Source organism: Dermacentor albipictus, chromosome 6 (genome assembly GCF_038994185.2).
Source record: "Dermacentor albipictus isolate Rhodes 1998 colony chromosome 6, USDA_Dalb.pri_finalv2, whole genome shotgun sequence".
Classification (NCBI taxonomy): domain Eukaryota; kingdom Metazoa; phylum Arthropoda; class Arachnida; order Ixodida; family Ixodidae; genus Dermacentor; species Dermacentor albipictus.
This window is the reverse complement of record NC_091826.1, coordinates 105,973,993-106,046,081: the sequence shown is the minus strand read 5'-3', so window position 1 is coordinate 106,046,081 and position 72,089 is coordinate 105,973,993. Positions and strand designations below refer to the sequence as shown.

Genomic DNA, 72,089 nt, shown 5'->3' with positions numbered 1-72,089 from the left:
TATTTAAGCACCTTAAGAGCACTGCTAGCATCCTACCACAAAACACGAAATTGGGTAAGTTGTGGCATAAAAAAACTTGCAGTTCCACTCATAATGCAAAACAATGATGGACTAGCCAGTGAAATATGTGCAATAAGGTTCCTTCATGCAGTGTTTGTTGGAGTGAACACTTGCCAATGCAAGTGAGTAATCTCCTTTAGAGAAGTAAAATAAGTAAGAGTCATATTTGTTTGTGGAAGTTATGCTTCCCAGTGATGAAGTGGAAAGACTCGACTTTTCTTCCTCCTCTTTCATATCTGGACTTAGCCAATGGTCTCTATCAAAACAACTCTTTAGCTTCTTACTGCTGAATTCGTTTTTGTTTTCTCAGATCTATAATTGGCCTACCCATTGCTAGGTCTCAGTGTACTTGAGGAAAACAAGATGCCAACTGCCCCGTCCAGTATACATGAGAAGCCAGGCAATAGAAGATTAATGAAGCAGATGCACCAAGTCATTGTCATTACTTGTAAGAAGAGAATGTAGCATATGGCTGCCTTCACAAGTAGAGGTGATCTGTTGGAACCTGAAGGCCTGGACGTCAGCTCTATATACAGTTGCAGACATTGAGCAGGCAGTAGCCAATCATGGCACCTGTTGACTAGATCGAACTCTTCAGGATCAGTATTCACCATGGCTGTAGCTTCAGCAGAGTGGCTGAATGTAGAAATATAGACTGCCAACCTTTTGGTCGTAAGTTTTAATCTTCAAGGTACAATGAGAATTTTCTTTATTTGTATATTCTAGCAAGAAATTTGGGAATTCTAGTGACAACACCAGTAGACATAAGAACCAGGGGAATGAGCCCATAGCAGCTGTTGCTGTAATAAAAAGGACTGGCACAAGCACAAGAATTGAGACAGGCACACTACATGCCTTTGTTCTGCTATCGAATGCGGTGGAAAAGAGTTGTACGCATCTAATGCAAGACAGTGCCGCCCAGCAAGAAAGGAGACTGTTAGCGGCAGGCTATCCCAAGACTTTGATCACTGCAGTGGCTGAATCTGTGTACAAGCGTTTGAAAAAGAAAAACAGGGAGGATCGCGAAGTGCGAGACAAAATAATAAAGAACTTGGTGGTCATGCCGTATGTACATGGCAATTGTCATAGACTGAAAAAGGTTGCGGCAAGAAACGACGTCAGTTTTGTTTGTTCTGCGCCTTGTAGGCTTGCACAACTTTGCAGTAGGGTCTCGCAGCACAGTTCGCGAAAGAGTACGTGCAATACCAAGCATGTTGTGAAGCACCGCACGTGCGACACATGTTTAGTGTACAGTATCCCTTTGACATGTGGTAGAGATTATATAGGACAAACCGGTCGCTTTGTCAATGATCGCATGCGTGAGCATGCAAATCTAATACCCACAGGCACAGGAGGTAATCTTCCGCTGCATTGTAAGGAGTGCGGTTGTGATCCTATCTTCAATGACGTTTCAATCTTGGCTAAGGCTAAGACTCAGCAGGAAAGAGAACTGATTGAAGCCTATCGCATCTATAACCTTGGCCCCGAAAAGTACTACTTGCATCCTTTGTCCCATCTAACATTAGTCAAGCTGTCCAAAAATAAAAAAAAGGCTGTGCAAGGTACAATTATAAAACATGGTGTTCAGTCGCCAGAGGTGTAACTATCTGACACCATAGGTCGCGAGATTGTACCTTGCAGCATGTTTTGTAAACATTTTTTTTTTCATTGAACAACTTGTCTAACGTTAGTTGGGACACCCTTTAGACTAATATGTCAGGAATGCTATTTAACAGTCAGGAAATAAATAAACAACTGTACTTTTGTAGCAACTTCTATCAGACTAATAAATGCATCGGATATTTAAGACATTTACATATAATAATCTGCATTGAAAATTGCCACAATTGCCTCAGACAAAATTTGCTCGAACGAAAGTTTCTAAATCACACGCTAGGAGGTCAATGTGTATGTTGAGCTATCTAACATATATTTATCTGGAGGGCCTTAATATTTAAACTTGGCTTTAATATCAGAATAAATGCATTTCTTGCAAACTTTGGAGGCATTTTTCTAAAAAGACATGTATTTATTAATAATTTCAAATTATTTTTTGCAGACACTACAGTAACAGGCAAAAAGGGAGAAAAATTATGGTAGCTGAAAAAAAAACAGTTTAAGCAAAGAAGTTCTAAAAATGCAACTTTTATTGCTTTTTTACTTAGGCAAATAAACACAGAAAATTCTCAAATGCATTAAATTATGACGTCATATGAAACAAGAGTGCAAACAAAATGATCTGAAAAAAAATTATTGCACCTAGTTTGAAACCTGAGTAAAAAAAAATGTACCTCCAACCAAATTTTCCTACTTTGCAGAAATTTCAAACAGCGCTCACGTGGAAAAAAAAATTGACCAAAATATTTTGGTAAAATCATATTCACACAATAGCCATCTAGCCCAATTTTTTTCAAGAAAATCAATAATGATCACTTTTGGGTCTGGCACGTTTCGCGGAAATCACCCCAATATTCAAAAAAAAAATTAAAAAGAAAGAGAACGCAGTTTTTTAGTGTCGCGCGTGCGTTACCTGGCTGTTCCCTAAGTTAAAGTTGAAGACGTAATGTGCTCACCTAAATATGTTTTCACGCCACAAAGATAAGAACATTTATATATACGTACCTCCAGGATCGACGACTTCAAGCGCTGCCTTGATTTCTTCCCACAAGGAAGTCCCACAAAAGCGGGCGCTTTGCCACTTCCTCTAGCAGCAACTCGTTGAAAGACGCACGCGACATTGTTGAACAGAGGCGTTGAGACGAAGATCTGAAGCAGACGACTCTCTGTGACAGACGACTCGCTGGCATATCGCTGGTGCGCAAATTGTTCACGTGATGCGGTACAAAAGCCGTAGTAGTTTCGCACGTGATGTGTGCAAAAGTATATGCAGAATTGAACCTTGGACATTCCATTCTTGCTCTTAATTCTTGCATATTTTTTTGTATTTACAACGCTTCTCAATTATGCCACTGTCTTTAGGTTCTTGCTTTTTTTGTGTAATGCGCAACTGAGCCCTAGCTATTACAGTATTGTTGCCATGGCGACCAACGACACTACGTGCACTTTCAGCTTCGAGAGTTTGTTTGGGGGCTGGTTAAAAAGAAAACAAACAAAAACACCAACACGAACTGTACGGGAGGGGCGGAAGGAGGGATAAGCCACGACGTTCCCACGCAGCAGAAAACGTAACCCTGCAAAGGTTAAAGAACTGGAAAGCTAGGTAAAGCGCTGCGCCATTTTCAAGGTTGAACGGTGCGACTCTCACTAATTTAAGTGACGTGGAACGCAAAGCCCGAAGGGAGACGCGCGCAAAGGGCGGCACACAGACTGGAGGTCAAACAGCGAAGTGGGAAAATAAAGACGTCAAAATGTTCTCTGCTTTCTTTTCTTTATTTCCTTTTCTTCTGAAATAAACATATACGGGATGATACTGTTGTCGGCAATGACTCAATTGGTTTATAATACGTACAGAGCAAATATAGCCTTATTGCCTTAATTGTGTTCAATTCTTGCCTTACGCTATCCCTAAATGAAACACAACAATTAATATATGTAGCAGCACTACGAATAAAAGTCCCTATCGAAGAGTACTCATTGTAACAATATCTGCAACAACCTACTCGGATGCTAATTTAATTAACAAGCGGGCAGACAAAAGACCCTTCGCTCGACTCGCAGCTCTGCTTGGAGGGAAATACGGAAAAAAAAGCTTTAATGGAAACTGCAGATGTGCGCGCTGTTGTCATGTGTGTATACAGGGTTTCAGCAAACACTTTCAAAATTTTTTTTAAAGATTGTGTGTGGCAGGTAGCACAATTCTAGTCCATGAGCTAGTCTACTCGAAGAGGCAGACATTACTTGCAAAAAAAATTGAAATGCATGTATTGAACTAATTAACAAAAATTAATTACAATAAGTTTTAACGAATATGAGATCGCACATATGGAAATTTACTCATTTTAGAGGGTGAGACTGCAAGGCACACACACACACACATATATATATATATAATATGTGTGTGTGTGCGTGCGTGTATATATATATATATATATATATATATACACACACATGTGTGTGTGTGTGACAGCATTTACGAGATATACGCCGTTAAACTTGCTGTACAAATGCACTGTCGTACCGTTTACTATATTAACAGCGTAGTTTTATGCATTTGTCTGCAAAGTTCGAGAATTACTACCTCGAGGTCGAAACTGGTGTCATCCTGATAATTTGTTCCCAGTGGATCCGCGTTGCGAACTCCCCGGCTAGAATTTGTAAACTGCAATATGTACCATAATTAAATTAGTTAAAATATAGTTAGCTAACTTTCGTTAATTAGTCCATTATGCGTTTCATTTCTTTTGTGCAAGGGATGTGCGTCCGCCTCCTTCAAGTAGACCAGCACAGTTTTTCATGTTAGCAAACTTTCTCTGCTTCCCTAATTGTCCCACCTCGCCCGTTGACCTTTAGCCTTCGGCGCCCTTTCTGTACGTCGCATCCCCGCACCCGCGTCCTTCACTCCCGTCGCATCCTTCCAACCCCCCCTCCGGAACCGACAGTGCGTCGGTGCATCGCACTTCTCAACCTTCTAGTTGTTGCAGTTGCACAGCGTTCTTATTTTCCTAGCACTCTTGCTGTCTCTTTGCCTTAAATTTTTTTCTTCCCTGCGGAAGCTTTTTCTCGCTTCCCCTTTCCCTGCAGAGAATTCTCTGCTTTCAAACAAGAACTCTCTCTCTCTCTCTCTTTGTATACATAGCAACATCGGCTATGCTCCCGCAAGGACTGCAGAAAATATGGTCAACCTTTCCTTTTCCCCTAGAACCACATCTCTCTCTCTCTCTCTCTCTCTCTCCGCACCTATATTTTGCCACCCGCAACACACACTTTAGTTGAAAAGCAACGCTGTCATCTGCTTCTCTCTTCGTGAGCTTGCCCATTGATTCCGATCGAGATGGCAGCCAACGCTATGGCTTTTATAGCACTTCTTCTACAGGAAGAGCGCGTATTGCTTGAGAGGAAAAAATTTCTACTGATGACGCTTTCGGCAAGGAGTACGAACAGGCAGGCCGACGTTGATGTGTTCAACGACGTAGACATGTCCCTGCATCGACCTAGCTCGCATCTCTTCCATTTCCTCCTACTGGAAATGATACTCCTTGAAAAAAAGATCTTGTTGCGACATGCCACGTCAAGACGCTGGTGGACACGGCCAATATGGGTGAACCGAAGGCAGGAGTCCGAGTTTCACACAGTGGTAAGTTGCTAGCGCTCTCTCAGTTTGCCAGTGTCTCAGTATGATGTCGCGATACTTTGGTTCGCTGCGTTGAAATAGCCAAAGGTCAATATTCATGTATACATACATCGTCTTGTCTTGTTTGTTTCATTCAGATGCCCTTGCTGATTTCCGGCGACCCCGAATATTTTAGGAAGTACTACAGGATGACACCAGAAAAATTCGAAGAACTGCACGCTCTTTTGGAAGAATCCCTCACTAGGCTACACTTCATTCGAGAGCCAATTCCATCGCGGGCCAGACTCGCCATCACTATCAGGTATTTATGTGAACGAATATGAAATCCCGGCCGCAGCGGCCGCATTTCGATGCCGCGAAATTCTCAAATACCCGTTTACCGTGCATTGGAAACCAAAGTGGGCAAAACTAAGCCGGACTACGACAGGCCTTATAATCACTTAGTGGTTTTGGCAGGTAAAACCCCCGGAATGCAATTTTATGCGAGTGGATCTTATATTTGTTTTCATTCATCATTTCTTAAATATAGGCATCTTAATTATGGCGCTACCATGTTAACTTACAGAATTCGTAGCTGCACTTGCCGTTGCGCCACAGTTGCTCCTTCTATAGGCACTAATTCGATCTGCAGAGTATATTATTGTCTCTAACTTGCAAATCATTGCTGCATTGGCTGTGACCTATTTTATGTAGAGGTCTTCCTGTGACTTCCTTCATATGATGTCGCAATTACTTTGGTTCGCTGCGTTGAAACAGCCAAAGGTCAATATAACAAATTATCGGATATAACGAATTGAACCTTTTTCGTCGCCACTGGCATGCATACAACTATAACAAATCTTGTATATTAAGAACGTGTTTTTGTGTCAGGTGCGACTTCGTCATGTCGAGATTCACCTGTACCAGTACAGCATGCACTCTTTCACAACTCACTGTGTCGTTATATTGCAGTAAATAATACGAAAATTTCTTTTTAGGTATTTGGCCTCGGGGATGTTTATGCAGGATATTGCCTTGGAGTTCCGGGTGGGCATTTCCACCGTGTCCTCCATTGTGCACGCCACGTGCAGGCTCTTGTGGAGTATACCCTGCAACCTGTATGCCTCAAGGTATGTATATTGCGCATGCAGTGGCCGTACATGTTTAGGCATAAAAGGTGCATATATAGATTAAACATGCGGCTCAGTCAGTATTTGCAACATTAATTTGAGGTTAAACTGAGTAGCCTCCTGTATTGCTAATTGACAGCTCTGCATAATGTGAGCCAGAGAAACAGCTTTCAAGTCAGCACATTTTTTCGATGATTGTCAAGTCTTCCTTTTGCTGTAAATGAAGGCCCGGTACATCTAAACCTCAAGAAAAAAATTCTTAAGCCTCACAGAGCCCGCCTTAACTTGCTAGTCATTTTCGGCTTCGTTTCTGCTGTGTTGTGACGTATAACGGGGAAGCGCGGTCACCTAAATGGCACTGCGACGTTTGGGCACTCGCACCGGCTACTCGGTTGTCCGCTATGTTGCTACGCTGGACTGTCAAACTGTCGTAGTGTCCCTTTCCCACGTGACCACGCACTTTGTCAGGCCATCGCAACAATCACGGGGAAACTAAATGTAAAGTGGTTATAGAAAAGGAATTAGTAGAACCCCGTTGATACATTTTTCAAAGGACCCCGTGAAAATGTAACAGTGAGGAACGTCCCAAATCGCCACATCCACAAGAAACAGCTCAGCGCTTATGTACGTTTAAACATGTACTATGTTCTGCGACTCTTGCTCCACCGCACAAGACGCCTGTATTGCAGCGAAGCTGACTTTAGGGCACCAGCAACAATAATCGCACCGTGATTGGGAATGACGATCGCGAACTCTCGGGATTTCGTGCCTCCGAATTTGCCTCTGCACCGCTTTATTTGCGTTACCTCCGCGTTTATATGCTGCATAAAACGCGACGTAAATGCCGGGAAAATACAACAGCGAGTAACGTACGTATACCAATGCGTTTCCAAGGGCACTTCATTGTGACTGTTATTTCTCTACTAACTTCATTCGGAACGCTTAATGGAATTGTCCTAGTTCACCTAGCTGTCCTGTGTGCGCAATGTGCCCTCAGGAAAGCCCAATGCGCTCAGCAACCTCGCTGCTGACTCCAGCAATTATAAGGCCAGCAACTAACATATGCCGCACAGTAAACGACATTATCTATCCCAATATATAATGAACGATCTATTCTACATGTTCGTCGATCGTATGCATGTCCATATATTTCAGCTTTTTAATAAGGAAAGTGCGTTTTATGTTCTATCGGAGACACAATTGCCCAGGCGACGCGCGTGACCGTCGGCCGAATTGCATCGCTGCATGTCTGCCGGGATCATGCAGTCGCGCTATGGTCTGCCCTAGAGGTCGCCGGACAGCGTGGGGCACTAATGGGCCACGTATGCGCTTTCCTACGATTTCGAGCGCAGACGGTGGCGCGGCTGATCCCGGCAGACAGTGCAGCGATGCAATTCGGCCGACGGTCGCGCGCGTCGCCTGGGCAATTGTGTCCCCGATAGAACACTCGATCGGTGGGGTTTTAATACCTTACCCATATGCCTTGTGTTGTCATGTACTGCTTTTTACAATTGTTCCGACTTTCCTCAGGTACCAACAACTGAAACTTGGAGAAGCACTGCTGCAGGCTTCAGTGAAAGGTGCAACTTCCCCAATTGCGTCGGCGCAGTTGACGGCAAACACGTGCAAATACAGGCCCCACCACACTCGGGCAGCCTGTATTACAACTACAAGGTATGCTATTGTCATTATTAGCTGTATAATTATGATCATTATATATGCATGCTATTATTATAATGGATATATGGTATATCTGCATGATGTGCGCTCATGATGCCGACCTGTATAGCGACACTATGCCCAGTACAATGTATTCTTTATCCTTTGTCTTTCTACTACAATGACTGACATATGTGATTGTTAATTAATTACTGACGCTGTCATTCTAGTTTTATTTTGCTTGAGTAATGTTCACTGTCTATACAGTTTATTTAATAACAACCTCTGGGCACATATAGCAAACTCATCAAATAATGCGAATAAATAAATAGCTTACAGTCTATGTACAATGAGGTGTTTACATTGTGGCGCATTATCTTTACAGGGCACTTATTCTATAGTGCTGATGGCCGTGGCTGACAGCAACTTGAAGTTTGTTGCTGTCGATGTCGGTGCATATGGCAGGCAGAGTGATGGAGGCACACTGAGTGCGTCAAGATTTGGAAAGTGCCTTGAAAATGGCACCCTTGGCCTCCCTCCCCTACAGGCTTTGCCCAACACAAGTACATTAGCTCCTCATGTTTTTGTGGGAGACGAGGCCTTCCAACTACGGCAAGACTTCTTGCGGCCTTATTCGGGGAGGCATCAGACTGAGGAGAAAAGGATATTTAACTACCGGCTCAGCAGGGCAAGGTAAATGTTCTAGGCAGTAGCTTTACACTGTAGTGAGATAGTTATAATGCAAGCTAACATGTTGTTTTTTCCATTTCAGGAGGTGTGTCGAGAACACGTTTGGCATCATGGTGTCAAGATTTAGGGTATTTCGTCGTCCGATCAACCTATTACCTGAAAACGTCGACTACGTGGTGATGGCCTGCTGTGTCCTCCATAATTTTCTGCGAGAGGATCCAGTTTACCAATCCCGCAGCCACGAGGACGAGGCAACCAGTGGCCAGCAGCATACAAGTGGTGGTCAAGCGATGTTTCCCTTGCAGCCACCTGTAGGCCACAACTACAGCAGGTCTGCAGCTAGCGTAAGGGACATGTTCTGTGAATATTTTATGAGCCCACAGGGTGCTATCCCGTGGCAGCGAGCATATGCTGGGCTACGACCATGAACGCCTTTCTGCTAGAGAACAAGACAATCATAAGGTGCACTAACAACTTAAAATTTGTGGAATATGCCGAGTAAATGCTGGCTGACAAGCAATAAACCGAACATACACAAAAAGAAGCAATAACTTGTGTACAGGAAACGCATCCATCTCTAATGGAGGCCATGCTGACACAAGGTTCTCCGGGCATTTTTAGGTCTACAGCTTTCATAATTCCTGTAAGCACCTAGCTTCTTCCTCTACAATACAACCTTAGAAGTCTCCACATCTGAGCGCGCATGGTAGAGGAAGGAGCTAGCATTCTGTGTACATCTGGTGATCAGCTGCCTAGAGAAATTGTGGAAGCTGTAGATCTAAAAATGCTGTGAGAATCTTGTGTCAACATGGCCTCTGTTAGAGATGGATGCGTTTCCTGTCGGGAAACACACATTAGTTTTTGCTTTTTTGTGTGTGTTCTGTTTATTGCTCATCACTCAGTATTTACTCAGCTTGTTCATTAAATTTTTGGTTGTTTGATCATCTCGGTTTTCTTGTTCATCTTATGTGTTGTCTGGTGCCATTTGCAGCCACGCTATTCTTGATTAATTTAGGCCACAAGTCACTGTGATTGCACTTATGATGGTTATGTGTCATCACCATCATCATCACCTTATTTTATGTCCGCTGCAGGATGAGGCCTCTCCCTGCGATCCCATCCATCCATTTACCCCTTTCCTGTGCCAACTGACTCAAATTAGCGCCCGCAAGTTTCCCAATTTCATTGCCCCACCTAGTCTTCTGCCATCCTCTAGTGTGCCTCCCATTCTGTAACCCTAATGGTCCACCGGTTAATTATCTAGCCTCCGTATTACATGACCTGCCCAGCACCATTTTTTTTCTTTTAATGTCAATTAGAATATCGGCTACACTCGTTTGCTCTCTGATACAAACCACTCTGTTTCTGTCTCTTAACGTTATGCCTAGCATTCTTTGTTCCATCACTCTTTGCACGGTCCTTAACTCATTCTCAAGCATCTTTATCAGTCTCCAAGTTTCTGCCCCATATGTCAGCACCGGTAGAATGCATTGATTGTACACCTTGCTTTTGAATGATAGTGGAAAGCTTCCAGTCAGGATCTGACAATGTCTGCCATATGCACTCCAACCCATTTTTATTCTTTTGCAAATGTCCGTCTCATGAAGAGGGCCCCCTGCGAGTAATTGACCAAGATAAACGTACTCCTTCACAGAGTGTAGAGGCTGAGTGGCGATCCTGAACTCTTGTTCCTTTGCCCAGCTATTGATAATTATCTGTCTTCTGTATATTAATCTCCAGCCCCACTCTTAAACTCTCTCTGTTAACATCCTGAATCATTTGTTGAAACTCGTCCGCAGTGTTGCTGAACAGAACAGTGTCACGTGCAAACAGAAGGTTGCCGAGATATTTGCCGTCGATACTTACTCCTAAGCCTTCCCAGTTTAATAGTTTGAATACTACTTCCAAGCACATAGTGAATAGCAATGGAGAGATTGTGTCTCCTCGTCTGACCCCTTTCTTTATAGGTATGTTCCTACTTTTCTTGTGTAGAATTAAGGTAGCTGTGGAATCTCTGTAGATATTTTCCAAGGTATGTGTGTAAGCGGCCTGTACTCCTTGATTATGTAATGTCTCTATGACTGCTGGCATTTTAGCTTAATCAAATGCCTTTTTGTCATCTATGAAAGCCATATAGAGAGACTGATTGTGCTTTGCGGTTTTCTCGATTACCTCATTAATGACATGGATGCGATCCATTGTAGAGTATCCCTTCCTGAAGCCAGTTTGTTCCCTTGGTTGACTAAAGTCCAGTGTTGCCCTTATTCTATTGGAGGTTATTTTGGTAAATATTTTACGTAATACTGGGAGTAAGCTAATGGGCCTATAGTTTTTCAATTCTTTAACGTCTCCTTTTTTGCGGATTAGTATAATGTTTGTGTTCTTCCAGTTTTCTGGGACCCTTGCAGCCGACAGACACTTGGCATAAAGAGCCGCCAGCATTATGTCTCCTCCATCAATGATTAAACCGACTGTTATTCCATCTTCTCCTGCCGCTCTTCCCCGTTTCATCTCTTGCAAGGCCCTTCTGACCTCATCTTTAGTTATAGGAGGAGTTTCTGTGTTCTGTTCATTACTGTTTCTAATGGAGGTATGTACAGGTCAGTATGGATTTCTTCCGCTGCATTTACTGTACCTTCAATATTGCTGATGATATTACCCTGCTTATCTTTCAGTGCATACATCTTGGTTTGTCCTATGCCAAGTTTCCTTCTCACCAATTTAAGGCTGGGTCCATCTTTTAAGGCTTCCTCAGTCTTTCTCATGTTATAATTTCGAATACCCCTTATTTTCTCCTTGTTGATCAGCTTTGATAGTTCCACAAATTCTATCTTACCTCTTGAGTTGGACACTTTCATTCTTTGTTGTTTCTTTATTAGGCCCTTCGTTACTTGGAAGAGCTTGCCTATTGGTTGCCGTGCATTGCCTCCCATTTTAGTTGCTGCCTCTGAAGCCAGCCTAGTTCAGTTTAAATAATTACCCCTATGTCATCTTCATCTCTGTTCTAGACTGCATAATTGTTTGCAAGTGCCAGCCTGAATTTGTCTGATTGTACCCTTACTGGATCTTGGTTAACCTGTTTCTTCTTGACCAATTTTACTCTTTTTCTCTTCAAATTGAGGTGTTTCCTAGCCCTCGCTAACCTATGATCACTGCACCTTTACCCTACCTAACAATTCTACATCCAGCATTGCGGTGGGATCTACAGAAAGTGTGAAATTAACTTGATTTTCTTATTTCACCATTACGGATTTTCCAGGTCCACTTTCTTTTGCTACACTTCCTGAAAAAGGTGTTCATTATTCTCAACTTATCCCTTTCTGCAAATCATACCAGCATATCTACTCTAGCATTGTGTACCTTGTAAAATATTTATTTTGGCAATGTTGCAAGTGCATATAGCGCATAGTAGCAGGGTGCGCTAACTTCTAACTAATTCAAAGGTTTATTGTGAAATTTCAGTGATTTATAAAGGTTACCTTAAAGTAGTGCAGCAAGAAAGCCTGATAGAATACCAGTGCTTGATGAAACCAAACAATCAAAAACAGGAGAGAGAGGAAATACAAATAACTATACAAGCCCAGGGTAAAAGAAGAAACATTGTGATCACCCACTGTACATGCAATTACGTTCCAACAAACTTGTTTTTTTTTCCAATGGCATGGAACTGGAAGAGTGTGTTTGCATAAGCAAGCTGTCACTCTGTGTATTGGAAAAAGAACCGTGTCTTTTGAAAGGTGCTGGCATCCATGATTGGCAAATGGAATGGTCGTTTTTTTCCTCTTCACTTGGATTTTTCGTCTGCATTTTCTTTCTGCAATGTTTTTATTTATGTTTGGTTGCATCAAGCAGCAATCTTCATCAGGCCTGCTTGATACATTTCTTTTTCTGTTAAACTGTATAAATTGCCTCATTTTCACAATAAGCCTTAGTTGCGAGGTCTGGTGTAATACTGCGGATAGTGCTTCATGCTATGTGCCCTTGCAACCTTCATGTGTGTGTGTGCGTGCACGCATAGATTTGGACGTGAAATCGGGGCCTTGTGCGGGGCCATTGTTCTTCTGTGCAGCCTGAAGAATTCATTAACTATACAGCACAACACAAACACAAAGAACAGAGTGAACACAGAGCTCTTGCTTCATGTCCGTTGGCTGTCTGTTGTGCTGTAATTAATAATGAACACACCAACTTGTCTAGTTTTCAGTTATGTCTGGCCACTTGTGTCCTGGAATATCTGCATGGCTATGTACCCTGTAACCTGCAATTTAATTTCTTGGCCACGTGCTTGCAAGTCGTGTGTCAGTCTCCCGATTTCCCTGACAATCTGGCGTGATGCACAGGCCCTGACAGCTTTTGGTGAATCCATGCAGGCGTGCAGGATGTTGTAGTCTGCAAATTTGCACTGCAAGTGCTGCTTTGCATTCAGTTCAGTTTCTCTGGCTGTAGGACGTCCTAGAATGGTTCCCACTTGTATGGTATTTAATTTTATGTAGTGTCATGCTACTGTTACATTGTTATTGCCACATCAGTCTACTACACGTGCCTGATGTCTGTTTGTGTCTTCATGAATGGCAACCTCGTCCGAGTGCTTGCCAGTTGAATATAGTCTCCTAGCTGGCCTAATTGTCTGCCCCCATATTGCACGGTACGGGCCTGTTGTGTTTCGAGTTCGGGTGCTTTTGAGCCTGTGTTTCTGAAGGGAGGAGTAGTCTTTGCAGCTCATATGCTGGCATAGTATCTCGCAACCAGGTTCCGCTCTCTTGAAGCAAAGAATTTTTGCCGCAGGCTGTACCTCTACTCTGTCTAGGTGCTTGTAATTTGTTTGCACTTTCTCATAGAGGTCTCCAACCTTGGTAAAGTTGAAAAGACCAGTCAGTACCCGTATGCCTGTGTTTGACGAGTTGTGTTTTTTGTGCGCTGCTTGTAATTCATACCACAACACCTTGGACACAAGTACAGCAACTGCGCTTTTTTATAGTATCCGCTCATCCACCCCCCATGATGTTGAGAGAGAGAGAGAGGGCTCTTTATTAGAAGAACAGAGAATTTTGCCGGCGCGTATATAACCGCTGGCATGCTATTCTGTATGGGCGTCTTGCGCTGGAGTTTGAGGTATAGTAGCGGCGCCTGGTGGCGGCGCGGGAAACGACATCTGGGTCGTACCAGCTTGGGTCGTATTGAGCCCTGGCTGTGGTGAAGCACGTTTCTAGGCCGAGTTTTGCGTCGATTCGCACTTTTTTCTGCCCTGTTGCGAGTGCGAAAAGGCTCGTCACTTCTCGCAGACCATGCCGACCACGCTGCGAGCTCGCCATAGCCTATAGTTTACCGAAAACGGGCTCTCTGTGTGCCGTGGGACGTAATGCTGGGAGCAGACGGAATCGGTGACGCCGATCCGGAGAGACTTAGCCCAGCCTCGAGAAGGCGTCACCGTCATTACTTCTGCGTCGTGGGCTGCCATGAACAAGAAGGCCTGAATACCAACATCAGATTCTACCGTTTTCCTTCAAGGCCTCACGAAGTGGTGCGTCGGGTGCGCTGCATAGCTGCAGTTCGCCGAGCTGAGTAAGCGAAACTTCGCGCCATCGCCTGTCTTGAAGCTTGCTTGATTATCTGCGTTCTAAATTTCGGTCTTTTGCACCTACAGTCCCGACAGCACACCGACATAGCAGCAGGTATGGCTGGTAATTCACGATTCGAGACCCGGCCACAGCGACAATTAACAATTCGACCGATGCGAAGTGGTTAAGTGACCGTTTGTGTAAATGACCACAAATGGCCGGGCTGATTCGGTGACAATTCACTGCCCCACTACGAGCAGCACAGGTTAGAGTTAAATGTGCTCATACTTGACCTCATCAAGTCAGCATGTTGAGGCAGCGCAGCAAGGTAGTATTGATTACAGCAGATTAAGCGAGCAGCGCACGAGCTCGCGCTGCAGCGCGATTCGCACGTACGTGCGAGCTCATATGCATTGCATCAGTTATTAGCAGTTACTAAAAGGGACAGATGGCCGCTACGACAACGCAGGCATAACTACTTGTTTAGCGGCATGCAGTCAACAAAGATTGCAGGAGGCCCGCCGTTTCGCGGCATGTCGAAAGACCGCTGCCTTCGCGGCGCGTACGATCGTGTGCTCGAGCAGTTCCGTACACATGATGTCTGCTTATCGCTGCTAAGGATTCATTTATATCAAGCATTTCCTCGCGTTTGTGCGTCTGAATCTAGCAGCGTGCAAACCTAACCTGAAGTTCCACTTCGTACGCGACTCGCTTCACTTGCGATTGACAGCGCGCTAAATGTTCGCCGCTTAATTCTTGAACGGCATACAGGTATTCCGCACTGCATAATTTCTTGCCCTTACGCAGCGTGCCACCCCTGAAAAAATCTTCGGCACCGGATATTCACTGCAGGCCGTGATACAACACAACCGAAAGTGGCGGGTCCATATTGTAAACGTGCTTTCCGAAGCAGACGACCGAGCTTGGTACGACCCATTTTAGGACAGAGGGCGCTTTTTAGCACCTTTTTCGCAGCGCCCCCTGGGCAATGCAAGAGCCCCATAGGGATGGGGAATGGGATTAAAAGATTCCAGAAGAGAGTAGGAGAAAAAAAAGGATAAAAATAAATATGAAATGTCCGAGTGGACCTGATACTAATTTTTACACGTGACATGGCGGGTTAATTTAGGCTTTTGTATAGGAAGGATGCAATTTTTAAAGTTTTCCTATTTGACCAATTTCTGTCAGGTATTTGAACAATAAATCCAAAACCCGTCGCTGTTTTGAAGGGCCGAGCATTGGACCTAAGATGCTCGGTAATGTTAACGGTTCGTGGCGAATCATGTCCATTTGGTGCTCAAAAAATTGTCTCTCGTCGCGGTACGCGGGGCATTCTAGTAATATGTGCTCAATTGTCTCTAAGTTGCGACAGTTATCACAGTATGGGTTAGTGGTAAGTCCTATGTGGTACAGATAATTGTTCGTATATGCCACGTTCAGTCGAAGACGATGGTACAATGTCTCTAAGTGTCGAGGAAGCGGTCGTGGAATTTTCGGTCTCATTTCTGGGTCAATGTAACGTAGGAAGTTATCTTGGTGAAGCGGCAGATTCAAGATGCGGTTTTTTTCTTGATAGGCATATTTTTTTGCCATGGTTGAAGCGTCGGCTTTTGTAAAATATGTTCTTCTGAACTTGCGGTATTGGAGTCCATTTCTGGCAGCTTCGTCCGCTCTTTCATTTCCCGAAATGCCGGCATGGCCAGGTATCCACTGGAACTTTATGCAATGCCCAGCAATCTTAGCCCTGTGGTGAAGATAAGCAATGTCAAATGCTGCTGGTTGATTATTGCAACGCTTGTGCCTGTTCCACATACTTTGTAGGGCTGCTTTTGAGTCTGTGAAAATCACCCATGTCTTTGGCGGCTGCTGTCGAAGTACATACACAAGGGCCTCCTTAATGCCATATAGCTCCGCTGAGGTAGATGATGTCGCTCGCTCAAGACGAAACGAGAATCGTTGTCCTGTAGAGGGAATAAAAAGTCCACATGATGAACGATGTGGAGTTGTAGAGCCATCTGTGCAAATGTGCGTTGCGGCTGCGTATTCTTTGTGCATATATTCTAAAGCTATCTGATAAGTCACTGCTTGAGGCATTTTCTTTTTCGCACTGATTCCAGGTATGTATGGCACGATTTCCAGTGGGGACAGTGTCCATGGTGAAATGTTTCGCGGCATAATTTGCGACGCCTGAGCAGGAATCGAAATAGATATGCTTCCGACGGCCTGCCCAAAGCTAGATGTAGCACGGGTTCTGGAAATATCCTTTAAAAAGTGAGTCTTCGTATGAATGACGTGGCGGAGGTGTATCCGAAGTGTCTCCTGCGAACATAGCACTTCCAGAGGCAGGCATCCAGCTTCTGCTACAGTCCCTGAGCGGGACGACCCCTTCGGAAGGCCAAGACATACGCGAACGCAGTTGTTTCGTGCTGCCTCGAGTTTTCTCTTGCTTGTGGGAGATATTTTGTGCAGGATCGGGAGGTAATATCGGAGTGTTCCATCGACGTAGGCCTTATGGAGGAGCACCATTGATCGACAGGTGCTTCCCCACTGTGATCCGGCTAGAAATCGGAATACGTGCGACGCCGAGGAAATCTTCTCACTCAGTTTTTTCACTTGGGGCGACCATGTGAGGTTCCTGTCGATCGTCACTCCAAGAAACCTTTGCGTCTTGACGTATGGAAGGGCGCGACCACCCAACACTAGTGGGTATTTTTCCATACACCTCCGCGTGAAAGCCATGGCAACGCTTTTGTCGGGGGACAATTTCAGACCCCTTGGATTTAGGTAGGCCGATATATTTGCTAGCGCTCTCTGGAGGCGTTGTTGGGTGGTACTGCGGGAACGCGCCGCACTCCAATTGCAGATGTCGTCCGCATACAGTGTGATTTTGACGCCAGGGGGCAGGTTTCTTTTCAGATGGATGAGGACTAAATTAAATAATACCGGGCTTAACACAGCTCCTTGTGGCACTCCCTTCTCGACGGCATAAAGCGCCGTGGGGCCATCCGGGGTACACATGAAAAGTTGGCGTCCTTGAAGATAGTCTGCAATCCATGCGTAGAGCCGTCCTCCAAGACCAAGGGTTTCCAAAGCGTCAAGTATTGCTGTATGATAGACCGAATCATATGCTGCCTTAATGTCTAAAAATAATGCAGTAGGTATGTTGCCAGAGACCAATTCCTCTTCAATTGATGAGACCAAGGCAATGACATTATCAATTGCGGATCTATTTTGCCGGAAGCCATTCATTTCCTCCGGGTAAACTTTTGCAGTTTCCAGGAACCAATTTAGTCGTTTGTAGATCATTTTTTCGAATAGCTTCCCTACGCAGCTAAGCAGAGATATGGGTCTGAAGGAGGCGTAATTTGTTGGCTGCTTCGATGGTTTCAATATAGGAATGACTTTCGCAAGCTTCCATTCCGTAGGAACCTCCCCAGTTATCCATGAGGCGTTGTAGTACTCCAGAAGGCGTAGGCGAGATGTGTGACATAGATTTGCGAGTGCTTCATAACTCACGCCGTCATGGCCAGGTGATGATCGCTTGTTTACGTCGATGTTGAGATTATTCTTTTCACCATGTGTATTGTGTCCAGGCATGGCATAATCGTTTCACCCACATGCTGGCTCTGCCGTCTTGATCTTACACTAGCCGACGATTTGGAGATGCTTACTTGCGGGTATATTTGTCCAGCTATCTGAAGCAGAACATGCAATATGGGGTAGTTCTTGGTTCTAGTCTTATATCAGATGTCGATGCAGGCCGACTTGTCAAAAAGTGAGAGGCCAGGCTGGCTAAGAAAGTCTGCAATGTTGTCAAGAGCTTCTTGCATCGTCCTTGATTTCTGTACAAGATAGCTTTCCCATAGACTGTAGTACACCATAGGCTGTAGTATTTCTTGTAGTGCGCTTGTATTGTTGGTGTGGATGGGCCAAATGTACCTCCAACTCTCACCTGTTATTTTCTGTCTTTCAATATGTTACTGTTTAACTTAGGTGCTCTACAAGAAACTTTCTTTGCTCATCATTCATCTTATTAGAGTAGCATGAGGTACTGCTGTTAAAAGCCTCTTCACTCTCTTTATTCTTTCATAAGCGGTATTACACAATGCCCTGCAATAAAATTTATGCTGCTTATTGCCCACTCATATCTGCCAGAAGGCACAACTCATGAAAAAAGGTTTTCTTTGTGCTGTATGTGCATGTCTTGACATCTATGCATCTGTAGAACCAGCTTCCTGACAGAGTACTTACTATGCCTGATCAAGCTTATTTGTGCAGCGCTGTTGAATAAATATTGATGTAATGAATGTTTACATGTTCGAAGTGTGGGGAAAGGTGCTATGCTTTCAAGTAGTGTTAGTATTAATTGGTTGCATTAATTTTGCATAAGCATGCTCCCTTTATGCAGTAGCTTCTGGAAGTTTAAGGGTTTAGTAAATGAAGATTAACTAAACGTAAGTGCAAGAGCTTTTTTACCTGTGACTCTCATCCAAAAGTAACTGCCACAGCTGGCAATTCAACCCCTCATCTTGTGTTGGTAGCAGAATGCCTAATCACAGTGGCAGGTGAATAAATTGAAGAACGACTTCAATGTCGTGAGATTTTTTTTTGCCTGTATGTCGGTAAAAAGTGCTGCAATAAATGTGTCATTGCAAAAAAGCTTTTTGTGACTCTTTATTGAATAAACTGCATATTCTAGTGTAAAGTTAAAAGGTAGAAAGTTCTCTTAATATACCAGGCTGATATGCTCTTGTAAGTAGCATGGTACTGCATTACTTATAAAGGTGACAGAGGATATCGTTGTACAAGTCATGATCACAAACTTATTAGAAACTGCATTAGGAACATGTGTGGCACGGATGTTTCTGCACACCTTATTAGGTGTGGACGTGCAGGAACGTTTATACTTGAAAGATTCAAAGATTTCCAGGAAGGGACGCAACTGGCTGACTTCGCTGCACAGTTTTGATTTACTTTTCTTTAACGTGTCGTCTTCTAGCATTTCGTTGCTTTTCGCATTGCTGCACGAGTTTTAAATGACGGTGCAGGAGGGTGCGTTGTCACTGCCACTATAGCAAGCCAAGGGTTAACTACAGTTCCAAGCAAATGACAATACAGGTGCAGTAAGGACACAAAGTGTTCATTGGTTTCTGTGCAGCAAAAGAAAAATCTCGAGAGACGAGATGCAACTCGGCGTGCATGAAATATGCGAGAACAAACTGACGAAGCTGTTTATTCAAGCCACGGAGTTAATGCTATTGTAGAAAATTCATTACGATAGCCTGCACGTTTGCCATGTCAAATTTAATAACTAAGTGAGGTAAGATAATTTTTCAAGATGCATCGGGAAATTCACGATTAAGAACCGACAAGAAAATGCAACTGAACGGTACAACTTCGGGTACTTTGCTGTGTCTCGTCATTTGCCCTTGCCGAGGTTGAAATAATTCAAGCTGTTCCGTAAGCGCGATTTTTGCATGCTACTCAACAAAACATTGTAGCGACCTCGTCGTCTGCTGGGGATCGAACACCTCCTAGCACTGACAACTCGCAAAGGCGTCTACTATACGTTACAGAAAATGCACTTCATTTTCTGTGCAGAGTGTCAACAAACGCATAGAAATCAGAGAATGCAATCTGCGGTACAAGTTTTTTATTCTCCCTTCGCGTACGTACCGAATTCGACGATCCACGTCTCCGCGCATTGCACTTGCCGATCGAGACGCCATTTTCCAAAACAAACCAGCGAAATAGCTCCTTTGGCAGCTCTCCGCGCAATTTCGACGGAAAATCGCAGTGATCAGCCTGTTTCACATGATGCGATTTTCATCGTACCGGAAGTGCGATTTCCGTCGTTTGCGATGAAAATCGCAGTCGCAGTGCCGACCCCCCGATTTTCGGCTGCGACCAACCGGTTGGTCGCACATGCCTGTTTCACATGCTGCGACTGGAACGACGAAAATCGGTGCTGTCGCACGCGTCGCAGAGCGATTTTTAGAGGGCCCATTTCACATGATTGCGATTTTAACAATGCTACAGTGTACTATAGATAGGGGCAGTGTGTTCAGACGGCGCAGCGCGCCACGCACCGCTTTGAAGCCGGGAGCGTAGACAGGTCCCGGATGTATGCGGCGGCGCTGCAGTCGCACGGGCTGTACGGACGCGTTCTCCGTGTGTTGCGTTCTGTGGTGTTGCGGCCAGTTGCAGCGTGCTTGCCATATATGTGCTTGCTCTGAAGGGCTCTGAAGGAATTTCTCGAGTTTCTGTCTCGTTGGGAGTCACATGCAAAAGGATTGCCATTTGTTGGGCGTGTTGGTAGACTGACTTGGAAAGCATACTTAGCGCCAGCGAACAAGGACAGAAGGGAGACGACACCACAATGCGCTAACTTTAACTTGATTGTCAGGAAACACCCGCCTATTTAAGTGTGCATGGGTTAAATAGGTGGGCGTTTCCTGAAAATCAAGTTGTTGAAGTTAGCGCATTCTGGTGTCGTCTCCCTTCTGTCCCTGTTCGCTGGCGTTAAATATGCTTTCTATTGCAAAAGGACTTTGCGGCTTGAGCCAGTCGACGGCAGATGGGCTCCGTGCGACATTGTGCAGCACTTTGGCTCTGTTAGAATACTTGGAAGGATAAGGTTTTAAATACCTATTGACATCTAGACTAAGCCAATAAAAGTTGGAGAACTTCTTGTGAGGGGGGAGTAGTCGTGCGGATCCAACGATCACCCAACGCCGCCTCAATTTTTAATTGTTGTGAACTGCCTTTTTATATCTTGGCGAAGGCAATGCAAACAGGGAACACAGAGGTCAGCAAAGATTTGGTATCGCTACTTCACTCACTTGATAATTCTGACAAGGAAGGGGACGTTGCGCCACAATTGTTGCGTTCGTTGAAGCTGGAAATCTTACGCTGGTAGAGCAAAGGCTAAACAATACTCCGGCAGAGCACCGGGCTTATGTGGAGGAAAGGATCGAGCGGTGACCGCCTCATCATAGAGAAAGAAACTCTATGGCCTCATCCGTTATATATGGCAAGGTATGCCGCGAAGAAATTTTTTGCTCGCAAGAAATGTGAGGACTGCCGCTCTCTACTTTTGCAGAACTCTAGTGTCAGTAGCAGTCTCAAAATTCACGAAATTTGTGACAGGGGAGGATTGCTGTATCCGTCCAAGTTGCTTTTCGAAGCACTAAAGAAACTTGAGGGAATATATTCACAACCTTCTTCCGCAAAGAGGAGCTTTGCAGCGACAACATAGTTGATGTCATGATTCTAGTGAAAGCTTTAAATTTGGCTATGCCATATATGCTACAAATTACATGCCGATGATTTCACATCAGCAGTTGTGCGTTTTTATGTCCTAACAAGGCTGCACTTTTACGTAAAAAGTGTTAATCAGTGAAGAGAAGCATGACGAAAAAAGGAATTGCACTTTAAAGTTAGCGATACTGTTCTTAGCAGGCTGGTGCAACATATGTATGCTGACCCTTCTTTGTCTTTTTCATCTGAATGCACAACTTTTTCTGGTGCATTCAAAAAGCTAATTTTGTTAATATAATTAAAAATGAATGGAGTAATTTATTTGCGCACATTAATTCCGCTGTAGGTCTCCATTGTTTGGGTAGGAATGTACTTGCACTGTTTTTCTGTGTTTTGGCATACTGTGTGTAGTTTTGCAGAGATGCCTTTTACTTAGCGCCTTTCCTACCTGTTTTATTCCTTCCAAAGAAATGTAGGATGTCGGTGTGTCTCATACTCGCACATGAGCCTGACGTTCAGGAATACTTCATGATGCAAATAAAAAAAATCACGAATAAACTTATGTAGTTGCAGGGGGCTCGCGAAACAGAACGAGGGATAAATGTTTATCGCGAAAGAAGGTAAATGCCAAGCAGGGAAGCTCTTTGGCTTTGGGCCATGTACGTACATGTTGTTTTGCCTTCTCTTCTACAACAGCGGCTGAGGAACTAAGCGCTTGACGTTGGGTCGCGGATGCCGCGGCCGCTTTTTTATGAATGCGAACCGCAAAAGAAAATCTGTGCACCTAGAATCCGAGCTGGTTTAAATCAATTCGATGTCCTTTACTATGGCGTTATTTGCAGCCGACTTTTCTGTTCGAATAATTTCTGGTTACGTGGCAACGTGGCTCAAAACAAATTTAACGGCTTTACGCCATTACTTCTGTGTCTGCAAAACCTTTGCTGTCAGGTTAATAAATGCGTCTAATGGGCGTTGAGATGCGCTAGGAGTGCACATACCATTCATCTCTTATATGTAGCGAGTTTCGGGGATGCATCCTAACATCCGCCGAGCATTTGCACGTGTATTTGATTGCAACAGAAAACGATTATCAAAATATCAGCGTGCAGCGCTGGCACTGCGCCGTACGTTCCGTACAGGATGGATGGATGGATGGATGGATGTTATGAGCGTCCCCTTTGGAACGGGGCGGTGGGTTGCGCCACCAAGCTCTTGCTACTATGCTGCCTAATATTCTACCTAGGTTAACCAATGGAAAAGGAAAAGAAAAAAAAACACTATGAACTACCACGTCCAAATTTGCTGATCCCCTATTGCGAACTGTGTTTTTGTACGTCTCCGTCTTTTGTCGTTTCCCTACTTTTCTTCCACCAATCCTCCAATCGCCTCTTACTAATGTCTATTGCGGACCTGTTTGCTTTACCACTGCTCCCGCTGAACCCAAGGGCTTCAAGGAGGCCAGTGGTGCCTAAATCGACCGCTGGGTAGACGTCTTCACATTCTAATAAAATATGCTCCGTCGTTTCCCTAGCTTTACCGCAGCAAGCACATGCTTCTTCTTCCTTCTTATATCTCGCTTTATGCGTGCGTGTTCTAAGGCATCCCGATCTCGCTTCGAAAAGTAATGAGCTTCCCTTTGCGTTATCATAAATGGTTTCTTTCCTAATTTCGTTTTTTGCCCTTAAGTAGTTACTCATGGCAGGTTTCTTTTCCATTGCCGCCACCCATGAGAATAATTCAGCCTCTCTGACTTTCCGCTTGACCTTCTTTGTTGCTGTGTTGCCCACCCCACAGGCCGCATACTTGCTGGTAAGCTTCCTAGTTCTTTTCCTCCACTGTGAATCAATGTTTTGCCTGTACAGATACCTGAACACTCTCCCAGCCCATTTACTTTCCTCCATATTCCTCAGCCGTTCTTCATACTCAATTTTACTGCGAGCTTCCCTCACTTCAAAACTAGTCCAGCCCATATCCCCTTGCACAGCTTCATTTGTAGTCTTCCCGTAAGCGCCCAATGCGAGGCGACCCACTGACCTTTGGTTCCCGTCGAGTCCTGATTGTACCCCTGATTTAAAGCAAACAACCGCATTTGCAAAAGTAAGTCCTGGAACCATTACCCCTTTCCACACACCTCGGAGGACCTCGTACCTATTGTATCCCCATAGCGCTCTGTGCTTCATTATGGCTGCATTTCTCTTCCCCTTGACTGTTATGGTTTTTTCCTGTGTTTCCATATATCCCTTGCCTTCGTTTATCCATATACCAAGGTATTTAACGTTACCCGAGGTATTTCTTGGCCCTGTATATCCACTGTCTGTTCACTCTTTTCATTGAATACCATTACACCTGATTTTCTAACACTAAATTTCAAACCTAAATTGTTGCCTTTTTGTCCACAGATATTAGCCAGACGTTGCAAATCACTTTGCTTGTTAGCGAGCAATACAATGTCGTCCGCATAAAATAAACCTGGGAGTTGCTGCTCTATTACTGTACCTGCCTGTTTGTATGAGAGATTAAACCCGATATTACTTCCTTCTAGCGCCCTCTTTATCCTCACCATGTACATCATAAACAGCAGCGGGGATAAAGGGCACCCCTGCCTCAGTCCCTTGTTGATTTGAACTTTCTCCGCGCTTCTCACCCCTTCCCATTCAACGCAAACGGTATTTTCTAGGTAAATCTCTCTCAAAAGCTGTAGAAAATTGTTACCTAAGCCTTCCCCTTCCAGAATATCCCACAAAATGTTGCGGTCTACGTTGTCGTATGCTCCTGTAATGTCCAAAAAGGCCACATACAACGGTCTGCTTTCTGCTTTTGATATTTCGATATACTGAGTAAGAACAAACAAGTTATCATCCAAACGCCTACCTATTCTAAAGCCATTCTGAAGCTCTCCCAAAATGTCATTATTCTCTGCCCATGCTTGAAGCTTTAATTTGATAGCCTGCATTGCTAGCCTGTATATTACCGATGTAATGGTCAACGGTCTATACGAGTGAATACAGCCCATGTTCATACAGCGCCATCTCGTGCTATCTACATGAAGCGCCTCAGCGGCGAGCGCTTCCTGAACACACTGCCCCTATTCTAGTACCACGGCCGCTCAATGGAACGCACTTGGTGCGGCCCGTCGCGTCGGCCGAGAGAGGCGTGACGCGCCTAGTTCCCATCGGCACCGCCGCAGCGCCACTGCTCCGGGACAGTTGCGGGTGGAGAGCCGTGCTCTTCGCCCGCCGCGGCGCGCGGTCAGCGCTTGATTTGTTCCGATAAAGAGCTGTGTAGCGGTGTTTCACAACATATGAATGGCAATGTCAACAGGCGACTTGCTACTGATAGCAGTACGTCAGCACCACTGCAGCTGTCAGCGACAGTTGGTGTCGGAAGTCCCCTATGTTAGGTGCGATTCTTCGAGCGTTCGACACACACGAAGCCGGTTATCCGCTACATGAACTTGTTGCATATAATTAGTTGGTTAGCATAAAAAATGCTCGTTTTAAGAAGTCCGAACTCTGATCAGTCTGGTCCACAATTAGAGCCGATGATTAACGCTGTTTTACATTTCTGGACATGCAGAAATGTACTGCATTATAGTTCAGCCGGTTCGCCGGTATATGCGGGAAATATTTTGCAAATGGGCACTACTAGCCTATATCAATGGTCGGAAAGAAAACAATAAAGCCAGAAGTCAGTAGGTGTTTTTCTTTTCATTTCAAAGTTCGTGCACATAATCTGAAAGCGTTACAAGCGCAGAACTTTCCTCGAGAGAGGTTTATGTGTAAGCAAAATTTTTTCCACTCTCGAATTCAGGCTGCTAGCCCAGTTCGTCAACAGTGGTCTTATGAGCTTGCTCAAAAATACTCTGCAGAGGTCCTCAGCTTGGTTGCGATCCTCTTTTTCACAAGTCAGCGCCGGACATTGTCTGAAATGAGGAAGTAGTGCTGACATCAACGTGTTGCATAGCCTGCTGGTTCGTCTCATGTCTGAGCACTTCATGACCTTGGTGACGAAGGTGCATACAAGCGTACACAGGCCAACTGGGTACCTTAGCCATCCATCATCAACGTTGCGGATCAATCTATAAATTGCTGCAGCTGGCCTCGCTGCTTGAAAAAGGAGTTTGCAGGAATTACAAGCCACCTGAAGACGAGCATAACAATTTAGCTTGAAAAACGGTACGTAAAGAACATATCTATTATATTCGTAATGAAATCAACCAGATATATTTCAACACACACACACAAATATATATATATATATATAACTTGTGTGTGTCTGTGAATTAGTTGCTTAAAGAAAGGACAAACGAATGCACGCCTAATCCAATTTTTTTACCTTGTAAAACAACTGTACCTTTTCCTCACATATGAACGTGCAACGTAGCCGGCCAGGTATGCAATTGGTGCTAAATCTATGTCAGCTAGTAGCTCACTCCACATAGTGATGAATTAGAGCTCACTCGAGAACTCACGGGCTGCAAATGAGATGGCAGCTGGCAAGACTAGTTTCACCATCCTGAATGGGAAGTTTAACGGCTGTTTTCGCCAAACATGGCAAAACCATGTTCTTCTACCATGCTGCCCGCCGTTGAGGATCGCACGGAAATTCATGATATCGGATCTTTCCTTGCGTTGGTGCTGCACAGCGGCACACAGCAGTTGTGCGGCATGGCACTGTCTCTGCTAACGTCTGTTCACACCATACACGATCACACACGTGCGCAGATCCAGTTGGGCAGTCGTATATCATAAAGAAAAAACCGCTGCGACGTGTGAGACCCACTGGCTCTGCGGCGCTCTTCCGCCTGCAATGCGTCCCGGAGCAGTGGCGCCCCGACGGCGGAAACTGTAAACTCTCGCATCACGCCCTCGCCCAGTAAAACCGGCGCGACGCGACGGGCCGCACCAAGTGCGTTTCCATTGAGCGGCCGTGCTAGTACACTGTAACCACGACCTACTGGAACTCCAGACCTGCACAGATATCCGGCTTCTATGGGAGCAGCTTGCGCCCACTTTCGTTCGACCGACGGCCGTAGATGGCGCTTTTATAACCTCTTCGTCTGCTACGAGGTGGGCTGTTGTGCGACGTTGTAAGTAGTACGGCAGCTGTTGTGTTGCGACGAACTGCTTCTCTAGTTGACGATTTTTGCTAACACAGTGACAGAGATGTCACAAGGCTTTGATCGGTCACTTGGCTCCAAAAGTTGACTCACCGAACCTAAAAAATGTCGGAGCATGTAGTCCGCTGCTCTCTAAAATAGCGTTAAATAGCCGCTCCCACTGCGTTTTTAAAGGAGATTATTATAAATCGCATTGTGTATAGAGTTCGCAACGTACCCAACTGTTTCATTGTACACGTTGTAAAATTCGCGTCTGCGCTCTTTAGAAACTTGAAGCCACCGTAATGTTCGACGACAGAACGATTACCACTCATTTTAACTCTTAAAAGTTGTCCGTGAATGCGTCACGAGTTCAAAAACTGAATTACGCATACAGCTTCACTGCGTACGTATCTTCAGCACCACCGTTATGCTGCCGCCGTACTACGCGGAAAAGCTAGCTTTACAGTTTGAAAAGAGTTCCGTGACACGATTTTTAAGGCCTGCACTGCAGCGCGTTTTAAAGCACTGGGATCGCTTAATTTTTTGCAAGCTTTCTACTGAGCTACACATCCAACGATATTAAAAACAAGGTATGCTCACCTTCCCTTGAAACAGAATCGATCAGACTATTGCACATATCGGGTGGAGGACTTACTAGTGAATACTTTTACTATACTTTTACCAGATCATCTTCCTTTCACTACGGCACACAGTAGTAAATCCTAATGTCATCTACGACATTAGGCTGTCTGTAATCAACTAAAGATAGCTAGATTATCCTATGAATCTTTTTAAACAATTTTTCCAGTCTCTTAAGGAGGCTAGGAAAGCGAAATTTATGCCGTTGATCTAGCATTGCAGCGGCCACCTATGCTCGTTGTTTACATTTCTTGCACCGCTCATCCTCTTCTAGTTTCACTATTCAAACGCAAAGCATTCGCAAATATGTCTTCTTTTGTATATTTGTGAATTTATTCATTTACCGCCAAAACAAGCGCTTTGTGCCTGCCGAAATTGCAAGACAAGCGCTGAACAGATCGCAGAAGCAGACGACAGCGAACAGGTTATGACTAGCGCCACTCTGCTCGTACGTTCTTTCCCTAGCGGCAAAAGGGGCGAACTAGACCAGGCGTGCTGGAGGAGGGAGATCTGTGCAGGTCTGTAGTTCAGTAGGTCGTGAGCCGGTATCGCGTGCGGTGAACACTTGTCCGTGTTCTCGGAACACAAGAACTCGACACTGTGTCGTTTTGGTCTCTACAGTGCGACAAAACAGCCGGGAGACGTCTGAAAAATACGCGCCGTTGTAGAAACTGCATAACAAGTAAACCCGCACAGCTGAAATAGGGGAGGCGATGGTTGTGCCAACGCCTCCTTCAAAAAGATGCCTGCCGCGTGCGCCGAAAAACCTGCTGCCCTTACCTTTCCCCTTTTCCTCCTTTTTACTCGAGGCGGTAGCTAGCGATCGTTGCGGTGGTCGCTTGCAACACATGCGCGCATGCGCACATCACCGCATGGCAGCGCGGCTGGCGCCATCTATGGCCAATGTCATACTAAAACGCTGCTGCCACGCACGGAAGTGACGCCCAAGGAGGTTATATAAAAATTTTCTTTAACCTCCTTGGTGACGCCACAGTTATGATGACGTTGTTTAAACAAGTATGGCGTGTTCCGGTTTATAGTTTTGCGCGCGCTGCTGGAGCTGCTGCAGCTTTTCAGCTAAAACACAATTTTACGGTTTCTTACTGTGTTGTGTGATAGAATGTTGTTCTAGTTAGTTGTGCTGGAAGAACCGGATGGTGTTCGAGCTTGCGATCTCGAGCCACACTTGGGCGCAACGCTGGAGCAGCTCGTTTCTTTATGCCTTGGAGCGCGTTTATGGTTGGTAGTGTGGTCTTGTGCAGCTCCTGTTACGTTTTTCAGTGCTGTTGCTCCTGTTTGTTGAATTTACTGATGTGAATGGAGCATATGTGGGCTCTCAGTTTGGCAGAACTTTTTGCTGTTATGGTAAAAACGTTTACACTCGTTCCAAATGCTTGTTGCTGCAGTTGCCGCTTAGTGTTGTGCATCGATCGCGAAAAAAAAAATGTTTCATCCTTCGTAGGATTGCTGTTGCAGATATTGCCTAAGTAAGTGAGCTGTTGCAATTTTTATATGGCACTCGATGTCGCATTTACCTGTACTGTTTCTTGTCTTGCATGTTCATACTGTTCCCTTATTAATCGGATTTTGGCGGCTAGCGAATCGCGACTTGCTTGAGCACCTGCTCGCCACAGTTCTAAAGGAACATGTTGAGCAACTCCAATGTTAACTATGAAGACAAATATTACAGAACGTGGCCCAGCCGCTCATAGTTCTACTTTGGCTCAATTTTGTTCTAAAGCTTGGCTGTCTTGAAGACCAAGAAATTTTCTTAAATTTCTTCCAGCTAGTTTGCTAAGCTGCTATTTAGTATTGCTTCTTGTGATGGCGCTATGCGAGGTACCAGGTTTGCGCAAATGTTCCTCGCAACTTGTTTACAAACATGATGTAGGTTCATTGCAAGAACCTGCATTAGGTTATAGATGTGAGATGCACGCTAACATGACCGGTGTGGGTTTGCAGGTCCATGCATGCTACTCTCAAGCAAATGCCATGTTTCCATTGTATGAATCTTCCTTGACTTCGCAGGGCTTGTTTGGTTAATCCCTTCATCTGTGCAATAGAATGCTCATTAGTCGTGAGCCTTATCCTGATCCTCTTGTCCAACAAAAAAAAATCTTTTAGGCATTGCATTAGGGAATATGTCTGAGTGACAATGTGACAATTTTTGCCTCTGTAACCTTTTTTTTCTCCCATCTTATCACTGAAGGCCTTGTTCGAACAGAGTGCCATGCAGTGACAGAAATTCTCATCACAGTAAGAAAATCTCTGAAGGAGATTTTCGAGTCTGACTAGAACTTCGTCTTGGGCAAATTGGTGAAGTCTGCTGCACATTGTTTTTGTTTGCGAAAATCTATTTACAGAGGAAGGACACATGAAAGTGCGAACTACTAAGTGATTTAATGATTCAAAGGATGAAACATAGTGTACAAATTTTGTGCACAGGCAAGAGGTGAATTTTGTGACAGTGCTAGTTTGTCTTGTAATGCTACAAATAGCCGTTAAACAAGTGCACCTCTGGGGATTTAAGGCAATTGAAGTGCTACTAACATGTGCACTCTCTGATAAAATATACCTTCGTGAGCTCATGCGATGTTTTGTTGCTACTCCTGCCCAGGATCATAATGTGCGAAAGCACGGCTCACATGAGCAGGCCTTGCAATGTGTGCTGCACCATCCGGATTATTTAAATTGTTTGAATGCTCCCTCAAATAGTCATTCAGCCATTGGGCCGTTTGGTCCACGTAGAACTTGCCACAGCTGAGAGATATCTTATGACCAACCCACAGCACAATGCTCAATATGGTTGGCGTGATTTTTCATACACCCTTGTCTTTTGGTACGAGAACACAATTGGGCTAATTTGACAGGTGTATAAAGGAACAAATGGGACATTTATCTTGCAGGCATGTTCTTGAAGCTGTGGGTAAATTTGTGCACATATTTGTACATGAGGTGTACAATTTGTACACCTCAGGCCTAGTGGCGTCTGTTCCGCTTACATCTGATTAGCAAGTCCTTGTCGAGCTGCTCTTCAGCTTTCGGGAAATGGATTCGGCCATGGCACGCATGACCTATAGGATAAACCTGCTTTTAAAAGCCTGTCGATCTTATCTGCCTCATTTAGCCATCAGTAATAAATAATTCACTGCTGTTACTGTCGCACCCACTTAAATATAGTCCAAGGTGATCCTGTTTGGTCCCAAAACATGGACGCCGTACCTTACCTGCAGAAATTTAGATTTTCAATTCTTTAGGTTGAGGGGAACAAATGTCTTCAATTTTCTTTGTTTTGACATTGTACAAAAATAACTGTGTGCCAATTCCTTAAGAGTAACCTACAAAAAACGGATGCCTCTCTTCACAATAACGTACAAGCTTCTGGCACTGCCCAGGCGGCACGTCGGTGCAAAAGCTATCATTGCTTCGCACGACAAGTTGAGTCAACACTGGCACGGTGGGACTGGTCTGCCAGTGTTGGGCTAATATTGAAACTGCATGCATGCTCTTGCTTAGAGTAACAGAAATGTCACGAATTTTGCTTTGTTACTGGAAGCCAATAGCAAAATTATTCGCTTTCACATAGACAAATGTTGTACACTGCTGCGCACATTTCTGGCGTGAAAGAAGGGGTCTTTTTTTTGCTGAGATAACAATTCAGAAGAGTGTGAGCATGAATCAGCTTGATATTCGAATAGCTCACTTTTTCATGGCACTGCTTCAACGCTCTAGTGAGCCCTCAAATTTTGATTACTTTAGCGTGTTTAAAGTGATTAGCCGCTTCTCAAGCTAATGCACGGAGGTAATGATGAAGTGTGACCATTATATTCACGCCACTGAAACATCTATGCATTTCACTGGATCTGCTACTGCGGCCACACATTTTTTTTAATACATACTGCAGCCTGTTAGGGCTATGGCAGGAGTGGGTGTACATGCGAGTAAAACAAATTATGATATGCAGGAACATAGAAATAGAAAAATGAAAAGAACTATACATCAGCAATAGCATTTAAAAATTGAGAAATGGATAACAAACTAACTTCGGCAGGTAACAAATTCCACTGTTCAATCATGCGGGGTAAAAAGCTATTTGAAAGTGTTAGTTGGTGGATGGAGTGGTCTGATATTAGAGGCATGATAAGCTCTAGTTGAAGTCGGGCAAACAGGCGTTAAAAGAGAGGGATCTGATAGGTGACAAAGAGAGTTCTTGTAAGAATAGAAAATCTTCAGAGATTATATGTGCTGCCATCTAGAAAGGAACTGGAGGTATAATTCCGCAAGAGCAGCTGACGGTGAAAAGTCTCAGTCGAAGCGACGGCAAACATAACGAATAGCCTTCCTCTGGACCAATTAAATACAATTAATTTCACATTGTTTATATGGGTTCCATACAGAGGAAGCATATTCTAATATTGGGCGAATCAGTGTTTTGTATGCTACTAATTTAGACTCCCTCGGAGCAGCAGACAAAGTTCGGCAGATGTAACCAAGTTTTTTTAACGCTTTACTAAAAGTGTAATTATATGTTTGGACCAAGACAAGCTGGGTGTAAAAATGACGCCTAGATATTTGTATTGAAAAGCTCGTGTTAGTGGTGCACCGTTGAATACATAATCAAAACATATGGGCATGCTTCTGTTAGTAAAATACATTATAAAGGTTTTGTCAAAATTGATGCTCATTTTCCAGGTAGCACACCAGTCACAAAATGAAACAAAGGCATCGTTAAGGCGCTGATGATCAGCGAGTGAGTCAGCTGGGCTGTACATAACACAATCATCTGCATAGAGGGGTATTTTTGAAATAACATGGTCTGGAAGGTCGTTAATAAACAATAAGAATAGTAGCGGGCCAAGTACAGATCCCTGTGGGACCCCTGAGGTGACGTCGACTACAGATGAATCCGCAAAATCATAGCATACGAATTGGGAACGCAAAGAAAGGAAACTGGAAATCCAAGACATTAACTGAGGGTTATTTTGAATATTATGGAGTCTCAAAAGAAATTTAGATTCTAGTACAGTGTCGAAAGCTTTGCTATAAAGTCAATCATCTGATTGACTTTATAGTCAATCTGATTACCTAAGTCGTCGTAATGGGAAAGGTCATGAGTGAATTCCGCAAGTTGGGTTACAGTACTAAAACCACCCCTGAAGCCATGCTGAAATCTGTTCAATGGGTATTATTTTCAAGGAACATTATTATATGCCTATAGATTATGTGGTCTAGTAATTTGCATGAGGTTGGGGTTAAAGAAATAGGCCTATAGTTAGATGAGAGCTGTGTGCCATCATATTTATATAAAGGTAGTACTTGAGCTCTTCTCCAGGAACAAGGCACAACGCCGCTATTAAGGGACTTCTGACATATAATGAACAGATATTTATAAGTCCATAGCGAGAATCGTACTAAAAAGGAATACGGAATTCCATCAAGGCCGGCTGGTTTTTTAGTATCTAAGTTTAGTACGAGATTCAAAACATCTAGGGTAATGTTGATATCATCAATTGCATAAGAATCGTTAGTTGTAAGTGTTGAAAGACTGGAATCATCCGAGGCGAACACTGACTGAAAATATGTATTAAACACTTCTGAAATCTCTAATGGATCGTTAACAACACTGTTGATTTTAAAAGATGTGGAAGAAGGAGAGCCAGGAGATGTGAAAGACCAGAATTTATGGGGGTTAGATTTGAACAGTTTCGGCAACTGAACATTATAGAAGAAATTTTTGGCCGAGGATTTCTTTTTTCTGCAGTTCATATTTTACCTGAGTGTACAAAACGCATGCCTGAGGATTGTTTGAGCATTTAGTGCGAAGTCTGCCTGCACACTGCGATAAGTGCAGCAGTTCTCGGTTCATCCAGGGAAAGTTATTGTTTCTTTTTCTTAGTTTTCAAATGAACAAATAGATTTATACATGATTTTACAATGCTTTCAAAACATGCCGCAAGCGCATCTACGTCACTAGATAGTCCAAGATAGTCCAAGTGCCATTGAGGAAAGCGAAATGGAAAATTGATTTAGGGGCGCGTTAAGGTAGATATAAGTCCAGATTTTTGTAATAGGGCTGCCTCACGATCGACTTTTGCCGCATTATTAGTATGCATTGCAGTGATACCACAAGTCGGTGACAAGCTTCACACTATTTTAAATGTAAAAATTGTCTCTAGTTGCAAATCAGATTAAAGGGTTCGGTTAGGCAGACACTGCTGCTCCATGTAAATAGCACCCCCCAGGCACATACCTTCACTGGACGCTGAAGTAACTAGAGCCTGGTCTGGCCGGCAGCATGGAACAGGAGAGGCGATGAAGCCTATGAAGCATTGGGGAGAGGGGGAATCAAGTGAGGCACTAGATCACCCGGAGCAACAGTCTAAATAAAACATGTATTTTATGTTAATCTTACTTTATTAAGCAATTGTATCGCCCTAATTTCGCAATGAGGACATCTTAACCAAGCCTCTACACAGACAGGCAGAAGAATGAAACAAATGTCTGGCAATGCCGTTAGAAATGTCAACATCTGAGCACGGAAAGCGCAGTTGCCGGTGATGTGAGGACTGACGACTTAACAAGTACCACAACGCGGAATCTAAAGCGTATGCGTCAGCTCCCGCCTTTTAAAAAGATTCATGCTTTTATTGAACACGCCAATACCATGGTGTGCGCCGACCAGCTTCAAAGCCGCAAATTGCACTGTCTTGCAGGGTGCCTATTCCCCCATCTGTCCCCTAGTTGCGCTTCTGCTGTGACGGGCGTTGCGGCGCTCGCCACCAAGGTGCTCTGTCAGGAGTATATACTAGATTGACAAGTAACCTTATTTCCGCATTTCTTGTCAGCAATTTGGGCACACTTAGCTAAAACTTTCATGTTTAGTGCACTAGTGATTAGTTACTCTAAGCACCTTTATGACAAATCGACTGTCTTTGCTATGCGCTTAGCTGAAAACCTTCTATGTTTTTAAAGCTGATTCTGAACAGTATCCACAATTGCAGAGCAAGTCACTTCCTTTGGCCTCCTTGGATGTTCTTATCTTCCAAGCTGAATTAGCCTTTATCGAGCTGAGCCATATTTGTTTGACCAGATGATGAAAATAGGTAATGAACTCGGAGAAAGCATAGGGTGAATTAAATGTGCATTTTTGGAATTTATAAATAGTATGGATAAGGGAAATGAAAGTGGACGAAAAGATAGTTTGCTGTAGGTAGGAGCTGAATCCACACCACCTTCATTAGGCATGTAGTGCCTTACCAATTCAGCTACTGTGGCACTCACCCTCCCCTTGGCATAAGCCACTACCACTCACAGCCACAGCAGCAGACGTCTTAACTGCAGGCATCATAAAATACATCAGCAGGCAACTGTTCAAGGGCTCTGACTTCGGCTGCCCCTTGATGCCCTAAGACAGGGTATGATGGTTTATTGGCCATTTGCCCAATTGGGGCAAGTGGCCTGTTGATGTGATTTGATCAAATGAACAGACATTTAAAATCCCACTTACTCAATTGGTTGTACATGCCGTTACCAAATCTGTTTTTTGAAAGGTGAAGCGTTCCTCACTAGGACACACCATCGGACATAAGAAGAACAGATATCACTAGATATGACTTCGTGCCATATGTGCTCAGAATTAGCCACAAATTGAAAAACTTGACGAGTAGATATGGTGCCCCAGTGGTTTCTCCCGCACCGAAGTGATTAGCCCAATTGTGTCTTTGTAACACGAGCACTGAGAGACAAGGACGTACAAAGAACCATGCCAAGCACTTTGTGTGTTGTGCTGTGGGGGTTATCAGCGCAATACCTCTCTGCTGTGGCAAGTCCTATGCAGGTCAGAGGGACTAGTGTCTAAAGGGACACTAAAGGCAATCATTAAGTCAAGCTAAAGTAATAGATTAGTGCTCGAGAACGTCGAAGGCATCACTGTTATTGCGAACGGAGCTTCAGTAATTGATGAACGGAAGTAACTGCAATACACAATTAGAGGCTGCCCCAGCAAATTGAAGTACCAGCCCGATGATGAAGGCACTCCTCATTAAAGTTCTGTCGCTAGGACTTATCTACTAGTAATAAAAAGATTGCTGCGTTGCATTATAAGATGAAAGACAATGCTATTTGTCTAGTTCTATTTGATTTTTAGAAAAAGGAACCCATTGAGGTTACCCTTGAAAGCATCGCCCACGCTTACACGTTTTAGTAGTTTCGTTATCACATAGTGCTGAGCTGGATTTTCTGGCTCGCGAAACTCACACAAACTGCAAGTTACAGAGAATTCAATGTTTATGTGATGTTGCGGGATTCCCGAACAGTCCGTGCTACTTAATCAAGAGCAGCTGCAGTGGCGAGTCCAACGTTCTGTCTTGGCTCGGTTGCTACATGGGCGGGCTTACGCATTTTGCAGAGAAAACTGTAGCACCGTCTCGGGTACTGTTTTGCTCACCAATGGAAGTGAAGGGCAGTGATGGCACAACGTCGCCACTCTGTCCTCAGGAGCAGGCGAATTGAATTGCTTTCTAGGTATGCGAACCCTTCAGATGCAATTTTCTCGTAAACTCTCTCTTCTTGGCATGAAACAAGCACTGTGAGGTTTATGGAATGCTACTTTAATAGGCCACATCTACTTAGTATTTGCCTTTAGTGTCCCATTAAATGGCCATAATAGGAACCACTCAAACAATTCAAATAAATTTCATGGTGTGCATCTTGGCACGCTTTGCAAGGCCTACTAATGTGAACTGTGCTTTTTGCGTGTTATGATCTTGGGCAGTGCATGAGTTCATGGAGTCATATGTTATTAAAACGATCCTGCATGTGTTAGTTAATATAATTCATTTTAATTGCATGTGACCTTAGAAGCAAGCTAGTAGCCAATAAACTGTTGTATGCTGCCCCAAGGCATTTAGGCGGTCAAAGTTAGGGCCGTCGACCATTTGCCTGCTCCTAAGCCTGATTAATGGCAAATCAGTTCTGTGGAAGCCCGCAAAATCAAGGAGGGTTCACGAAAAGGAAAATTCTCATCAACCTGACTTTAGCACAATGTCCTGGGTTCCATCCCAAGACCTGGAGAAAATTTTTTTTAGCTATGAAGCTTTTTTTTTCGAAGAAATCCCTTATGCGTTTTTAAAAAACTGCTTTGGGCTGAGAAACCTATGATGCCATCATTCTTTTAACATACATCATATGACATAGCCATAGTTACGTACGATTGTATAACACATAATCACTGATAACTTGACAATCCATGCTTCTCTTTCATATGTTCGTCCAGTACACATGTAGAACACAACAGTCTGCATGTTGTAAGCTGACTTCAAATGACCGGAGTAGAAATCATGCCGTCAGTGTCACACAGTCATAGTCACTGACGTCTTTTTGCTTTTGTTACACACATAGTTCATTTTACACAAACATGTTGGTCCGCCTAGCAACACTTCACAATGTTGGGTTACCAGCAAAATGTTACCATAACATTGGTTCCCATAATGCATGGGAGTCGCTCCATTTTGATTTCCGACTTGTGTAATTGTTTAACCCTTTCGCTGGAATTCAAATTAACAAGTCCTCATTGTTAATTACATGAATGCAATAATGACTTGCATACTAAGGCAATGTTTTCAGACTTGCGACGGAAGCACTGTGAGCAGAGGTGTATGTACAAAGAAATTGTGCGAAGGCTAGGTTCGGTCGTCCTGGTCACCAATTTATGGGAGGCAGCATGAAGAGGTAACCACGGCTTATTCAAGCCAGCCAGCCATGGTGTCAAGGGATCTTAGGAGCAGCCGTTCAGGTCGCGTGCACTAGCATGTTCTATTCTTGCTCTGCCTGTGCGTGAGCCCATCTTCTTTGCCTATGTTGGAAGTGATAGTTGCGCGGCTACAGAGCCCATCTCCTAGTGCGACGTGCAATTGAAATAAAGTCCAATGGTAAAGCCCCCAGGTAAAGTGTGCACACGGTGTCGTCATTGGTAGTGCCGGGTTCTCTCAATCTGAGAGATATACACTAGGCAGCACCGGCAGCATAGGTTGTGAGTGAAGCGCAGCCACAATGATACTAGAGTGAGAAATCGCAACCTGCCACAGGCACTCGTAGATGCACGGGCCTGTAGAAGTCGGAGCTCCAAAAGTAGACCATCTGGCAGCTTGGGACTTGCGTGGAGATAGCGCAAGTGTTGGTCACTCATGTTGTTGACTTAGAAGTGATTCTTGAGCTGAAGAAACCCGATGGCACAGTTGCTCCTGCAAAATTTCGGTAGGCCATGCATCCGCAGAAGATGTGAGCACAACATCGGAAAGCTTGCCTGCTGCTGCTTTCAGTGGAATCTCGAATGCCGATAGCATCAGGGTTGCAGTGGTCACTCAATGCATCACGAAGGTTGTGCTTGTGGCAACCTTCGTGATGGCGATGAGTGAGTTGGCCCGAGTGGAAAGGGGGCAGCTTGTGGGGACGTCTAAGGAAGGAGAGCGATGAGCTGCAAAGTAGCCGAAAGCGCTTGCATTTAGCCCAGTGAATTTCTTGGAAAGAATCGTCGAGCAGCTGCCTTTGAGCTGGGGGAGGAAGCTCATGGACCACGTAGAGGTTTGATGCTGGCGTCGGCGCATGCCGACGACCGGCACGGGTAGACGCAGGTGATGTGGGACGACCATATTCAGAATGACACGATAGATGGCGAGAGCTGTTGTGATGGAGCACCAGTTGGAGGAGAGAGAGTGCTCGAGGTGACATAGTGAGCAAGGACGGCTGCCCACGAGTCCTTGTACAAGTCAGAGCAGGAGCTGAGAGCCGGAGCCTGGAACCTTGTTAAGAAGGAAATGGTTGTTTAGCGGGATGAACCAGATGTCCAGCATGTCAATGTAGAATTCCCATGCCCCCTACAATCGCAAGACTTCTGCCAAACCGTGCGAGGCCATGTCACTACTTGCCTTGGAAAAGTTGGTGCGCTGATGCTGGCATGGCAGGGCTCAGTCGTCCTGGTCACCAAGTTGTGGGAAGGCTGGGCTCGGTCAGCTGTGTCATCACTTTGAGGGAGGCAGAGCGAAGAAGTAGCTGCCGTAGCCACTGTTTGTTTAAGCCAGCCATGGTGCCACGGGATCTCGGGGCAGGCTGACACCGCGGCCGCTTTGGTCAAGTGCGCTAGCGTGATCTATTCTCGCACTACCTGCATGTGAGCTCATCTTTTTTGCCTGCGTTAGAGGTGACAGTCATGCCGCTATGAGGTACTAAACATGTTTACTGTTTGAGCATCTCTGAATTGCATGAGCTATTAAATACACCCATCACGCAAGTGCAGAGCCCTTCCACTAAGTCTATCTGGCAGGAGTCTTTTGTCCTGTAAATATTCACGTTTTCCCTGTCCATTGTACAGCTGCACCCTGCTACGTCTACTTGGTGAGATGCCGACGCCAAACTTGGAGGAAAAACCGAAGCTAGATCCTTATTAAATGACTTCAATGTGATAGAATCTTTAGAATTATCAGCATTCAAAATTAGCTCTCATTACAAACCACATTTAAATTTGCAAGAAACTCTCACTAAAAGGCAAAGCTTATACTTTCTGATGAGCCTACCCTGTGCATTTTTATTCCTTAAGAATTTGTGTACTTTTCCTTATAGCTTTTATCTTCAACATTAAGTGAACAGGGTTTTTCAACTTATGGTCAAAAGACATTTACACAAGAACTAAAATGTGCTGTCAGGCCAAATTTAAGCTTTTCTGTGTTGTATGTCATCTTGCTTTTGTGTTCTACTTGGCGCTTATAGACAATTTACACACAAACAAACCATTTGTATTACAGACTCTTCAACTTTATATCCAAAAAGTATTGCCATTGCAGACAGAAAACACTGGAATATAGTAATTCTGAGAATTGTTTTCCGCGCAAGAAATTTGGTTGGCTTTGGGCAAGGGTCTAAAAATGTTGCATAGTTTGGTTTCCTAAAGTCAGTTCTTCCGTAATACAGCTGTAGTCACAGGACATGTGTGTTCCTTAATTACAGACGTGCGCACCACATGTGCTTACACATGTGCTTAAGATACCCCGATAGGCATTTTACACACAAACAAACCATTTGTATTACAGACTCTTCAACTTTAAATCCACAAAGTACTACCATTGCAGACATAAAATACTAAAATATGGTAAAAAATTCTGGGAATTGTTTTCAGCACAAAAAATTCGGTTGCTTTTGTGTTCTACTTGGCGCTTAATAGACAATTTACACACAAACAAACGATTTGTATTACAGACTCTTCAACTTTATATGCAAAAAGTATTGCCATTGCAGACAGAAAACACTGGAATATAGTAATTCTGAGAATTGTTTTCCGCGCAAGAAATTTGGTTGGCTTTGGGCAAGGGTCTAAAAATGTTGCATAATTTGGTTTCCTAAAGTCAGTTTTTCCGTAATACAGCTTTAATCACAGCTGTTGTGTAGTCGGTTTACTAAAGTCAGATTTTCCGTAATACAGCTATATTACGCGGTGAAGCATGTCAAAAGTGAAAAGAGGCCATTGTCACAGGACATGCGTGTTCCTTAATTACACACGCACGCACCTGCTGTCTCCTGTCATACTACAAATACCGACACATGTAATAACTACTGACAGCCATTCAAAGCTGTTTCTGTGGAGATTTAAGGCCCATGTTCTGGGGTGAAAAGTGTGGCCCTAGCTGTAAGAAAGTAACATTTTGTTTATCAAGCCAAAGTTTATAGTGTTCATGTTTTTTAAGTGTTTGATATTTCTAGAATATTAGCTACATCCTTGCAAGGTAGTTGAAATAACAGCTCACATTGCCACAGCCATGTCCAAAGTAGCTCTGACGGCCTGCTAGTACAATAAATAGGTGTATTGGTGCTTTTACTGACAGGAGACGGAGGGTGCACACACATATCATTAAAGGGACACTAAAGCAAAACAATAAATCAGTTTAGACTAATAAAGCATTGTCTTAGAACCCTGCAGGCAGTCATTTTAAAACAATAGTTTGGTTATTAGATGTGAAAATGAAGTTCAAAGTATCAGTATTTGAAATTCACGCCAAAACCTCGACACAGCTGCGTCAGTGTGACGTCAGGGATTTCAAAGTATATTTTTGCATTTGGGCAGCGTTGGCTGAGTAAAAATTCCAGAAACTTCATATTTGGCTCCTTTAGAACACAATGTAGATAGTCTGTACCGCTATGTACTTAAGTAGGCCCTAGAAGATACCATCCAAATCCATGACGTCACAGCGACCAGGTCTGGGAACTTCAAGGAGGCGTCGCCACTCTTCTTTTGTTTTTGCACTTTTTTCTGGTCTACCAAGCATCTTATACTGCTAAGAGTGGTGTTTTTGGTGTTGTAGAAAAGTAATTTACTAATGGAGAAGAAATAATTTTTCTCTTTATTGTCCCTTTAAGGAACACATTATATGTCCCTGACAGTGGCCCCTTTCCACTTTTATTATATGCTTCGCCGTCGTACATTGCATATGCTTCACTGCATAACAAGACCGTATTGTGGCGAAGCTGATTTTAGGAAACTGAATTATGCAACATTTCTGGGAACCTTACATGGCTTCATTCTGTAGAGGCTCTAGGAAAAGGCACGCTGCTCTATATTCGCAGCAAACATAATCTGCGTCATAGAAAAAGAAATGTTTGTGATGTTTATTAGCAAAATATTCATGTAACATCAGCCAAAATATTACCTGCCGTTTTATTGTGGCACTGCTGCCAGTAAGCCTGAATACCTGAGTGGGTCTGAGTAGTCTGGCTCTGAAAATTGCCCATTGATAATATTTGCATTCCGTTAAGATCAGTTTTTGCCTTTACTAGGATGCAAATTAAAAAATGTTACTGTGACGTAGCATTTAGCATGACCTTTAATACGCCCCGAAGACATGGTGGACCGATCACACATAAGGCACAGTTCAATCTTAAGCTGGGTCCTCACAAGAGACGAAGATGAAGAACACGATGTGATGATGATCATGTGCAGATGAAGTGCCTAAGAAATGCCCACATTATAATTATTTGTGTCAATAGAAGAATTATAAGCAACCTCTAAAAATCTGACTTCTTGTGATGAAATTGTAAAAGTTGGCAGGGATGTATTATGACATTGATGCAGAAAACATTAATTTTGTCATTAAAGAAAGTCATGTATGCATTCACTTTTTCATCTTCCCTCTTGTGCTTGGGCCTTCATTGGTGTACATTTTGCAATAGGTAAAATAATGAGAAATATAACTAAAGACAAGTAAAATCCTAGCCTGCTAACATACGCCTACTCGGTATACTATTGACACGTTCTGGTTTATTAAGCGTGCTCATCTGTCAATTCAGGCACAGAAGCAGGTTCCGTTCTTGAGCTGAAACATACACAGCCATGCTTACATAGGAAACAACTTTCAGGAGGCCAATTATTGACACGCATTGCAGATAGTACTATGGATCAAGCATGAAGCTGACCACAATGCCCTCGAACTCTTCCCAACATACATATATTTTCTAGCATCCTGGGCCAACCTTCTGGCCATGCTTTGAAGCTGCTGTCAGGTTTCGAACCAAGCCCAATCTTTCTGGCTTTGTTGTCCTCCTCGTCGTACCATTTCCCCCCTCATTTATGTTTGTCTTATTGAGATAGATATTATGTGATGATTTTTCATTTGTGTGTAGTTTGGGCAAAATAAATTTGAAATAAAACAAGCCACCCAGCTATTTTTATGGCCTAATTGTTTTTGCGCTCATTGATCATGGAGACCTACCTGCACGGCTGCATGTATATGGCAACTATGTTCTCATCAGATGTTATGTGAATATTTATTTAATAAACTTATATACATTTCTGCGCAGCACAGGCCCATTGCTGCTGCAACTATACTGAGCTGCATGGCTGTTCACAGCATCATTACGGAATAAAATCTGCCAGTCTTTATTTAATGAACAGTCAACATAGTGAATAACCGAATACTATTATGTATATTCTAAATTTAAGTACTTTATGGCCTGCACTGTCGTGTTCTTATAACTTTGGCAGGCCTAAAAATCTCAACAGACCATCTAACTATGTGGAGTGATTTTTTAGCCATTACATATTCATTGCGTTTGCCTGCTTTCCACATGGCTACCAATAATCAGTAGATATCGTGTCCGTTATTTATATTTGGAATTGGTGACTTTCCCAAAACCTCATAGTACACCCCCCCAGAAAAAAAAAGAAATCCATCGCATACATGCAACAAAAGTTTAATGCACCCATGGAAGGGGAAGTAAATCGTAAAGATTTAAGTTAGAAGCTGAGAGTAAGATGGTATTTCGACGTGAACAGCAGACTACAACAAATAAAGCAGTGGCGCAAAACAAAGCGAATGAAAAAGTATTGTTCAGCCAATAAAAACATTTCGCTGTTGCTGCAAGGTGAGAAGAGGGAAGCAGCCCTGCACTCACCCCAGCAACTACAGGCTTGACCGAAGGGTCAAAGACATCTCGAACATAATGTCCACACTTGGCCAAAGAAGCGAGAACCATATCGAGAAGGTTGTGTTCTGGCCACTGAAGCGGGAGCTCACAGGCCTAGTGTTAGAATTCTGTAGCCTGGTGAAGTTACAAACCGTACTCTTGTAGCGATGTGTTGGCCAGGTTTTTACTGGTTGCCCTGGTCCAGTGAAGTCTTGACTGCATGTCTTCAGCACAATCCATGGGGCGACCTTCCTATGTGGCTTTCATCCATGTTCCAGCTATTCCCTTCATTTTTGTCACCCGGGGCTTCGTGGTCCGCAGTGATTAGTCCCTTACTTATTATGTACAAATAGGTCCTTTAATTTTCCTGTTTTCTTGCCTTGAATGCCCTCATACCTATTGCAAACAGAAAAGGAAGATAGCACCACTCTTCTATCATGATCGTTCACATTAGAGTTCCATTAAAGGAGCAAGATCAGGGTATCCATGGCATCTGTCTCGATTCTTTACATTTTGTGCCATAATACCCAGGACTCATACTGTGGCTGCAGGCGTCATCTGTAGGTTTGGGTGGTAGGAGCACCTTCTGCTTGCTTCAGCTCCTCTCTGACCTTGCCCTTCAGCACAACGGTCTAAAGTTCACAAAGCTAGGATGCCCCCAGAGGTGAATGACACAACCTGTTAGCCCAGCCCTTGGAGCAGCCAATGACCTGCCTATCGATGCGAAGGACAACTGCAATGACAACTGCAAAGCTTGCAAGGCTGGGACGTAAAATTTCTTCAGTGACATCCATCTTGAAGGCCTAGCCCTTGAAGTGAATGGCACATAGAGTGCAGACTTATCTTGCCACCACAACGATGACTGCTCCATAGCTCACAAGGCTGGGATAGCAAGTCTCATCGGAAGGCTGATCATGCAGGCTTAGCCCTTGAAACCACCAGCTGTGTGTCTGCCAATATTCTGTGCCTTCATCGTGATGGGCACTCCAAGGTCTGCAAGGCTGGAACGCTGAGGTCATCCCATCTGAAATTTGGAAGCTTTGCCCTTCAAGCATCCAGTACCACCATGGCAGTATTAAAGATGGGAGGAACTGCAAGGATCACTAGTGTTTACTAACAATTATGTAGCATCCTTGTCTGTGCACTCACAAGTGCCCAAGGGACCTAAAAGACTGAAATATGGGACATTGAGTGGCTGAGAATTATGGGAATATTCTTGCACACTGACATCAAAGAAAAGTAATAGAATACTTACATCTATGTCACAAATAGTTGTTAAGTTAACTTAGTTTGCTTTCAACAAGAGTGACGTAGAGGGTTGTGAATACTTTGAATTGGACATCTGCTGCAGTAAAGTGAAGCTCGAGGTCCGATTGACCAAATTAGACAAGAAAGCACGTTACACATCCGCTAAGCCAACAGGGATTTTAATAAGCAGGCCATAGAGCTGGGTTTGTTCACATGACTAGAGGATGCCGATTGATAAAGCTAAGTAACTCGGTCTAAAGAATGCTGCAAGAATTTAACACTACTTGAGTATCGATATTCTCACAGCAAATAGATGCGTTGCAGAAGCAACAGTCATAGCTCCAGAAGCACAGAAACTCTGAGGCGAATCTGAATTTGTGCCACAAAAGCCATTCTGTTCTCTGTCAGCAGGTCTGCTATGCTGTGTCGGTCAATGGGTGCTGTGTCTGCCCTAAAGACAGCAACAGCTTACCTTTAACTGGGACTAATAGTCCATCTAGCACCACTGCTAAAGTAATGTTAAACATTTATCCTAAATACAAAAACGCAAAACAAAGCGGGGAGGGAGGGGGGGATGAAGCTTGCAGAAAAACGAGACAAGGATTCTTTGAGATAAGGTGTTGCAGTCATGATCAGAACCAGAACGATAAGTCAAAGGAGAGTTTTTGCACTTTCGTGTGTGATCAAACGGACAGGCATCATACTGAAGGTGTCAAGAAGAGCACAAGGATGAAGCAAAGGCACTTGGCAGCTTGGAAAGACAGAGTCACGCAATTGAATGCAGAAAAATTGGGCAGATATACCGAGATATAAATTGCACTGGTATTGTACTGAATAAATTTATCTTGACATGAAGCAATTGCCTGCCCTTTAATTTGCATAGATTTTGCCATACAGTTTTCCAACACTTGCATGGCTGTTAGACTACTGCATACTTTCGCAAAGCCAGATAGCTGTCATGCTAAATGTCATGTATAAGGCAGCTATGTATGTCTATCCACGAGCAGGGATATCTGTATTTTATGACTGTGCGCAAGTTCATTGTTGACAGATATCGTATGTTGTGCATAACATAAAGTATGTCTTTGCATTCATAATGGACGGCAATATTTTTCAGTCCTACCCTGCCCCCTCACTCTAGGTCTTTGTCCAGAGAAGAAATGCCCACTTCTTGAGTGCCCATGACACAGTCGATGCTGCTTCAAGCTTCAACAATTCTTGTGTCAGTTACAGCTATGCAAGCCAATATTTGCACCAAGAAAATGTTACTTAGCTCCTTCAGGTTTTTTAAATAAAGTACTTTACCAACAATACTATGCCCGGGGGCTGTCCCCCTTCTACTTTTCTTTGGCATTTACAACACATCCTAAGACCATAAATGCTTATTCAAAGCACCCAATACACTTTAGGCCGAACATTGTCTGCAAAGTTCCATTTTAAGAGGTACTGACATGATATCTTCAATTATTCCTTTTTTTCTCTAATAAATTAAGGCTTTAGAGCTCTAAAAATATAATAACAAGCCTTGGAGTCGCGTAATTTAGTATAATAGCTTTCCTAGAGCTGGTTTCAGTTTTGTTTTCTGGGAGGATACTGTGTAGTGACATAACAACACAGTATGTGGTCATGTGAGAAAAGGACATTGCGACGTTTTGACACTCTCTTGAGGCCTCCGGCTAGCTCAATCGACTTGTGCACTTCAAATTTTGAAGGTCAATGTAGCAGTACAGTGGACGACTGAATGAGCTAGAGCGAATGTCATAACATCGTAATGTCCTGCTCCCACATGACCCTATACTGTGTCGTGACATCAGGTCATAGTATCCTCCTGGAAAACAAAAGTGGCTGTAAAGAAGCTACAATACTAAATTATTTACGGTGTTTTGCGGCTTCACCCCTCAAACGCTGTCTGTCGTCTTCTCTCCGCCCATCTTCAGCACTGTTAAATTCAATTATAAATGTGCGCTAACCAGCTCAGTTAAGCACACTCGTGCAGTATGTACAACCAAGCGCTTTTTTATCCTCTTCCATGTCGCACTGTTACCCCGATGGAGGCGAAATGAAAAGGCACCCATGTATTGTGCATTTGGCGCATATTAAGGAAACCCAGATGGTCAGAATTAATGCGGAATCCCCCACTACGGTGTGCCTCGTAATCATATCATGGTTTTGGCATGTAAAACCCCATAATTCATTTCATTCTGACCAGAAGTGGCTAATGTATTTTTAAAACCTCAGTTGGCAACGTGTTTTACCTGCTCAGAATGAATAAATTTGCTTCTTCTTGTGCTGTCGCATGGATTATGCATTGCCTTCAATCAAAAGCCTGACTAAGCATTGAGACACATCTTGGTTGTCCATGGCAATGTTAGAGAATGCGAAATACTGTTTATGAGCTGAGCTTGTTTTTGGCCGTTTTTAGCAAAAAGCCACGGATAAACCTAGCTCGTCAAAGGCACGGAAAATGTTAAACATACCACTATGTGTACAGGTATTTCATTTCAGAATCAAGTAGGGGAACACAAGCTACACACCTGGCAAGTATTGCTTGTACAATTGACGGAAAGCTAAGTCTACCAATCTTGCTAGAAAGCACACCTGAAATGATCCAGGTCAGCAATTCCAAAACTAGACATTAAAGACAAAAGTCTAAGAATGCAAGGAATGCAGTGAAAAATGTTGGGTAGCTTTTGCAAAGAAACTGCGGGTAAATTATTAGGCTACTATGAAAATGCCTTTGGCAGACCAGTTCTTTTTAATAAGCTTGATGACACAAATTTGCATTGCTTAGACAAAGAAATACTGTTAAGAGCTTGGGGTCGTGGCTTTCAGTGAAAGGCAATAATGAAGAACAAGTCTTAGCACAGCCACCTACATGCTCTTTTTGTTTGGACAATGATTTAAAGCAAGGGGGGTGGGGGGCTCAGAAGCAGATTAAGAATGATGCATGTAGGACATGCCCATACATCATTAACAATGGCAGATGACATCGGTGATATTTCTGGCTCCTGTTCCAAAAATTAAAATATGAACCAGATTCTCTCTACAATGACTGCTTTATCATCAGGTTTATAATATTACCCTTTTTATACACCTAAACTTATAAAAAGGAGCTGCAGACAGGCTTCACACAAATCAGGTAGCAATGTCTTTTGACAAATTAGCTTAATAGCATCAGCATTAGGCATATACTTCCACAATCCTGTTCATTAAGTACTACTCGGAACATATGCAGAGGAAAGGTCACTTATATTGATATTAATTAGAACTGCATGAATCTCGGAACTTTCAAGCAACCAGAGGGGCTCCATACTGTAACGTCTTCCTAGTTGTATTAGTATGTATGGAATACAGGTTTAGTCAGATAAGTACACTAAAGGCAAAACATTTTTATTAGTGACCATGGTTCTTTCTTTTGTGTTTCTTTTTCAACTTGGAAGGAGAGAAATGAGTGCAAGATAATGGTTGTCGGTACATTTAGATTGCCACAACAGAGTGATTAATAAAAATGGAGTTGCTATGAACCCGTTAAACGCATATCCAATATATAAAGAAGGGAACCTTAGCAAAGCTGCACAACCATAAGTCAAGTCAGTTCAAGTGCATATACTAGTTAAAGAAACAAGCTTAATATATAATGTACGAAATATTAATTTAGCCGTCATATATACCACTCATAGGTGCTAGCGTGGCTGAGTTAGTGATCAGAAATGATCCTACAAAAAAACCATTGTTGTAGAAAAAACAAAATCCGTGTTCCTGCTAGAATTTGAGTTCATGACTTAATTTATAAGCCAGGTGTTCCATACATGACATGGCAGCAGTTTCATTCTTTTCTTTCTAATGTAGACACAATCCAATAATTGTAACCCAGTGTATTTGACCACATTTCAATGTTTCAACAATTCAAAAGCTGAACTCTTAAGAGTACTAAAAGTGAAATATTTTTATGTGGGTAGTTCCATCAGTCCATACAGTCATCCTTAGTCCACTATAACTGCTGTTGTCTTAAATATTAAATGATGTGCAATATTGGGAGATGTTGAACAAGTAAGCACCATCGGAAGATAAATAATTTTTGTACACCACAGGTCTTAGAACAGTTACCCATTGACAAAAAGCTAATAAAATTGACATTGTGTAAGAAGCCCGAGTATGTTAAAGTAAGCAAAGGCTTTGCAAGTTTAAAAGCTGTCCATCAAGAAAGATGTGTTTTCAGGTAACACTATATCATAGTAAATACAAAGGGCAAGTGGAACAGTAGGAGCTCCAGATTATATTTGGTCATGGCCAGGACGTTATGTGAAATGATTATGAGACTTTCAGCTGTCCACAGAGTTGACAGTGCAAGCCTTACCTTAATTAGGTTTCCCTAAAAGGCTGCCACAGTAGGTTGATGCCTACTTGTATGTAATGGTTCATTTGGAGTTTTGTGGGTTGTTTTCGTCATCCCACTTGGAATAACCCTTAGCACACCCCTTTTACTATCGTAAACTAATCATTGCCTTCAAAGCTTTCCACTTCCCCTTTCCATAGCCTTCATTTTACTCTTACGCACCTGATATCCTCCTCGACCCTTGCGAGCGATGAGCTATGTGGAAATCAGTTTTTAATAAGGCAAGTCCCTTTGTCCAAACATTGACTCCAGGCAGAAGATTCTCTTGTTCAGTGACTGTCAGTCATTTAACTTTTTGTGTGGTGATCTACTTTCTCTACACAAAACCTTGCACAATAAGGTGTAATTTAAAACCACCATTAATTTCTGGCAAAGTGGTACCTTAGTTGGCCAGGCCATTACCTGACCAAGTGTGCCGACCAACTAGCTATCTGTAGTTAAGTACAAGGGCACATCAGTCATTCAAGTGAGTATGGGAAAGAACATTTCAACAATAACTTTGGTTTATTCTCACATAAAAATAAGTTATTCTGACAGGGCTGCCTTTGTGGAATCGCTGGATCAAAAAAGCACACATGCATGAATCACGTGCATGCATACTTTCATATGAAAAGCTGACATTTCTATTGCGTCATTCTTTCACGCTGCAAGTAAATGATGTATTTCATTAATGTGGAAAGCTGGGCTAGTTGGTGATTAATCATCATACCTTGCAGCTAGTGTCATAAATTCTTAGGTGTCTTCGCCTTGTCCTTCTCAGTGCACTGCTTCACCACCAAGATATGATAATCTATTTCATGTTTCGCAAAGGCTAACTATGAAGCTTTCGATGACAGTAGATACAGAACTATCAACTGACAACTCTGACTACCTAAAAGATAGACCATCAGAACACCGACATGATTGGGTAAAAAGGAAGGAGAGCAGTTCCTAACTGCCACCTTTGTTTCCTATACTAGCGAACGTGCCACAAATGTCGGACACGTAAATTGGGCAGCCACAACACAACGGCTCCTGAATTTCGCAGGTGCAAAGACCTCGTCAAAAATTCTAATGTGCAGTGCGGAAAGACATTTTTGTAGTGTATTCTGTATGTATTGGTAGTGCGCTATCAAAGAACTGCGGCGCAGAAAAATCGTGAAGCTATTACGAAATCAGCTATATTTATACATCCTTCACTGCAACCAAGAACGTTATACCAGAAAGAAGTTCCTGCCGTTTACACATATAACCGAAGACAGATTCAAAACCATGCATGTTTAGAGTGTTAAAAAAACAGAGCTATCTTAATAAATTTACAAGTACCGCATCGTTAGCCTGCACAACGCCTTGTATTGCATTGGAAATAAGAAAGGAAAAAATATAAAAATGTAAATATAAAACATAAAAATGAGTAAATCATTGCATATTGTCCAAGTTTCTAAGTACTAACACATACAGCTTTAATGGACGACTGCAAACAGCAGACAGAATGAATCACTGATTGGTAGCGCACACCAAAAGACACATAGTATGAGCTGAATGAGTACTGATTTGCAGGGACTGTGAGACCACTGTGACCATTGTGAATATGGACAGCAGTTCATGGCGAGAACCACTAAATTGTTAGTCACTCTGCAACGAGTAAAGAATATGTACTTCTGACAAGCAGCTTCTTTGCAGTACAACGTAATAATGAACCTCACTGACAAAAAACTAGAAAGTTGGAAACATCTCACTCGCACGAAGACATTAAACGAAACTCAAGCTAAACAGCTATTGGCTTAATTTTGTGGATGGTTTATTGTACCAGTGCAGTCGGATATGTATGGTACACGTCGAATACATTTTTACTGCAGCAAAAATTTTATGCGATGAAGCCGATAGATTTTGGTGTAAAAGCTAGTTCGTCGCAGCCACTGCAACTGCTGAGAACATATCGTAAAAACTTGATTTGCACACACACACACACACACACACGCACACACACACACACACACACACACACACACACACACATATATATATATATATATATATATATATATATATATATATATATATATATATATATATATATATATATATATATATATATATATATATACTGGCTATCTTCGAGACACTGCCCGGCCACGGCGGCCACATTTCGATGGGGGCGAAATGCGAAAACACCCGTGTGCTTAGATTTAGGTGCACGTTAAAGAACCCCAGGTGGTCAAAATTTCCGGAGTCCTCCACTACGGCGTGCCTCATAATCAGAAAGTGGTTTTGGCACGTAAAACCCCAAATATTATTATTATTATTATTATTATTATCTTCGAGACACTGAACATTGCAAAAAGATGATGAAGCGCAATGTGTTTACCGGAGTTTGAAATTTTTACAATAGCGCTTCACTGCATAATACTTAATGCTGCTGCAAAGCCCATTTGCAGACAACAATTCTACATTGCAGCGAATAGCTGGGTTTATTAGTTGGTTTTATTGCTGTTCGCGAGCGGTTGTGTAAAGAGGGCGCAAACAGAGAGGAATCCTGAGGGCAAAAAAACGGCTTAAAACACCACACCAGAAACACCTCTGAATGCATGTCGGTACACATATTAGAGGGTTCAGTGCTCATACTGTGACCGGAGACGACGTGTACGCACGTGTGTAATTAGGGACTCTTATTATAGTCCCCGTGAGAGTTGAACTGAGCCCCCTTTCAATCTCAGTATGCTTCACAGCAATGCAGTTTGTATAACTCACCACATAACTTGTCTGTATTGTGGTGAAGATAAAGCAAATCTGTCAACAACCATTAAGAAACACATACAAGACCTTTGCCCACGTGTAGGTGTGTGTTTCTGTGTGTGTATATATATATATATATATATATATATATATATATATATATATATATATATATTAGCACATATGCTCCTCTGCACTGCATTTTGTACAATTGAGCCCACAAGACGTTTATGTTGCGGTCCAGTTTGCCCCCTTTGGGTTGTATTTTGTCCCCAAACAATAATCGTCATTTATCTTGCCCACATTTCCTTTCTTTAATGCTGCGAGGCCGGTACTTCCTAGTCACTAACGGCTTCTGCGTAATCAGCTTGACACAGCAGTCTCGACAGTAAAGTATCGAGCACCGAGTTTTCAAGAAAGGAAATATGCAAGTAAGGCAGATATGACAATTATCACTGTAGGACAAGACAAGCCCGAAAGGGTGTAAACTTTTTTTAGAGTGTACTGTGGACTGTCAGCGGCTGTGAAATCTTCAACATCTAGCTCGTCTTTCTCTTTCGAGATAAAATTTAATTGCATCTAGAGAAACCCCAGCCCCAGGCTTGGAAAACTATTCTCCATGTTAGACGGCAAGGGAATAAAGAAAGGAAGTGAGAAAAAAAAGAAAAAAAGCACACTGACTTACACTTACATCCGTGCGAAATGCACTATCACAAAAGTGATTTTCTCATTGCCTTTGTGGAGCACAGCTCAGATATATTTTTGGTTGCACCACAAATCGTGTATTGTGTGGCTACTGAACTCCTAAAGACAGCCCTCACTGTTACAAAGCCTCTGCAAATATAAATCAATGGTCCCTGTCCTAGTTAACACAACAGGCGGGTACATGTATGGCATGCTAGACAAATAATTCTAAATAAAGCCCTCTTGAGCGCATGGCCGTTAACGAGACCTTTAGCATTTTGAAATGTAAGTTTAGCTCTGAAGTGGTTAAATTGGTGATACAGCCATGGTCTCGAGGTAGCAGTTTCTTGAATCTACTGTGTGTAAAACACACTCACGATTGTTGACAGTTGAATTGTTACAATTGCAATCAGCAGAAACACCTAATCTCGGCCTACATAGCTATACATACTAAAGGGCTCAGAGCACATATTCAACATTGCACCATCTTGCTTGAGTACCATCTCGTTTGCTTGAAAGTGGTGAGCTCTCGGGCTACATTTTCAAGAACCATTGTTACTCACTAGTCTCCACTTTCAAAGATGTTTGCACGTGAAGCAGCATCACCATTTCCCCTTTGGGGTGAGAGAAAGCTCTATTAGAACTGTTTATGACATCTGGGCCTTCTTTGTAACCCCTGGTATTTAGAGGCATACTTGATCAAGTGCCTTTACAAATTCACTGTCCTTCGTTATTAAATGTGACCACTGTAACTGCAAAAAGACCATTCAACACCTCCCCTGTCAGTCTTTGATGTCCAATGTCAGCCCTTTTAGAGTGTACCCACACAACTGGATAGTTGACCTTTCACAGAGGCTAGGATCCTGGGTGCTTGGCCATATTAATGAAGAAAGCTATGCATACATGCTCTTATGACTTTCTAAAATAAACGAATCTGAAAAGATACTTATAGACACCATCTGTCTTTTGTGCGAGTGAACTGTCTCGACTTGCCTCCTTTTTTTCTTTTAAACCCTCATACCCTCACCCCCATGCAGGGTAGCCAACAGGATGTACGTCTGGTTAACTTACCCGGCCTTCCTTGTTCCTTTCTTTCTCTCTCAGATGTAAACCCCATGCAGGAAAACTAAAAACCACACAATATCTAGTCAGCCATACCTGTTTAAACTAAGATGCGACATGCTTAAACAATTTCAGACGTGTAAATGCACCTAAAATACAAGTACAAAAGAAAGGACAACACACATGTAGCACATGCACTACTGATTCTTTTGCTTTCTTTTAATTGGCCTTGTATCTTACATGCTTTTACAAGCCTGCAATGCTGAACCAACTCGCCCAACTACCTAAATAAACCAATTCAATTAATATTTTGGTTAATGTATACCCAAGAATTCGTGCGAAGACTGGCAGATTCTTCTCTTGCAGAACTTCATCCGACCAAACACCAGAGAAAAGAGTGATGCTGATACAGACACACAAGTTTTTTTGGCAGTGGAATATGTTAACTGGACAAACTGCTGCAAGCGTTGCATAGCAACATGCATTGAAGCTGGTGAGCAAGTTGAAGTGCATGATCTGCAAATTTTCTGCCAATAATTTGCATTGTCAGACATCTGTGACGAAGGTGCAGAAAGGATTGCTGGCATCTGGACCAGGTTCTTGCTAAGTTCGTAGCAACTGCTATTACACTGGAGGACAAAATGAAGCAACCACTGGGCCACATGAAGCAGTATTCTCGCTTGTTGCTTAATCCAGCAAGGACAGAAAAAGAGTGGAGAATGCTGCCTTCCAAGCTTAATTACAACAATGCAAAAGCAACCTTGGAAATCGAATCAACTGCATCATTCTGGGCAGAAATGGGAGAAGTAAAAAGATAGGATGACATGCAAGAGTACAGAAATATGTGTACATTGGCCCAGCACATATTAACTTTATATTATTGCTGCAACTGAAGGAAGCTATGCTAAAAAAAAGAGCAGCAGCTGGGCTTGGAGTTGAAAAACTGCATGCCATAATCACAATAATATCAGCTTTTACCATCACTGGCAGGAGCTATGTCAACGTGTACAAGCATCAATGACCAGCAAATTAAAGTCCACCAAACAGGAAGTGGACTAAACGAGACATTTGCTTGAGCTTTGGCAAAGTGTTATAACCTGGCCTTTCTACTTTCATGGCCTCATCAATAAAATAATGTCGCATAAGTAATACAATATTGCTTTTGCTGTAATATACTTTTTATTGTGTATTTGCTTATGTTAGTATACGATTTTTTGATGTAGTATTATAGGTGCAACAAAGCAGAAAATTTTTTGTTATAGTTTGTATTGAAAGATTTCAATAATGGGGTTGTTACTCTTACATGTTTTTATGCCAACCCAGTAGCCCAAGTTGTATATTAGCTTGTGCCACTAGATGTGTGGATGTGTTATGTTTGTGATGCCATCGTGTTCGCTGCATTGTCGTCATTCCAGCTTTGTCATGCGACTCTCACGCTACCTGCGTTGGAACCAGATGGCTCACATGAAAAGATTCAGGTGTCTCAGCAGCAGCACACCCACCCGTTGTTCGTCACCTCCGTTTGAGATTCAAAAGGAAGTTTCACATGAGTGTTCATTTCGAATCACCGATAGCAATACCTCACCTTGGCATAGCCAACTACCTGTAAAATACTTCACATAACATCAATTTTCACATTGCATGGGATTTACGCAAGTTTATCTCATAGTTTTCATGTAGAGCCTTTTGGACCTTTATGTGGAGGATAATAAAATGGCTTTTCAAGTCTAGCTCCTCTGAAATATATATAATTCGACACCTTGCATGCTAAGCTGCAGCTTCTTAAGTCCCAAACTGGCATCAAGAAAGCCAGGACTGTAAAATGATACTGGGCTGGACAAATCAGTTTCCAAAGATTTATGTTGCGTTCTCGACCTCCTTTCCAGAGTTCCTGTGATAAGTTTGTGTGAAAAGACATTCTCAAAGCTAACGTATGTAGAGACCAGGCTGAGAAGCTTTATGTCAAGAATGGCTTAGGTGGCTGATGGTGCCTTTGGTGGAGCAATGAATTGAAATTTTTTTATGATGTTATGAAGATAAATAATACCATACCATGCAGACTTATGCTGCAGAAAGAAAGCAAGAAGCAAATGAGTAATTGCAAAGTGATCTGCATATTGTATCCCAGTTGTATTGTGCATGCCACATTACCAGAGAATCCTGCTGACCTTTAATTAACCTTTCAGCACAACATGTCTTTATCAAGCCATACCTTTACATTGGGTTGATATATGCAGGGATGCCCTTTCACCTTCATGTAAGCTTAGCTCTGTCAACAGCAGATGCACTAAAGCTGAACACTCTTGCTACCTACTTCACATATTGCAACTGAAATGAAGGAAACACAAGTCTTAACAGTAAACTTCTAAACAGTGCATTTAAATACTTGTGCAACCTTCTTTTTGGAAAGACCATGTGGTGCCTAGGCATGTAGCTTGACAAGTAAGAAACTGATGTGCTTTTATCTAAAAATAGAATTGATTGATGTTTTGTGGGACAAGGTGACTGGTGTCTCAATGAGCACACTTTATGGCTGAGAATATTTTTGCCTTTGTGTCAGCTTTGAAAACTTGTCAGAATCTTTAATCTTGGTGCGTTAGAAAACACCTTGACACAAAATGAATGTAAACCTTGATGTCATTGAAGAACAGTGCTGAAAACAATTCGATGAATACAGCAGAATGAAATGCAGAGAACTTAGGTGGGAAATAGGTAACCAATTTGCCAACCACATTATGAATGCAAGCAGCTGACACTTAATAGAATAAGAAAGCCCTGGAGCAAGTCTCTGGCTTGCAGTGCAAGACCTCTGCACACTTATGATGATATTGCAGTATTCATGGCAGGGGCGGGACCATTCAACCTTACGCACTGTAACACTCTGTATATCTCTTTGAAATCTTCTTGTACCAACATGTACAAACTGCATGTTGCAAACAGTAAAATCATTGCTATTGTCCTACAGACAGTTTCCATGTTTATTGGATTCTCATTTAACCAGCTGAATTTAAGCTTCCATACTGAGATCTGGACGAGTTAGTGCGTTTTTGAAAGAGTAGAAACAGTGCACAAAGTATGAAGGACAGTGAAAACACAACAGGAGCACTGACTTGCAACTGAATTTTTCATTCAGGTATACATACAAGAATAATATGCACACACCCTGCAATGTAAAAAAAAGCAAGCAAATAAGTGCAAACTATTAATCATGATTGACATTGCTAGAAAACACAAGCATGAGTGACGTCGTGAGTTAACTGCGACATTATACTAAATCCACGCAAAAAAACCATGTTAGAACTTACATGGGCATTATGCGATTCAATGAATTCAACAGTATGCTTATAAACTATGTATTCTAACATTTTACTTGAATAAGGTGCTAAGAAGATCAATCTATATATAGCTACAAATGCCTTAGTCACCAGATTTGAAAAGCGGAAGGACTTTCGTTTGTTTCAGAGATAGAATGCCTGTTGTGGGTGAATGCTGAGAAATAACAGCGATACTGAGGAGTCCATTGGGAATAATATAATGTACCAACATGCATTAGGAATTACGTCAGGATCTCCAAATTTATTAAATTTGCAGACATACTTCTATATTTTAACAATATTATTAAGGCATACAAATTTAAAAAAGAAATGCCACTACGTTAGTATTTGCCATAGCAAATGATTTCCTAGGGGTGCATGTACAATGGCCCCCAATTGAATATTGTACAACTAAAGCTCTACCACATGTGTTTGACCCCTGTTGATTGCAAGTCACACAAGCCTGTTCCCTTAGTGAGTGAAACTCAGTAAAAGAAACTTCGCCTTCTTTGTGGAGCAAAGACAGTTGGCAAAAATGAAACACACAAAGGTAGAGAGGTTTTGGTATAGCCTGTACAGTGAAAGACCCACTCAAGATCCAGGTGCTGTACCGTATCTTCAGAAGATAAAGCATTTATCTAAACACGAGCACAGGGTGTAAATGATCACACTTCGATGCATGTGATACACAACGACAATCACCACGAAAGCCTATCGCATTACTATTACTTCCACAGGTAATTTTCATGGGTGCTATGGAATGGCTGTCTCACTGCACCACAATCAAGCAACTAATACACTGGGCATTTCAAATGGTTCATGAAAGCGGGTTGGGCCCTGGCCAGACTGAAGCAGCGGCACTCGAGAGACACTTTTCAACGCCCAGCCTCGTGTCAGTCACTTGACACTCGTCACAGACACTTGCTGACATTGCCTGCAGGCGGGAACAGGCCTTTCTGTTAGATTCACGTTTCAAGTCCAGGCTTTCGTTACTAGGCTTCTGCGTGTGTAAGGCGACGCGAAATGTTTGAATGCACTTTGCTCATCGATAAAAGGCGCCCTTACTTTGCACAGCGATTTGGAAATGTGTATGCACCCTACATCGACGTCAATGCCGACGCGCACCACTTCTGCGTTTTCGAGCTCGAGAGCAGTGTGTCGATTTGGTGTCCAAGGCCAAACAGGCATCCCACTTTGCCACAAGGCGTACACACAACTTAAAGAATCGCTACATACGACACACCCTGCAATATGCATGATCCGTGTCGGCACCATATGCAGTCGGCGCTGTGCTACCACGACTCTTTGAAACCGACAGTCCAAATGAGGCGACATGTCGTGCTGTTTCGTGGATGCAGCACAGTTCGTTCGATGCTTCTGTAGCTTCGTAACGGCAACGTTATTCGTACTCGCCGATATTACACAGTGACCCAATATGCAGTCGGCGCTGTTCTACCACGACTCTTCGAAACCGGCAATCCAAATGATGCGACATGTCGTGCTGTTTCGTGGATGCAGCACAGTTCGTTCGAAGCTTCTGTAGCTTCGTAACGGCAACGTTATTCGTACTCGCCGATATTACACAGTGATTCAATACTACAGTACACACCACACAGCCACAAGGAATCACAACGGTGCACGCTGCGTGCACGCGTGTGTAGGCGCCGACAGTCATTTTCGATTTTAAAACGCAGCACAAAATAAATGCTTTATTTATTTAGGCGTAGTGTATTTAACAACAAAACGATAACGTTAGCATTTCATGTATTTTTTACTAAGCTTTCTTTTTGTGACATCATCATGCGTGGCAGCAGCGGACTCCACTTGGGTAAGGTGGCTAGAACCACGACCTACTGAACTACAGATCTGCACAGATCTCCCTCCTCCAGCTCGCCTGGTCTAGTTCGCCCCTTTTGCCGCTAGGGAAAGAACGTACGAGCAGAGTGGCGCTAGTCATAACCTGTTCGCTGTTCGTAACCTGTTCGTGAAAGCAGTTGAAAAAACTTTAAAAGATAGACGAATACCAGACAGTTGGCGACAAAGTAGAATGAATTTAATTTATAAAGGTAAGGGGCAGAAAGACAGAATTCACTCGTATAGACCGTTGACCATTACATCGGTAATATACAGGCTAGCAATGCAGGCAATCAAATTAAAGCTTCAAGCATGGGCAGAAAATAATGACATTTTGGGAGAGCTTCAGAATGGCTTTAGAATAGGTAGGCGTTTGGATGATAACTTGTTTGTTCTTACTCAGTGTATTGAAATATCAAAAGCAGAAAGCAGACCGTTGTATGTGGCCTTTTTGGACATTACAGGAGCATACGACAACGTAGACCGCAGCATTTTGTGGGATATTCTGGAAGGGGAAGGCTTAGGTAACGATTGTGTACAGCTTTTGATAGAGATTTACCTAGAAAATATCGTTTGCGTTGAATGGGAAGGGATGAGGAGCGCGGAGAAAGTTCATATCAACAAGGGACTGAGGCAGGGGTGCCCTTTATCCCCGCTGCTGTTTATGATGTACACGGTGAGGATGGAGAGGGCGCTAGAAGGAAGTAATATCGGGTTTAATCTCTCATACAAACAGGCAGGTACAGTAATAGAGCAGCAACTCCCAGGTTTATTTTACGCGGACGACATTGTGTTGCTCGCAAACAAGCAAAGTGATTTGCAACGTCTGGCTAATATCTGTGGACAGGAAGGCAACAATTTAGGTTTGAAATTTAGTGTTAGAAAATCAGGTGTTATTGTATTCAATGAAAACAGTGAACAGACAGTGGAGATACAAGGCCAAGAAATACCTCGGGTAACAGAATATAAATACCTTGGTATATGGATAAACGAAGGCAACGGATATATGGAAACACAGGAAAAAACCATAACAGTCAAGGGGAAGAGAAATGCAGCCATAATGAAGCACAGAGCGCTATGGGGATACAATAGGTACGAGGTCCTCCGAGGTATGTGGAAAGGGGTAATGGTTCCAGGACTTACTTTTGCAAATGCGGTTGTTTGCTTTAAATCAGGGGTACAATCAGGACTCGACGGGAACCAAAGGTCAGTGGGTCGCCTCGCATTGGGCGCTCACGGGAAGACTACAAATGAAGCTGTGCAAGGGGATATGGGCTGGACTAGTTTTGAAGTGAGGGAAGCTCGCAGTAAAATTGAGTATGAAGAACGGCTGAGGAATATGGAGGAAAGTAAATGGGCTGGGAGAGTGTTCAGGTATCTGTACAGGCAAAACATTGATTCACAGTGGAGAAAAAGAACTAGGAAGCTTACCAGCAAGTATGCGGCCTGTGGGGTGGGCAACACAGCAACAAAGAAGGTCAAGCGGAAAGTCAGAGAGGCTGAATTAATCTCATGGGTGGCGGCAATGGAAAAGAAACCTGCCATGAGTAACTACTTAAGGGGAAAAAACGAAATTAGGAAAGAAACCATTTATGATAACTCAAAGGGAAGCTCATTACTTTTCGAAGCGAGATCGGGATGCCTTAGAACACGCACGTATAAAGCGAGATATAGGAAGGAAGAAGAAGCATGTGCTTGCTGCGGTAAAGCTAGGGAAACGACGGAGCATATTTTATTAGAATGTGAAGACATCTATCCAGCGGTCGATTTAGGCACTACTGGCCTCCTTGAAGCCCTTGGGTTCAGCGGGAGCAGTGGTAAAGCAAACAGGTCCGCAATAGACATCAGTAAGAGGCGATTGGAGGATTGGTGGAAGAAAAGTAGGGAAACGACAAAGGACGGAGACGTACAAAAGCACAGTTCGCAATAGGGTATCAGAAAATTTGGACGTGGTAGTTCATAGTGTGTTTTTTTTTTCTCATTGGTTAACCTAGGTAGGATATTAGGCAGCATAGTAGCAAGAGCTTGGTGGCGCAAGCCACCGCCCCGTTCCAAAGGGGACGCTCATAACATCCATCCATCCATCCATCGCTGTCGTCTGCTTCTGTGATCTGTTCAGCGCTTGTCTTGCCATTTCGGCAGGCACAAAGCTCATGTATTGGCGGTTAATGAATAAATTCACAAATATACAAAAGAAAACATATTTGCGATTGCGTTGTGTTTGAATAGTGAAACTAGAAGAGGATGAGCGGTGCAAGAAATGTAAACAACGAGCATATATGTGGCAGCCGCAATGCTAGATCGACGGCATAAATTTCCCTTTCCTAGCCTCCTTAAGAGACTGGAAAAATTGTTTAAAAAGATTCATAGGATAATCTAGCTTTCTTTAGTTGATTACAGACAGCCTAATGTCGTAGATGACATTAGGATTTACTACTGTGTGCCGTAGTGAAAGGAAGACGATCTGGTAAAAGTACAGTAAAAGTATTCACTAGTAAGTCCTCCACCTGATATGTGCAATAGTCTGATCGATTCTGTTTCAAGGGAAGGTGAGCATATCTTGTTTTTAATATCGTTGGCAGTCTAGCTCAGTAGAAAGCTTGCAAAAAATTAAGCGATCCCAGTGCTTTAAAACGTGCTGCAGTGCAGGCCTTAAAATTCGTGTCACGGAACTCTTTTCAAACTGTAAAGCTAGCTTTTCCGCGTAGCACGGCGGCAGCATAACGGTGGCGCTGAAGATACGTACGCAGTGAAGCTGTGTGCGTAATTCACTTTTTGAACATCGTGACGCATTCACGGACAACTTTTAAGAGTTAAAATGAGTGGTAATCGTTCTGTCGTCGAACATTACGGTGGCTTCAAGTTTCTAAAGAGCGCAGACGCGAATTTTACGTGTACAATGAAACTGTTGGGTACGTTGCGAACTCTATACACAATGCGATTTATAATAATCTCCTTGAAAAAGGCAGTGGGAGCGGCTATTTAACGCAATTTTAGAGAGCAGCGGACTTCACGCTCCGACATTTTTTAGGTTCGGTGAGTCAACTTTTGGAGCCAAGTGACCGATCAAAGCCTTGTGACATCTCTGTCACTGTGTTAGCAAAAATCGTCAACTAGAGAAGCAGTTCGTCGCAACACAACAGCTGCCATACTACTTACAACGCCGCACAACCGCCCACCGCGTAGCAGACGGATGGATGGATGGAAGGTAGGAGCGTCCCCTTTGAAACGGGGCGATGGCAGTTGCCACCATGCTCAGATTTTTATTTTGCCTTTTATTTTTATCTGTGTTGTGTGTTATTGAATTTCTCGATTTTCTTTAAATACGTCTTCCTACCCTTTTAACCTTATGTCACCTCTCTGCTTTTGAGCCACCAATCCTCCAATCGCCGTTTGCTAATTTCCACCGCACATTTATTGACATGAGTATCATTATCTCTGAACCCTAGGGCCTCAGGAAGGGTGACTGTGGCCGCATCGACATCGGGATTGATACCATCACAATTTAGTATGAGGTGTTCCATTGTTTCTACATCTTTACCACACACAGTACATGTGTCTTCTTCTTCGTTAAATTTCTTTTTATAGCTCCGTGTTCTAAGACATCCTGATCTAGCTTCAAAGAGTAGGGCACTGTCTCTTGAGTTATCATAAAACGCTTCCTTCCTGATCTGCTGTTTCCAGTATCGATATAGTTCTACGCTATGCTTCTTTTCCATTGAATTTATCCAATTTTTACCTTCCGCATTTTTAACCTGTCGTTTAATGCTCTGTCTTTTTTCGTCCTCGTGTCTGGCATACTTACTGGTTAGCTTCCTAGTTCTTTTCCGCCATTGTGAGTCAACACTCTTTCTGTATAGGTATTTAAACACCTTAACTGCCCACCTGTTATCATCCAATTTCCTCAGCCGTTTTTCGTATAGGATTTTACTCTGAGCTTCCCTTGCTTCGAATGATGCCCAGCCCATATCTCCCTGTACAGCTTCGTTTGTGGTTTTCCCGTGGGCACCTAGTGCTAACCTTCCCACAGCTGTCTGATTTACTTCTAGTCTCGACTGAACCTCTGCCCTTAAACACAGGACCGCATTCCCGAAAGTAAGCCCCGGCACCATTACTCCCTTCCAAATGCCTCTCAGTACCTCATACCTGTTGTAACCCCACAATGCCTTATGTTTCATTATCCCGGCATCTCTTCGCCCTTTTGCTATTAGAGTCTGTTCGTGCTTTTCCGTGTACATCTGCCCTTTGTTTATCCATACCCCGAGATACTTGTATTCGGCCACTCGGGGTATTTCATGGCCCTGTATTGTAAGCTCCTGATCAGTTGTATCGTTGAAAAACATCCCACCGGACTTAGCTGCACTAAAACTTAAACCTAAACTGTCTCCTTCGTCCCCACAGTACTTAACCAGAGCTTGCAAATCTTCCTGGCTATCTGCTAACAGTACAATATCGTCCGCATACATTAAACCCGGTAGTCGTTGCTCAACAACCTTTTCGCCTAATCTGTACGACAGATTATACCCTAGATTGCTTCGTTGTAACCTCCTTTTCATGCTTATCATATATAGCATGAACAGCAGCGGTGATAGAGGACAACCTTGCCTTAATCCTTTGTCGTACTCATGATTCCTTCCCATGTTATTTGAACATTATTTTCTCGATATAGTTCCTGTAGAAAATCAATTACCTCATTACCGATACCTTCAGCTTTTAATATGTTCCACAGGAGTTCCCTGTTCACATTGTCGTACGCACCACTTATGTCCAGGAAGGCTAAATACAGAGGTCTATTTTCCGCCTTAGCTATTTCTATGCACTGGGTAAGCACGAACAGGCTATCATCTAAGCGCCTACCACTTCTGAACCCGTTCTGAAGTTCTCCAAGTATTCCATTACTTTCTACCCATGATTGCATTTTTAATTTCACCGCCTGCATCGCCAGCCTATATATAACTGATGTTATCGTAATTGGTCGGAAAGATTTTATGTTCTCCTTATCACCTTTCCCTTTATAAATCAAATTCATTTTACTCTGTTTCCAGCTGTGCGGAATTTGCTTATTTGTTATGACTGCCTCCAATGCTTTTATCAGCGTTTCCTTGCTTCTTGGGCCAAGTTCATTAATTAACTTGATTGGAATTTCGTCTATCCCCGCGGACGTGCATTTTGGAACATTTGCTTCCGCCTTTTTCCAGTTAAGATTGGTCAGTTCTAAGCTGTTTTCTATTATGCTATCCTGTGTTGCTCCCTCATTTGGGGCGATTACCCTATCGTCTTTCCTAAATGACTCTGCTATAACTGAACCAATGTAGTTCACAGCGTCATCTCCCTCTAAACAATTTCCTTCGGTATCGTGAATCTGTTCCTCTTTTCTGTGATTAGCTTTACCCAGCCAGCTTATATGGGTCCAGAATTTTCTTGACCCCCCTTTAGTTGCATCGCGAACTTCAGCCAGCCAGCGATCAGAGGACTGCTTTATTTTTGCCTGGACGAGGACCTGCACTTGTTGTTTCTTTTGTCGATAATATTCCCATTTTTGGCCTATTTCCTCTTCAGATAACTGCGCCCTCTTTGCTTCTCTGTGTTCCCGAGATGCCCACCGTCGTTGTTCGATGGCCTCTCTAATTTCCTTATTCCACCAACTTCGTGGCTTCCCCTTTCCTCTCCAGCGGTTTACTCCTTTTACCTCTTTTATTTTTGTACTAATGAGTAGTTCTAACTGATTATAATCCCACCTCTCCATGGGATATTTGATAATTGCTTCCTCTATGCCAGCCGCTATTTGGGCTATTTGCGCGTCATTTAATTTTGCGTACTCTTTTTGGCTTCCCCGTATTTCTCTTTTGAGTAGGGCTCCCAACTGTAGACTAATACGTTTATGATCACTTCCGAGGCTGTACTTCCCCTCTTCGTCTATTTTCATCATTGCTAGCTTGCTATACAATCCCTGCGACATTAAGCAGTAGTCAATGGTCGTTTGTCTGTTTCGAGAATCCCACGTGATTTGTCCCTCACACTTAGTTTCTCTATTTACTATAACTAGGTTGTGTCGTTCACAGAAGTCTAGCATCAACTTCCCATTACAATCTGTGTATCCATCCAGATCCTCGATGTGGCCATTCATGTCACCCAGCAGACAAATATCGGCACCTTCTCCAAACTGCTTTATATCGTCATCGAGACACTTCACTAGATCTTTGTTCTATTGCCTGTATTTGTCCCCTGTCCCTAAATAAACTACTCCTAGCCATGCCTTTTTACCGGCAATCGTACCTGATACCCAGACATGTTCTTTGCAAGTTAACTTTATTCTCTGCTAATTTGTTCCTTGGTGTATGAGCATACCTACTCCTCCTCCCTTCCTCTCCGTTGATGTTCTATTGCTCCCTTCAAAGACGTAGCCTTCAATCAGCGGTGGGTCTTCTAGATCCCTGAGGTGTGTTTCGCATAGCGCGTATACACCTACTTCTTCGTCCTTTAACTGCTGTTCTATTTCTAACCACCTCGCTCTCTTTCTACCGCCTTGCATGTTTATGTACCTGATCCTGGTGCTAAATTTATTTGTAGTTTTCTTCCTGGACCTCCTAGTGGCCATTTTATTGGCGTCAGCCTCTATTGTTGAACTTTCTACACTGTTTCTACCTACCCCTACGCCCTGAGGCGCAGTGGACCCCCTAAAAAAGCTACTGCCCGACCTGCCAGGCGCCAGCCGATCTCGGCTCCTAGCCTTCCATTAAAGTGGATGCCATCTCGTGTAAAGCCTCCGCCAAAGCCTGCTCTATCCACTTCTCTGTTTATGTCTGCCACTTCAAATTTTTTCTCCTGGCTTAGCTTTCTTATTTCACAATTTACAGCCACAACGTCCTTGGCAATTGCTCCGTTCCTTCCTTGCACCTCCGGCACTGTGCATACCACGATCTGGACTTGCTGTGCTATCGCCCTTAAATCGTCAACTCCCTCCGCTAATCTTTCCACTACTTTTGCAGCTTCACCATTCAACACATCATTTAGCCCCGCCGCTACCACTACCAAATTGCGCTCTGCAACATTCTCAGAAAGCTCGCTTTTTGTTTCAGTACTGCGTCCATTGTCCTGCCTGGGAACGTCCCGACTGCTACCCGCTTATCACCCTTTGCACGCTCCATTATAGCTCTTTTGCACCTCCTCATATTTGAATCACCACCGATAAGTACTAGGGCATTCTTTCCCTCCCTCCTAACTTCCAGGTTGTGCTTATCATTGGCTATGAGCTCATTTCTTGGGGTTAGCTTGTTCCCCTCCTCTCCTCGCGCTCGCTGTCGCCCCTGTGGCTGCAGCGTCGCCTCCCGCGGGGCGTGTTGCGCTGCTTCGCTATAACTACGCCGATTCACCGGCGGCGAGCTGACTACCGCTTGCTCTGCCCTCCTGCCCCCAACTTCGCATGTAGGGTCTACCCTACTTTCTGTGCTTTTGCCCCCGGCTTGGTGTCCCGACCCATCATTCTCCGCTGCGCGCGTCTCAAGCGCATCGAGACGCCTATGCAGTTCTGCTGTCCTTTCCTTCTCTTTTCCAAGCTCGGCCACGGTTCTTACTAATTGCGCGGCCTGCACCGCTTCCACCTTGACCAACTCGGCGACTTTCGCCTGCAAAGCTAACCGCCTCTCCCGCTCCTCCTTCAGGTCTGCTTTCAGCTCCTCGAACTTGGCTGTCCAATTTCCTTCCAGTTTTTGGACTGCTTCCCTGACCTTTTCGCACAGCCTGCACATAAAGCTAGACTCCTCCGCGTCTGCTAAGCTCTTGAAACTGGTCTCGTCGAGGGAGCACCAGCGCAGGCACTCGTCGCACTGCACTTGCTCCGCATCCCCCGCGGCCTTCCCTTTGTTTGGTTTCATCGCTAGGCCTACTTCCTCAGGCTCAACGAGCACGTCCGCCAAATCACTTCGAAGAGCTAGCTGAGATAGTTACATAGGCCTATCAAACAGGTCCCGCCTAGCACCCAGGCCCAACGAGGGAAACCGCCAGACCCAGACAAAGCCTGCACGTTTACCACGCTTACCACGAATTCAAAATTTGCGCCCCCGCTCCATGCAAAACAAAGCTCTTCAAAAACATCAGCCAACAAGAAAAAAAGACCACCTAGCCACGAACGAAGTCGCTGAAGCCTCGACACAGGAGCGTCCGCACGCCCAATTACTATTTAAATACAAAAAAACAGCAAATAAAAACAGAAGCAAGCTCAAAGCATGCACAAAATCTTATGATTTCGTCGTCGCCACGGAGCCCCGAAACGCACGTCCATCCGCCACAAAATCCAAGAACCCCAAGACGAACAGGTTATAAAAGCGCCACCTACGGCAGTCGGTTGAACGAAAGTGGGCGCAAGCTGCTCCCATAGAAGCCGGATATCTGTGCAGGTCTGGAGTTCCAGTAGGTCGTGGCTAGAACATTCTAGCCACCCTAACTTGGGGTCGTCTGCTGCCACGCGCGTGCACCCAGCGCCGGCCAAAAGAATACGCTTCGTTGCTGTGTATGGTTGAGCTCTATGCCACCAGGTGGCTGCACCGTGCAGACCATTCACCTTTGCCCTTCTGCTCATCTCGGCTCATCCCGTTACGGCACAGTCAAGCGGCCAGACCCTGTCCCCTTGCGCTTACGTTTGTTCTAATACGGGACTCGCAAAACGCTAGTGCGTTAGTAATCTTCCGGTGTAAAGTGACGGCCACAAACGTGCAAATCCTGGCGCCGATCGGATAGCGGCAGTCCGATGCGCAGCAGCCAGTTCGCTCGTACGCTGCCTCGCAGAGGGACACGATGTCGCAGCTTGACATATTGCCAGTCGCTACGTTTGCAGTCCACAAGGCAACAAAGTCGAATCATAGTGCTCGCGAAAAGACTGAGACCAACTCTGACCGCGGAGCTCTCGTCGAAATGGAGTACGTTGTAACACAAGCAGACGACACTTGCTGTGTGCCGGAAGTGCTTAAGTGTACTGAAAAATTGTTCTTGTGCATTCTCTTTATGTTGCTTTCTTTTTATAAAAACAAGTTAACTAAAATTCCAACTATTACGAAGATCATTTGTATACCATAAATTTGGAAAAATTATCGATCACGCGCCCTGCTCAGCCAATCGGATAGCTCGCCCCACTGACGTCATATGGGTTATTTCGGTCATATGGGTAGGGGCGGCTTAAAATACCGCCGTGCAGTGCGCTGCGATCGGCAGCGATGTGCATTTTTAAAACCTTATAATAAATTACACGCTTTACGCAGAGCACTTAGATGTGTCAATTAATGATCAGGAGGACCAACTCTAACGACTCAGTACGATTGTAGAAAATCTTCAAAATCGTTTCAGGGTCCCTTTAAGCTTGGAAGGCAGCATTCCCCACTCTTTTTCTGTCCTTGCTGGATTAAGCAACAAGCGAGAATACTGCTTCATGTGGCACAGTGGTTGCTTTATTTTGTCCTCCAGTGTAATAGCAGTTGGTACGAACTTAGCAAGAACCTGGTCCAGATGCCAGCAATACTTTCTGCACCTTCGTCACAGATGTCTGACAATGCAAATTATTGGCAGAAAATTTGCAGATCATGCACTTCGACTTGCTCACCAGCTTCAATGCCTGTTGCTATGCAACGCTTGCAGCAGTTTGTCCAGTTAACATATTTCACTGCCAAAAAAACTTGTGTGTCTGTATCAGCATCACTCTTTTCTCTGATGTTTGGTCGGATGAAGTTCTCCAAGAGAAGAATCTGCCAGTCATCGCACGAATTCTCGGGTATACATTAACCAAAATATTAATTGAATTGGTTTAAGCAATGTAGGTAGTTGGGCGAGTTGGTTCAGCATTGCAGGCTTGTAAAAGTATATAAGATACAAGGACAATTAAAAGAAAGCACAAGAATCAGTAGTGCATGTGCTACAGGTGTGTTGTCCTTTCTTTTGTACTTGTATTTTAGGTGCATTTACACGTCTGAAATTGTTTAAGCATGTCGCATCTTAGTTTCAACAGGTATGGCTGACTAGATATTCTGTGGTTTTTAGTTTTCCTGCATGGGGTTTACATCTGAGAGAGAAAGAAAGGAACAAGGAAGGCCGGGTAAGTTAACCAGACGTACATCCAGTTGGCTACCCTGCATGGGGGTGAGGGTATGAGGGTTTAAACGAAAAAAAGGAGGCAAGTCGAGACAGTTCACTCGCACAAAAGACAGATGGTGTCTATAAGTATCTTTTCAGATTCGTTTATTTTAGAAAGTCATAAGAGCATGTATGCATAGCTTTCTTCATTAATATGGCCAAGCACCCAGGATTCTAGCCTCTGTGAAAGGTCGACTATCCAGTTGTGTGGGTACACTCTAAAAGGGCTGACATTGGACTTCAAAGACTGACAGGGGCGGTGTTCAATGGTCTTTTTGCAGTTACAGTGGTCACATTTAATAACGAAGGACAGTGAATTTGTAAATGCACTTGATCAATTATGCCTCTAAATACCAGGGGTTACAAAGAAGGCCCAGATGTCATAAACTGTTCTAATAGAGCTTTCTCTCACCCCGAAGGGGAAATGGTGATGTTGCAGCACGTGCAAACATCTTTGAAAGTGGAGACTAGTGAGTAACAATGGTTCTTGAAAATGTAGCCTGAGAGCTCACCACTTTCAAGCAAACGAGATGGTACTTAAGCAAGATGGTGGAATGTTAAATATGTGCTCTGAGCCCTTTAGTATATATAGCTATGTAGGCCGGGATTAGGTCTCTCTGCTGATTGCAATTGTAACAATGCAACTGTCAACAATCGTGAGTGTGTTTTGCACACAGTAGATTCAAAAAAATGCTACCTCGAGACCATGGCTGTATCACCAATTTAACCACTTCAGAGCTAAACTTACATTTCAAAATGCTAAAGGTCTCGTTAACGGCCATGCGCTGTATTAGGACTTCTCACCGCTGCACCACGATTACGACTTTGTGGTCCCGTAGCGCTCGTCACCCGTTTCGTGACCGAGCGTTGGTAGCGAAGACTCCGAGCCAGGTGTCGATGAGAATAACAAAAGGGATTTTATACATTATATACAGGTCATTGTACAGGACAAGATCGGATCGGCACTGGGACGGAGAGCTCACACAAACGCGACTGTTCCCGCACGGCGACGTCCGGCGAAAACGCGTGACACATCTCACCCCAGTCGGGAGCGATACTGTCTCCCGGTGGGTCGGCGGATCCGGTTTCCCAGGTGGCTCGTCGCGGCCTTATAATCCCCGAGGAACCATTGTCACTCAAACGGCCCAATACAAAGTCAGCACTCGGCGGTCGTCCGAGAGGTCCAACCAGCGACCGCGCTGGCAACCCGGTTCAAAGTTCGCGCGCGCGGTGACCTCCATGCAAAAGGAGGTGCGGCGCCGGGCTGTCTGGCACTTGTGTGCATGTCTGAACACGCTTCTCGCCGATGCTTCTCGCCGATGCTTCTCCGCAGAGCACCGCTGCCTGACGGCTCAGCATCTTGACTTGTGAAGGGAGAATTAGGGTGCTCGCAGGATAGATCCTGCATCCTGCAGATTCGGAATCCGGGCTTGTGGTAATGGCACAACAGCATCCCCGCCCTCAGATAAGGCGACGGGAAGACGAGCTGCCTCCACGTGGCTCGGATGCCAGGCGCGCACGTTTGTCAGGCGCGTCCAAGTTCACGTCCAGTGTCGGGACGCCAGGTAACTTCACGTGCCCAGGTCCGACTCGCCAGGACAGGAGCTCTGCTCACCGCCTTGTCGCCAAGGCACCTCGACCAGCTCCGCTCGGGTCGTTCCTAAGACCTTGCTTCCCGCCACTGGTCCCGGTTGGTCGTTCTGCAGCTTGCAAAACCGACCGGCAAAAGGCAACACCCAACACGAACAAGTGCCCTCTGTCTCCCGTCAAACACCAGACAAGGCCATAATCCAAATCAACCTAACTAAATTGCTATCCCCCCCTTTTGCTCCCGCTGCAACAAGAAGGCAGGTGTACGATCTAGTACACAAGGCTCAAACAACCAGTTTTTCAAATGAACAACACACCAAAATATCAGGAACAACTAATAATCAGTAATAATAATTACAAATGGAATGGTCCCCTTGAAATCACTTGGACCGAAAACATACTACTGAGGAAGCAAATGAGGTCATTCATTTTTCCCGGCGATATTTTCGCGGAATCCGAAGCTGCCTATATTTGCGACCCTGCTTATCCGTGTAGCCCCCGCAGGGGCGTCTGCGTCAGCAGGCGTTTGGTGGGTTGCGACACCACGGACCCGAGCACACGAGGGTTGGCCCCTCCCGCGTGTAGCCGTGCGCGGCTTCGCCGTGTCTGGGGAAAGGGGGATCCTGGGGGTTGAGCCAATGCTGGGTGTCTGGACCTTTAAGGCCCCCCGGGGGAGGCAACACACCCCTTTGGCCTCTGCTTCACATAGACGGCACCCCCGGACTGACCCACCCGGGGGAAATCGGTAGTTGCCTTTTCCTGTCTCTCTCTCCCTCCAGCCTTCGTCTTTCTCTCACTTTTCATCTTTCCTGTCTTCTCCTTCCTTCCGCTTACTTCCAAATTTTCCAGGCAGCAAGGGTTAACCTTGTGTGATTAGCCAATCTAGGTTATTTCATATTTGGTTATAGTGATGACGTACAGCTGGCGTTTACAGGACCTGTTCTTACAGTCCCTGTAGCGTCCCCTTGTAGGACTCCATGGTGGGTGGCTGGCGTTATTGCCGAAAACTACGTTCTCCTATGGCAAATTCCTTCCCACCCCTCCTTGATCGCCCTCAGAAAAGAGGGCGCACCGAAGATGTTTTCAAGTTCTTTGGTCGTGAAAGACCCAACTTCCCACGATTTCATGTTATTCACTCGGAAAAGTCAGACACACAAGTACGCACAATCTCCCCATTTCTAGTTTCAAAGTCCTTAACTGAGGCTCTTGGTCAAGGTTACAAGGCAACAAGGATGGCAAGTGGAGATCTCCTCTTGGAGCTCCAGAATCTGAAACAATTTGAGAAGTTATCCAGTCTCGTGTCATTTGGGGACGTTCAAGTGACAGTGACTCCGCACCGCACTATGAACACTTCACGCGGCGTTGTCTCAGATGATGACCTGCTTCAGCTGACGGAGGCAGAGCTCCTAGAGGGCTTCAATGAGCAAAATGTGGTTAATGTGAAAAGAATAAAGATGAGGCGCGATGGTAAAGAAATTGCAACCAAACACCTATTTCTCACTTTCAATTCAAGTGTCCTGCCCGAATCGATCGAGGCCGGGTATATAAAGCTCCGTGTCAGGCCTTACGTGCCTAATCCGCTCCGATGTTTCAAATGCCAGCGCTTCGGCCACAGCTCGCAGAGCTGCCGAGGCCGCCAAACTTGTGCTAAATGCAGTGCCAAAGAACACACCACCGAAACCTGTGAGAACGCTCTCCGCTGTGTAAACTGCGATGGGGAGCACGCCGCGTACTCGCGGTCGTGCCCATCCTGGAAGAAGGAAAAGGAAATAGTAAAAATCAAAGTGAAAGAAAATATATCATTCAAGGAGGCACGCAGGCGGGTTGCATACCTGCCAAAGAAAAGCTTTGCCGAAGTGGCGCGTCAGGGGGCAGCGTCACAACGGCCTCCGGCGGCTGTGCGACCCACAAACAGTGAGTCGGCAGTTACGCCATCTGCCCCCACGGTGGTTGCAGCTAGCGCTGCTCCGCCAACCGAGGAAAAGGGGTCATCGACCCCGAAGGTGGGCGCAGCTGAGGCTGCCTCAACCTCCCAGGTCCCTTCCAGTGCTGGCAATGGCCGGCGCAGCCAAATCCCCCAGGGAACCCCATCGACCTCCGGGCTGGCGGGCGCAGGGGTCTTGCCCTCCAAGGCGGGCCCTTCCCTGGTAACTTCTCGCTCGCAAGAGCAGGTGTCCGGCGCCTCACAAGAGGCAATGGACACTACACCTATCCTCCAGGGGCGCCAAGCGCCTAAGGAGCGGCGAGGTTCACTCGAACGCTCCAGAAAGGGCAAAACCCCGATTACAGGGCCTCGAAAGAGCTCTGTAATCTAATCTCTGAAATCTCTGTAA

The 72,089-nt window shown here is 43.9% G+C and overlaps 1 protein-coding gene and 1 long non-coding RNA gene across 2 annotated transcripts; both read left to right on the top strand.

Annotated features, from left to right (window-relative positions):
- The first annotated feature begins 8,458 nt into the window (after nt 1-8,458).
- LOC135905047 (uncharacterized) lies at nt 8,459-9,197 on the top strand. Its single transcript, XM_065436049.1, has 2 exons — nt 8,459-8,772; nt 8,852-9,197. The coding sequence occupies exons 1-2, from the start codon at nt 8,486-8,488 to the stop codon at nt 9,195-9,197; spliced, it is 633 nt and encodes a 210-aa protein (XP_065292121.1). The 5' UTR covers nt 8,459-8,485.
- Nucleotides 9,198-28,471: 19,274 nt separating this feature from the next.
- LOC135905048 (uncharacterized) lies at nt 28,472-54,389 on the top strand. Its single transcript, XR_010565304.2, has 3 exons — nt 28,472-28,566; nt 53,246-53,372; nt 54,295-54,389. It is a non-coding gene; the product is annotated as an uncharacterized lncRNA (long non-coding RNA).
- The last annotated feature ends 17,700 nt before the right edge of the window (nt 54,390-72,089 follow it).

Bases quoted from the DNA above. Each gene is read 5' to 3' on its own strand.
- LOC135905047 (XM_065436049.1), top strand. From the start codon at position 8,486: ATGGCCGTGGCTGACAGCAACTTGAAGTTTGTTGCTGTCGATGTCGGT. The intron at 8,773-8,851 runs GTAAATGTTCTA...TTTCCATTTCAG, and splicing joins TACCGGCTCAGCAGGGCAAG to GAGGTGTGTCGAGAACACGT.